Here is a 66,073-nt window from a genome sequence, read left to right as displayed (position 1 = left end):
GCTCTTTCACATGGAATATGGAATATTACAACATACTGGTCAATACATTGTTTCGTTTGAATGATTAATTATTGAACCAAGAGGTGAATTTGGATCAAATGATCTCTTCTTTGTCTGTTCAGTCATAGGTGGCTATCATTGCTCATGTTAGTTTCTAAAGTTCAGCAGAGCTAGGTGCACCTCCTCTAAACTGTCACTCACTCATTGTTGTCATAGCGATGACCCGGGAGGGCGGGGTTTCTGATGACGCCCTCGCTGTCAGTCACAGGCCCATCACTCACGCTGCACAGTCCTGGAAAACACACACACACACACACACACACACACACACACACACACACACACACACACACACACAACTGTACACATCAAAGAAGAAGTACACATTATGAAAAATAGATGAATATGAATTGTGCTGACTAGATGGAAACAACTCACTCGACAGAGTCCTCCCCTTCTGCTGCCCATAGGCTGAGGCATATAAAGATAAAATTGAGAATAAGAAAAATAATAAGTAGCTTTATTAATAAACAATGTTATCAGTATTATACCAACCCAATACATACCAGTACATAAACACCTTCTCATAGGACTGTGACTGTTAACCATGTATTTTCATGGTAAAAACCTAGGTGGATTCCAGAAGTATTAAAGCAGTATAGCAGAGTAATAATCAATTTATTGATCAGACGTATTATCTCCGCCAGGTGCCGCCTGGAGGGAATCATGCATGAGTGAGTGAGTGTGTGAATTTGTGTGTGTGTGTGTGCGTGTGTGTGTGCATGTGTGCATGAGTGAGTGAGTGTGTGAATTTGTGTGTGTGCGTGTGTATGTGCATGTGTGCATGAGTGAGTGAGTGTGTGAATTTGTGTGTGTGCATGTGTGCATGAGTGAGTGAGTGTGTGAATTTGTGTGTGTGCGTGTGTGTGTGCATGTGTGCATGAGTGAGTGAGTGTGTGAATTTGTGTGTGTGCATGTGTGCATGAGTGAGTGAGTGTGTGAATTTGTGTGTGTGCATGTGTGCATGAGTGAGTGAGTGCGCTCGTGAGTGAGTGTGTGAGCGTATTTGAAACAGCTTGTGTACAGTAGATGTCTCGTCATCATTTGAGCATAAAATGCCTTGTCCGACACTTGACGTACGTCAGACACCTGTTGACACGGAGCCGATGTTAAAGGAGAATTCCGTTTTTTTACAACCTGGACCTTATTTTCAGCTTTAATTATGATTTCTAACTCACACTGTGTGTCAGAAAATAAGCTATTTACAGGACGTAAATACATGCATTACACATGCCCCTATTTCCTCTATTCCAGGCCGCTGCTCGGCGCATTATAATGTTGTAGTGGATCAATAAAAAATAAATAAATAAAATAAATCAGGGTGAGTTAAAAATCATAATTAAATCTGGAAATAAGGTCCACATTGTAAAAAAAAACCTGAATTCTCCCCAGGTGTTGTGTCCAATTCTATTTCCCCATCAGATAGTGTTTCCCGTATAGCGGTGTCTTTCGCAGTTGGGTTTAGGTTTGTTAGGTTATGGTTAGGCGTAAACCGAGCCTAGTGCACTCTACTGTGTGCACTTCTAATTTCCTCTTAGTTTCATTAAGGCAAGTTATTTTTATAGCATTTGCAATACTATTTATAGTATAGTAATTATGGTATAATAACAGTAGCCTACTTATATAATGATTGCCCTTAATATCCTTTGATTGTTATGACTCTTCAGTTCCAATTGACTTAAAGCAGACTGTGGGGTGCCTCATTAGCACATTATGTTGGATAGCATTATGCACTATTCTTATTTCCCTGCACTCTAAAGCATGTTCTGCCATATATATATATATATATATGACAGAAGATGCCCCAGAGAGTATTGTACATTGTCTGCACATTATGATCATAATGATTATAATTCATTCATAAGGGGTCGGCAGCAGCCTAGAGGGGCAGACTTAAAAAATCCCAGGACTGGCTGGGAAGTGAATGAATAACACTCTTCCCTCCTTCAAGAACTACTGTTGAGTCGCTTTTGAGCAAAACACTGAACCCCCAACTGCTCCAGTAGAGCTACTCAGTGTCCACCGGTATTATGGTACCATGGTTGTCCTGGGCAACAACCAGTACAACCGGTCTTACCCCTTTGACTCATTTCACTATAATGGAACTCGGAATAATTTGGCCTGACACCTTACCCTCTCTCAGTTTGCTCTTGATCCAGGGCAGCAGCAGCCTGATATGGGTGAAAATCCCCGGTGAGCCTCTCCTGGAGGGGGGGCGACTGCTGTTGTTCACCCAGCTCCGACCACATCCCTTCCCCCAGGACGTCACGCCCACCGCCACCCAGCGCCCGCCCCCCTGCCCCGCCACAGGACACACCAGAGGACCCCCTGAGTCGCCCTGCAGAGAGTCCGGGGTGGAGGAATAAGGAGGGGGTGATTAAAAGCACAAAGTGAAAAAAGTCCCTGCGTTCAGCCTCCAGCCCCGTGTTTCCAGTCACTGATGCAAGTGATGCGTTGGCTGTGTGGGAACAGGCGCTGCTGGTAAATGGACTGGATCAAAACAACTTTCAAAGCAAGTGCAGTGCTTCAAAAGGTACAGCCCCACGGCGCATTCACAGCAACATAATGATCTGTTTATTTGGATGTGGTGATCTCTCTCTGTTTAAAATCAGCTGCCTGCATATCTTCCAGGGAGAGTACAGATTGTTAGGCTGCTGTTAGGCTCTCTAGCTAACAAATGCATTGTTAGCAAACATACATGTAGCATAGTATTACATACAAGCACTGCTTTTACACCATTCTTTTATTTATTATAAAAGTGAGTATGTGTGTAAGATTTAGCAGTATACATTGCTGTAGACATCACAGTAGATGATGCAATTTTTTTAAGAAACCCAGAAGGCATCTCATTGCATATGAATTGGTTTATGGGAGATTAAAATTGACATTCTTGTGTAGACAGTATTATCTACCTGACAGGCATCTTTTCCTCCTCTCTCTGGTCCAGCACACAGTACAGGCGTCCCAGGCTGGTCTGGTCCCTGGTGCAGAAGGGAGGTTCTGACCGTCTGGAGGACATATTTACACCTGGCTGCCTCCACCAAGTCCAACAGGACCTCTCTCAGTACCGCAGGAACACGACCCCCTAAGAATGAATAGGACAGAGAACTGAGTAAACCTCAATAGGCAAAGCGAGGGAAGCACAATTTTTCTGGCTAAGTATGTAATATAGAGCTATAGCTATAGCTACTATCCTCTTTTAAGTGTTCTTGCCGCCCTTGCTATTTATTTATTTATTTATTTATTTATTTATTTATTTATTTATTTATTTATTTATTTATTTATTTATTTATTTATTTATTTATTTATTTATTTATTTATTTATTTATTTATTTATTCTGAACATAGTTGAATCGCTTGGTTTGACCAAGTAGCTAAAACATCTATGGGAAAATTAATGGGGAATGCCAATGCCTTGGCAGAGCTTGCATTTTATTAAATGAAACTGTCAAATAAACCAATTCAAGTTTGGGCAATCACAGCAAAGTACTTGGCAGAAGATACTAGCCTATAATTAAAATAACTTACCCTTAAACTGATGCAATAAAAAAAACATCTAAAAGTAACACAAACAATTCCTTTATAATTGCTGTTTCACACAAACCTAATAGGCAGGCCATCATCGTCTCTACTAAATACCCAGGCCATCATCCTGACAAATCAGGACCCCTCCTTCACCCCCCCCTCCTCTGTCCAGTTGCACATTTGCACTGAAAGCAGAGTCAAGCCTCTGCTTAAGAAACCCTCCCTTGACCCTACTGCTATTCAGAACTACAGACCTGTCTCTCTTCTCTCATTCCTTTCCAAAACCCTCGAACGAGCAGCGTCCGACCAACTTTCTCTCTATCTCTCCCAGAATGACCTCCTGGACCCTCTGCAGTCCGGTTTCAAGGCCTCTCACTCTACTGAGACAGCTCTTCTTGCAGTCACAGAGGCCCTTCACACTGCTAAGGCCTCATCCCTCTCCTCTGTCCTTGTCCTCCTTGACCTGTCCGCTGCTTTCGATATAGTCAACCACCAAATCCTTCTTTCCACTCTGTCTGACCTCGGCATCTCAGGTTCTGCACACTCCTGGTTTGCTTCCTATCTCTCTAACCGCTCATACCAGGTCTTATGGAGAGGGTCCGTCTCCAGATCCTGCCCTCTTACCACCGGTGTCCCCCAGGGCTCAGTTCTGGGCCCCTTACTTTTCCTTCTCTATATCAGATCTCTTGCCCATGTGATCTCATCTCATGCCTTTTCTTATCACTGCTATGCCGATGACACCCAGCTTTTCCTTTCCTTCCCCCCCTCCGACACCCAAATCGAGGCTCGCATCTCTGCATGCCTCAAATACATTGGTGACTGGATGTCTGCCCACCACCTCAAGCTCAATCTTGGTAAAACAGAGCTACTCTTCCTCCCAGGGAAAGACTGCCCTCTCGCAGATCTCTCCATCTCCATTGACAATACCACTGTGCTTCCCTCCCAAACGGCTAAGAACCTTGGGGTGATCCTTGACAACCAGCTGTCTTGCTCGGCCAGCATAGCTGCGACAGCACGCTCCTGTAGGTTCTCCCTCTACAACATCCGCAAAATCCGTCCCTTTCTCACAAGGGAAGCGACTCAACTCCTGGTCCAGTCACTTATCATCTCCCGCCTGGACTACTGCAACGTGCTCCTGGCCGGCCTACCTGCCGCCGACATCCGACCGCTTCAGCTCATTCAGAACGCTGCAGCCCATCTGGTATTCAACCAACCGAAATTCTCTCATGTCACTCCCCTCTTACGGGACCTTCACTGGCTTCCCATCTCAGCATGCATCAAATTCAAGACACTGGTACTGGCCTACAGGGCAGTACACCAGACAGCTCCTCTGTATCTGCAATCTATGGTCAGGTTCCAAACCTCTCACCGCTCCCTTCGCTCCTCCACTAGTGCAGGACGCCTCGCCCCTCCTTCGCTACGGGGGCTAAAAAGTCGCTCATCCTGATTGCGACTCTTCTCGTCCCTGGCACCTCAATGGTGGAATGAGCTTCCACCTTCAGTCAGGACGGCTGAATCACTGCCGATCTTTTGGAAAAGACTAAAAACACACCTTTTCATGCTCCATCTGGGCCCTTCTTGAACTAACTTCTTTCTCTCTCTAAAAAAAAAAAAAAAAAAATCTAACTTAACTTTACCACTATTCCTTCAGATGTTGTAGTTGTCATAGACTGTGTTGCATAGTTGATCGCTCTATTGCTGACAAAAATGTGTTATTGTAAGTCGCTTTGGATAAAAGCGTCTGCCAAATGACGTAATGTAATGTAATGTAATGAAGCGGTTCCATCACTTAGGATAATGAAACCTACTTAGATTGCACATTGCACATGTCTACATAACGACAGGTACTGGAACGCCATTGTATTTGTAAGGATTCTTATTATTATTTATTAGGGGCTGGGCAGCTCTGCTGCTGGTCCCCCCTCTTGTATTTGCCATTCTTATTAGGGGTCCAAGCACCACAACTGTTATTGAAGTTGAAGTGGGTATGACATCACTTGATGATTGTGGGGCATGGCATGACATCATCAGAGGTTATGACATCAGACTTAACGTCACTCCGTGTGTTCCAGTTGACCCTTGCACCGCTGCCTGTAAATTCTGTGTCCACAACAGTTGTGTAACTTAAAACATTAATGAGAAAACATACTTTCCTTCATCCTGCCCCATCCACCTACAATGCATCTGGTTTTAGGCGGGAAATTCTCACTGGGCAGAGGCAGACATATTGGCTGGACACTGGCTCCTGTGTAGAGACAATCACAGTCACAGGTTGGTTTTTAGCAAAGTAAGATGCGGGCAACACATTTTGGTCTATTATTATTTGTAATAATGTAGTGTTATTTTATTACACTTAAGGAAAGTAAGAAGTTTTTGTAAGAAAGCTTCCGTGCCAGTGGTTTTTAGTAAAGTGTGCTTTACATTTACAAATTGCCAGGATTTTCTGAGGTTTAAAATCAGAGAGAAATCAAACTAATCATCAGAGAGGAAACCTGCCCAGTCGAATGTGTTGATCCAGCTCCAGCAGGGCAATGTCGTAGCTCATGGGCAAAGCACGCTGGTACTTCTCGTGTACCGAGACATTCTTGATGAGGAAGACCTGCTCCTCTTCATCTCGTACCCTCCGATCAAACTCGCCCACCACCACTCTCACACTGCCGAGAAACTCTCTAGAAAGAGGAGAGACATAGGATTTAGTTTATTGGATACCAGCAGAGAAAGCCGTCTTCATTGTCAAATACTATTGTAAGTCGCTTTGGACAAAAGCATCTGCTAAATAAATGACATAATGTAATGTAATGTAAATCAAAATACATAGACAACAGTAGACAATACAGTCAATACTCTGAGACAATGGGTAAGAATCCTACTTTGACATCGATGCAAAGCAGTGTGCGGCGGTCATGATCCAGCGGTCAGTTAGGATCGCCCCCCCACAGAAATGAGATCTGTTGTTCTGCAGAGAAACCTGAGCACACAGTAGAATACTGCCTTGACAGACATTCAACATTTACACAACAACTGCAAACTGATACAGATTGATGAGAGCCTCTGGATGGAATAGATGTGTGCTCTCTGTCTCTCTTGAAGTATGGAGTGGATATTCAATCACTTGGGAGTTTGACCAACTATTAGCCCAGCTGCAGACAGTGATGTAGTGGTGAATAAAAAAGGGGCGTACATGTCTACCAGAAAATCGTTGGTTGATGTTTTACTCAAAATTAAGAAGACAATGTCCTCACTCACAACTTCTCAGGTCGATACAGTGGGTGGGGTTTACCCGCCACTACACACAAATGAGAAATGGAGTTTATTGCTGTGCCAGGTTCATTAACAAACATTGTTACTTTGTGATGCATTTGACCACTCCTGCAGCAGCAACAGCGGTTTGCTTTGAATAACTAGAAGAAGAACTGGTTCGTTATCATGAGCATTGAGAGCCTCCATGACAGAACAGAGAAGAAGAAGTGGGTAATTATCATGAGCAGTGAGAGACAGAGAGACTCAAACAGAGAATCCAAGGAGAAAGACATCACAGTAATGGACCCACTGTTTGATTGACAACTGAGGAGTGCAGAGACACCACAGCAATTAGATGCAGATTACCACTTTAAAGTTATAATCTCTAAAATTTCAGTTTTCTTCTCTTGGGTGACACCTATTTACCAGGTAAACCATCCGGTCACGTGAACTCACATTTATGTTTCGTTCTACAGAATGCGAGTTCACGGATCTGGATGGTTAATGATGGTAATTGCAGGTGAGATCCAAACAGTGTTGCATTATGTGACATTAGTCAGTTTGTTCGGCCATAGTAACCACCTGTAATGCTAGCAGAGACCGGAAAAAAGCAGCTTGTTATCCTACTTCACACAAGAGTTGTCGGGAACCTACAGTAACCTACAGAGTGAGTCTATTGCGTTAGCTCCACCTACCTGTGTCACCACAGACACCAAGTTCATAAATGCTGCAATACTGAAAATGCAAAGGCTTCCATCAATGTCTCAATCACCATTGTGTTAACTCACTATCAGATAGATAGTGACTTAACAGATATTTATTGACATGAAAATCTTTGAGATTATAACTTTAAAGAAGGCAGAATTTTGAGGGCAAATCACTGACCAGCCATGGGTGTGATCCATACGTGGCCTCGGTCCCTCCTACCACCCTCAGTGTGTGATCCATCGGGCTCCTGGCCTGAGGAGCTCCACACTTCCAACCTGATTGGGAGGATGAAAGGATGAAGCATGTTAGATGTTGTCCATGGAGCCATGAAAATTATATGTAACAAATCAGCAAGTCATATGAATGCATTTCAGATGTTGTGTAATGTGTGTCCTCTGCCTGCTTAGAATCCATCCCATCACTCACCTGTTTGAGCAGCATGGACTTCAACGTTTATCCAACAACAGAGAGAGAGCAGAACAGCAGCGGTCTTCATCACTAACACACACATCAGGACTGGGTCCTACCAGGGATAGAGGCAAAATAGTTTATAGACCCTGGTGTGTGTGTGTGTGTGTGTGTGTGTGTGTGTGTGTGTGTGTGTGTGTGTGTGTGTGTGTGTGTGTGTGTGTGTGTGTGTGTGTGTGTGTGTGTGTGTGTGTGTGTGTGCGTGCGTGCGTGCGCGCATGTGCATGTGCGTGTGTGCGTGTGCGTGCGCGAGTATTATACCTGGGAAGTGAGGACATTTTAGGAAAGTGAGGGCATTTTGGCAGGTCCTCACTTTCTCACACACCTTCAAAGGGCTGTTTGAAGGTTAAGACTTGGGTTAGTTGTGATGGTTAAGGTTAGGGGCTTGGGAATGCATTGTCAATGAATGTCCTCACTACAGCTGTACAAATGTGTGTGTGTGTGTGTGTGTGTGTGTGTGTGTGTGTGTGTGTGTGTGTGTGTGTGTGTGTGTGTGTGTGTGCACACGCGCACGCATGTGTGTGTGAGGGGCCATTCATTAACAAGCCAGTAAAACAGCAGCGGGAGTTCATAACGTCACACTGCCTCCAGAAACGGCGACCAGCTGACCTTTCCACAAGTGACAGTGAAGGAATACTGAGCGAATGTGACTCTGCATAAACACAAGAAAACACTCATTTGACTGCAGCCATCGTTTCAGTAGTTCTTGCCTTTGCACTCTCAAGGTCAAATATGGGAGGTTTGAGGTTTGGGTCATTCTTCTGCTGCCATGACAGAGACAGAAACGGCCCAGCTGCTGTAAAACTGCTCATAAAGTCAGGAGAAAGAGTGAGACGGCCCATAAACATGTCGACAAAGAAGAGGGGAGATAGAGAAGACGAGGGAGAAGCAAAGGGGAGAAATTAAATCTTGGGAAGACTCAATCTAAATTTTGGATGAACGATGGCTTCTCGGCCTGTGGGTTGACATCTAAAGCCTGAGGATGAGTGGAGAACATTAGGTTTCCACTCCAGAAGAGCCTTTCATTAGCTCTTTTGGCTTTGGTTTACACCAAGCCAGAGAGAATATGAGACATTGTGAGATGGCCAACTTGACCTTTGAGGTCAAGCTTTATAAGACGGGATACAGGAAGACAACAAGCCAGCCTGTGTTTGGGAAGGAGCACACGAGTGTGAGTCAGACATGTGAGCCCAAAGTAGGGACGGACATTGTTAAGAGCTTCTGGAACGTCATTGGTTGACATTAGAGACAATTTGAACGATTAAGATCTTACATTCTTGCATGAGAACTACTCATCAGTCAGGAAGTAGCAATTCATATTTTGTTTGATCTGCCTTTGAAGCTGGTGAACTAAAAGCTAGTCATTTTGACTAGCCAGAGAGCAGCTGTGTGCACTGCAGCGTGAATGATCTTGTCAACAGAATAAGAGGCACCTGGATACTGGATGGATTGGAGATGATTCAAAACAGTACAGAAATAAAAGACACACAGCCAAGAACAGGAGCTGTCTAGGAGCACTGACAGTTCTGTCTAGGAGCACAGACAGGAGCTGTCTAGGAGCACAGACAGTTCTGTCTAGGAGCACAGACAGGAGCTGTCTAGGAGCACTGACAGTTCATTCTGCACTTTTCAAACCTGAAAAATAGATAAGCTGCTGCAAAAGTAGCACTGTTGTCCAAGACAAATTTCCTCGCAGGGACAATAAAGTATATCCTGATCCTGATCCTGAATTATGTATCTTTCTTTGATGGGGAAAGTAAGGGAAGATGTCGAGCAACATTGTGCCCAGGCCTGTGACGTTCTCCTTGGATCTTCTGTTGATGCAGGTTGTTTTTGTAGGGTGGTTATATTACTGTATATGAAAAGTATCTGGGTTATTATTACCTTAAATGGGCACTTCACTGAAAAACAATATTCATTTATTTTGCACATGATCTCACCCATATCCATCATTTAGTTTGACAGGTATTGAGAGTTGACTTGAGGTAAGTTGAGCACCAGTGATGTCATCAGAAGGCACTGAATCATTATGTTGTAGAAGTCTTGTGATAACATCACTGATGTTTATGACATAACATGCTCAACTCAAGTGAACTCTCAATAACTTTCAAACTAAATGTCTGCAAAAGAGTTGACAGTTTTCCATGTGAGATCATGTGCTAAATTAACCAGCATTGTTTTTCGGTGAAGTGCCCCTTTAAGTGCTAATCGAGTATGTGAACATTGATGAAAAGAGATGCATAGACATGTTTGTGTGTGTGATCCTGCTCTCATGGTAACCAGCCTAAGCCCCATAAGCCCCCTTGTTCCTGTGTGGGCTGCCCAGCCCAGTGCCCCGGGCCCCACTGGGCACGCTCAGTTGTGACTCAGCGCTTGGCACCGTTGCCGGGGCTGCGTGTTGCCAGGCGGCCGTTGCCAGGTGTTGCGGAGCGAAGCGCGACACACACCGAGGGTTTCTCACCAGCATGTAGGGCATCTGACAGGCCCACACGTTGAATAGAAACATGAGGGACAAACAGAGGCCAGCTGTCAAGAGATCATCCATTCAAGTATCATCTATTGCAGTGGTGCTCAACGTGGTCCCGCCAGCGGGGGGCACCAGCAAATTGATGAATTGTTCAACTTCAACATTATTTAATTTCATCAAGAAGTTAACACAATTAGAGAATGTGGAAGAATCACTGTTTTGATGCTATTTTCACTGTTCATTCCCAAGCAAACAACCTCCTATACCCATAACCACCTCTTCCACCCATGACGGCTCCCTCTCTCCCCCCCTCCCCTCTCGTCTGCCTGTCTGTCCCTCCCACACACTCCCTCCCCTTCCTTCTGTTCCCATAGCTGTGTTATTTCTATCTGTTGCTTGTTGCATGTTTTTATTTGTTTCCTGTGGACTCAGCATCTTTGGGTCATTTAAAAAGTGCGATACAAACTAAATTGTATTATTATTATTATTATTATTATTATTATTATTATTATTATTATTATTATTATTATTATTATTACCTTTATTTTATTTTTTATTATTATTATTTTTTATATATATAATTCTTGGGGCATTGTTGCCTTTATTCAGATAGAACAAGTATTATTATTTTGTGATCAATTTTGTTATTGACACCATTCATTCAATACAAGCACATTCAATACAAGCACATTGCTGATGCAGGGCAACTAGCCAGGATGTGTAAAATCCCTTCCCACTCCCCATCTCCCCATACATACCTGCCCACTCATACCCACCCACCTATTACCCTTCAGCACACTGATGAAAGAGGTCATGTTTTCTTTACAACAAAATGAAAGTTAAAAAAAATATATATTATTAATTATTATTACTGTTATCTTTCTACCTACAATACGGATAGTCATGGACCACTGGACAAAAATCATATCTGATAATAAAAATATTCTCAGATTTGAGTTTGAGACAAAAAAGTTATGTTAGGGGTCCATGGGTCTAATGTGGACTAAATTAAGGGTCCTGGATATGAAAAAGGCTGAGAATCACTGGCTTATTGTACATTCCCTCACCTGTATTTAGAAAATGCTGTTCAAGTAGCTGCAAAAGTATCACATAGACAACATGAGCAAATCTGTTGGAGTCTGGCCTAAGCATTTGTGTCTGGCAAAGCAACGGACAGTTAAGAAGGCATTTAATGTTCATGAATTCTTTATGTACAGCTGGCAGCGGTAGATGCACTTTACCACTGTGTGTCACTGCTTAAAAGGCAGTTCATGTGAAGCTGGGAGGATGCTGAGATGCAGTTCATTTAATAAAAAAGCCAAGAGGGGAATAAAAGTTACCACCCAGACAGGCTATGTGAAACAACTTCCCATGATAGAATCAGTCTAGTGTGAATTCAGTGTTCCTTATTGCGGTTTCTCGCACTTCACTGTAGTAATGCACGTTACCCCCAGGATTTAATGCATTTTTCCTAGACTACAACCCACTGCGATGTGTTTGAGAAACAAATTGCACTCTGGGACTATAATGAAATTCAACTGAACTGGAAGTGAACTGTTTTAACCCACTACAGCCGGTTTCATAAGGAGTGCCAGATGGGAGGGGTTTACCAGCATAGGACAATACAATGAGTGATTAAAAGTTTAGGCAATCACAGGGAAGTACTTGACATAAGATTAATAGCCTATAATGACATAGCTTACCCGAAACAGACGCCCTGATGTGGTACACCATCCATCTCCACCTCAACCTAACAGATAAAAGATAAGATGAAAGCTTAAACTGAAATGATTGTTTTTGGTGCCAAAGAGGAGAGACATAAAGTCACTGCTCACCTTGAAGCGCTCTCACTGTAGATGTAACGAACCCAAACATGTCACATCAAGAAAATGACAAAATCTTCTAACACCTTACAAAATATCGCAAGAATTAAAGAATTCATGTTGAAGGAGCTCCTTGAAAAACTTCATGCATTCATTTTTAGTAGGCTCGACTGTTAACAGTGGCTTTACATGTCTCTCTAAAACAACTATCAGTGGCGTGCACAGACATTTTGGGGGGCAAGTAGTACTCAAGTGGGGGGAAAAAGGCACCCCTCTCATAATTGTTTATGAAAAATAAAGTTACATACAGTCAGCCCGGATTAACACGGTGTGGTGCCCGAGGGTGACCACACTTGAAGTGCTCCCCTCCACTTTACATGTTACAAACATGAAATTTAATATGGTAATAAAGACGTCAGCTTTGCATGAACATATTGCTAAAGTAAAAGGGGAGACAATAGTCCAAAGACCCCCTCATAATCGTAACACGTAAGCATGCATTGTATAGAGTGGAGTACAATATGATCTGAACAGACACGTCTTCACTCCATCTGTACACATTATTTAACTTCATGTTTGCTCGAGCATACATCCTGCTGCATTGCCTGTACAGTATATGTCATTGTCGTGTACATTTCTGTGAGAAAAATGTCCTATATATATTACCTTATTACAAACCCGAAGACAAAATTATGTTAAGTCAATATTTTAGTGTTTGCACTTTGCACTGCATAACTAACGCTTTGAGTCTTGCTGCTCACTTTCTCAGACCATTGTTCAGTCTGTCATTATCTCACATATACAACAGACATACACACATACTACAGAAAATGTAAGACACAATGTACTAACTTTTTTCTTTATTTTTTCCCCATTTTATATAGTGAGATCAAGTTCCGAAAAATGATCTCACTACAATGAAATGGCTATTATGGGGACTAACATAATCACACATGAATATGATTGGGCTCATTGAATCCACAAGAGTCTCAGCTTTCCAGTCATACCCAATTTATGTCATTCCAAGACTGTTTAGGGACCCCCAGTATGCAGAAATATTCAAATAGAATAGGCAAAAAAAGCATTTTTACAGCTACGGATTACAGATAATTTAGTCATGTTGTGAACCCACCTCAGGTCTTCAGGTGCTGGTCTGCTTACTGTTCACAGGGTCAGAACAAAGCAGGGAGAAGCAGACTTTCGTGTCTATGCTCTTCATGCTTGGAACAAACTTCCAGACAGAAAATCTGAGATCTACCTCCACTTTGCAATATTTTAAATCAGGGCTTAAAAGGTTTCAGTTCTCCAGGGCTTTTGAACAAATCTAGGGCAACACTCATCTGCACTGCAATATTTTCTTTTCAAATGTGATTTCATTCTTGTATTTTATACTTCTGTGTCTTCTTCTTTTAGCTCTTAGGTATGAACTTAAATCTAGGCAACTCTTATGTGCAGTGTGTTTTATATATATATTTTTATCTTAATTTAAATGTGATTGTATTTACGCATTTGATACCAGTCTAGTTCTATTTTAGTTTCCTATTCTTTTAGGTCTTCAATAATATTTTTCCATTATTACCATTACTCATATATCCAGAAAGTTTTGCATAAACAATAACCTAAAAGTAGTTTTGGCGCATTTCATAAATTCAAGTTGATGACCAATGTCCTAGACTGCAGTGTCAGAGAAAACAGTATTTACAGTATGTAACGCTAGCTAACTAACTGGTAAGTTGTGATGTTATCAGTATCCCCCTGTTGCTTTGCACCGACTAAACTTTACCTGGGGGCTTTTATGCAATGCCATCGCACCAAGTATGCAGGTGCTGACATGGGCCCATGGCAGGACACTCCTAATCCTCCAGGAGTGTTCATAGAAACGCTGCCCTTTCAGTCTTTTCTAGAAAATGAAAATGGGCCCACAAAAAAAGGCCAGCCCAATCCTTCCATTCACAGAGTGAGGCGTAATCCTGAGCTGTTCAATAGCCTCCAGCCCTCCACTTTAATCTCATCCTGTGACGCGGTGTGTAAAGTGGAGGGTGGATCTGTTACGTGCCACAGGAAACTGGTTGGCTGGATAGCTATAGACTGTTTCAAATCGACAACATAAACACGCTAAATTGCCCCCAGCTTACTTCCTGTTGCAGGGTTTGCTAGTACAATAACTTGACAGGACGTAAGGTAGGTTCCAAACTGTTCCCTAGCAACACAATTCTGTGAAAACAGTCTATAGACAAGCTAACAGTTCATTCGCTTGGCTGTCAATCACAAAGCCCGCTCCCGGTGTCCGTCGGCCGGAGGTGGTAATGATTGTTCTGCTGTAACTAAAGTATGAAGAGGAAGAGAAAACAAGTGTCCCAATCAGAAAGAGGAGTTAACATTGTTTATTCCTTCTTTTTGGTTTACAAACAAAAGGCACCCATTGATTTATTGTTTGGAGTTATACATTGACAATGACTGTGACAAGAACTCCTTTCCCTCCCTTTGGAATCTGAAGACAAGACGGTGGCTTGGACTTTTCACGCTCCCCAGAGGAGGAGTGACAATTGAGAAAGACCGAGCAAGGGACCACAGGTACAAAACATCTAACCCAACACTACAGATATAGGAACACTGCACCCACTTAACCATTCCCACATGAAAACTACTTTACAAGAGTCAAAAAATCAGCCCTCGTCCTATTGGTCAGAGTTCCTTATGATCTGTGCAGTTTCCAGTCTTTGAGCCACGAGACACGAAGCCTAGAAAGGCAACGCTCAGATCAGATCCTACTCCAAGGTGGCGGGTGATGAACGCACAGGCCGATCCAAACAGAAACACCCAGGGTCACGGTAGTAAACAGCAGATTAGTAACATGTCTACTTCATGGAAACAACAGTGCATTTAAAAAAAACATGTTTGTGCAGGCAAAACAGACAGAAGAAACTGTTAAATAACCGTAAGAACTGCGTATTAAATCTCAATCTCATTCAGGCCTATAAAAGCCTCGGGGGAAGAGGAAAAAACAAAACCAAAACAAAACAAAAAAAGCAGTTCAAGTGCCAAATCCAAATCAGAGTGACATGAGCAACGATCAGTGACTTTTAAAACAGACACTTTTCCATTAATTAATTATTCAAATAATGACCGTTGTGGCCTGCCAGCACTCAAATTAGGATTTGCTCTAAAAGTGCTGATGTTAATAGGTGTGCATTGTGCAATGCCCCGTTTGATTAGCGAACCATTGGTATGGTCTGAATCCCAGACATTTAAACTGAGAGCGTCTCATTCACGCCAGTCAAGAGGCCGTTTACACCTGGCACTAACATGTGTTTTCTGTGATCAGATTGCAATCGCATAGATAGAGCTTGACCACTTGAAAGTACAGGTGTAAATGGCCCCAAGACACATTGAGGACGAATTGCGATCTGATCAGCCAAACCACCTCCAGAGGTGGTCAGGAACACATTGTGACCACATTGAACACAAGTGTAAATGCAATGCGTCCTCTCAATCCACATACAACAGTCACCGCTGTTTTTCTGCTGCTCTGCTATGGAGCTTGCCTGATCCAATCTCTGTGGACACTGGAGACACATATTAATACCAGGTGTAAATGTAATCAGGTTAATGTGGTCAAGCACTATCCGATTGCAATCTGATCACAGAAAACGCCTGTTAGAAGGTGTAAATGGCCTCAAAGGCAAGCTTAAAAAAAGTCAATATGCTGCTCCATTTTTTATTATCTTCCACAACACTATAGAAGAGGATGTAGATATTTTCATATGTGAAAACTGACCAAGTGCTACAGTCACATGGAAAATAAGAGTTAAAACAGTGAGTAGTTAAAGCTGGGGTCCCTCTTGACACATGGTTCTCTGAACTAATGAACGTTCATAGGGACAATGGACAAAACTTGCAGATCGATATTCAAAATACCGGCGACTACAGTATTCTCTTGATTCGGGAACCGAAGGAATCTTTCGGCTGTGCAAAGAAGACAGGCTGTTGTTCCATTACATTCAGAGAGGGGGGAAAAGGTACATATACAGTCAACTGATGAGTGACTTGACAGTTAAATTCAGTTTTGAATATTGCAGTTAACGTTAACATCAGTTTTTGTTAATTATTTACAGCAGCTGAAGTTGGTTCAGTAATATCTGTGTCCTCAAGCTTTTCTTCGGTAAATAAACAGCCACGCAATATCATTAGCATAAAAATACATCTTTCCGTTTTGTTATCGCAATATCTTGAAGTCTACCTAAATAGAGTTGTACACAAAATGATTAGAAAACATAGATCTGATTGCTCTCTTTTAACATTGTTATAATATTGACAAAGTTCAGGCACAATTCACACTTGCACACCCAAAAGGATGTTTCTTTTTCCTGACACAATCCTATTCAAAATGGCTCATACTGTCAAGAGCGCCGAGGCCTAAACACATTTCCTTAATCACTCCAAGACATCCACAGAACATCATCTAGGACTGCAGGTGTTTAAGCTGCTATGGCCTAATTCACTCCAGATGATGCAAGAGAGCTCAACAGTCGTTGACATCGTGATGTCCCCTTTTGATGTCCCCCGGTTCATTCACGTTTTGAAAAATCCTTATGGAAAGAGTTTTAAGCCTGCAACAAAGCCAACTGGTGATCCAGAGAATCGTGACCATAAAACATTTGTTTCAGAGTGTAAAAAGCATTGAAAAACGGAAAAAAGTACAAGGTACTACAAGAAAGAAAGGGGGATGAAGAGATACTTCACTCTTAAGAGCATAGACTGCACGACTTCTGCTGCTGCTGAATGGATCTTACCATGCAACTCACAGAGAAGCTAGCTCAGTAGCTGTGTAGCAGCTAGCTAGTAGCCAGCAGCTATCGCTAGCTAGCTCGATAGGTTGACCACCTTGAACCTGGGAGCAAAATACCCCCCCCAACAACTTTCGGGCCACTCGTTGTCAAGCACCACTTCAATGCGCCATTACTCTATGTGGTGTCCAAAGAGATGCAGGAGCAGAGAAAGTGGCAGCAAGCAAGCTCAAAGTCAAAGTAGAATCAAAAGTGGAAAAAGGAGCTTACTGGTTACTGTTTAGGGAGAATATTTAATCCAGAAGTGTTGGTACACAGGTAACCTCAGGTTTACATACAATGTACAACTTCAAACACAATAAGAGACACGGGCAGGAAAAACGCAACGCGTTTCAATCTCAATGGGTCTTCGTCAGGCTGACGCCTGACAGCCTGACGAAGACCCAGGCCAGTGAGGTTGAAACGCGTTGCGTTTTTCCTGCCCGTGTCTCTTATTGTGTTTGAAGTTGTACATTGTATGTAAACCTGAGGTTACCTGTGTACCAACACTTCTGGATTAAATATTCTCCCTAAAAAGTAACCAGTAAGCTCCCTTTTCCACTTTTGTGTCCAAAGAGATAAAATGTCTGAAAAGTCCCCAAAAGTCAAACCAGTCGGGGAAAAATCAGTTTGTCGTCAGTGAAGTATCTCTTCATCCCATAATGCATCCCAGCATTTCTGGCCAATCAGATTAGTGGATGGAAAACAGCCAGAGAAAGAAATGAATGCAGGCCACCAATCACAGCGAGCCTCCACCAATCAAAGATGTCGTCGTTATACCATAGGATTGTGGGTAGTGTAAGCAGATCACAATCAAAATCTCAATGGCCGTTATGAATGGGAAATACTCTTCTGGGGCAATGACATCACGGAAAGACACGTGACTGCTGAGCTCTAGTACAACACAATCACACCCGATTCCTTGAGACGTTCTGCACAACACTAGAGAAATGGGTAGGAGGTAAGAAACAGAAAAGATGAATGTGATACTGCACTCCAGTCACTCCAGTGCAGAATAAGAGACTTTCTGTCTTTCAGATGTCCAATGCAAGCTCAAAAGTAGACGCATCCTCCAAACTAAGCGCAGGGCTCCGAGTCCTTTGAAGGCAGCCTCAATTTACAGCTGGAGGACAGCGACGATATGATGGAAGAGGAAACTGAGCCATGAAGCTGCTCTCCCAGCTACAGATGGAGGGCAGCTTTAATGTGGACAGATTCCTCTGTGAGAGGAGAGAGAAAGACGAGCTTGACCAAAGTATGAATGGCTCCCGTGTCTCTGAATTCAACGGGTCAATGGACAACTCGATAATCACCAAGAAGAAGAAGAATGACGGGCAGCAACTCGAGCAATCTCTCCAGGCGGTGGGAGCCTCCACATGGCAGTAGGGGCCTCCACATCCACACCAAAAGCGGTTGGATATGGATGCACTCCTCCTCTCAAGCCGCCAAAGAGCGTCGGTGGGAACACCTCCAGACATTCCGTGGCCTCCAGGCGTTCCCTGATCGTATCCATAATCGAAGATGTAGAGAGCCTGGATGAAGACATGGCTGATGAGGAGGATGATTACAGTGAAGATGTTGCAGATAATCATTCGGACATTGGCGAAGGAGAGGAACTTGGCGGTTCGTCTGGGGATAAGCTTCAGCTGGAGGAGACCAAGGGAGAGATGCTAAACACAGAGGATGAAGAGGAGTCCTATGAGTCGGAGGACATAGCTATTGAGTCTGCATCTGGAGAGGAAGATGCCAGTGACACAGAGGAATTGACCAGCGACCCAGAACCTGCTCCCACAGAGAATGGATCAGAACTGAGATTTCAGCCCTGGTGTGGGAACCACACACACCAGAATTTGGTCCACTGTATCCCCATAAGGCCCACCCACCAAACACAGTAATATTTGAAGCATCAGTCTTTAGTCTTTTCCTGCTCTAAAACCTTTCTTTTGCAAACAGTTGACAATACAAAGAAGTCAAAGATAAGCATAAAACAAACTCATACCCAACAAACAGGAAAAGAGGAAAAAATATTAAAAAGAAAGAAAGCCATGAACATCACTGATGGGAAGAGAATGGGTTGTACGTATGATTTGTAAGTTGGACCGTTTCCATTTGCTCCATTGAGAAGTGTTCCGTTAAGAGTTTGCACCATTGTAGTTATTTTGTGTCTATTTGCAATTGAGCAACATTGTTTTTTTTTGCAAACATTAAAGCTACACTTAAAAAAGAAGGAAAAAAAAGTCACGTGACTGTTGAGCTCTAGTACAACCAAGAGATATACAACACAGCCAGTCACACCCAAATCCTTCAGACGTTCTGCACAACACTAGAGAAATGGGTAGGAGGTAAGAAACAGAAAAGATGAATGTGACAAAGTGCATACGACTACCCAGGTAAACCTTGGTACAGTATGTACAGTAAGACCACCTTGGAGTTAAATCAATGACATAATCTGCAAGGCATCACTGGTCAACTCCTATGCAAACCCAGAAAGAAGCATGATGTGAGAGAACACACTTTCGGCTTATGTTGCCGGTTCAATAATGAGCCTCAATTTCTTGTCTCGGGAGGCAATTATCCTACTTGTCGAGACAGGGTGGTGAAGGCATCACAACGGTACAAGTAAAGCATGAACACGCCACAACAACAGGAAGACGTGTGCACATAGACCAACTAATAACATGAAAGACCAACTAGCACGACCTGTATGAAGGTTCCACACAGATGGCAATGACCACAATAAAGTAACAATGACCACAATAAAGTAACAAGACACCTTTCGCGAAGATGGTGCGCTATGGTTGGAGCCACTTGCAAAGTAGTTCACTAAAAACAAAATCCACAATATGAATGACAAAATCATCACCATCGATTCTTAAGCATGACTCGTTCAAGGTATCTAGCAACAGCAGGTGTGTTTAATTTAGCCTGTCACGCAGATTAGAGACAAAGGAGCCAAAGTCAAAGCGCAAATCTTCTCTGCAACGTAAGCTAAATCAAGCGCACCTTCTTCTACTTCAATCTACATGTGCATCTCGCAAGTCTTGACAGTATTCCCCCTCCCATCTACACCTGTCTCATCCTGTTCTGAGCTATGAGTCAGTTAGCGAAAAGGTATTTTGGCAAAATGATCTTAAAGATGTCTGTCAGAAATGGGTTTCGCCCAAGAGAAAAGAGGAAAAATAAATTTCAAAAGCATCATTTGCAAGACTAATGCAAGAATAATTTCGCATTTTTTTGTAGGCACTGGATAAAAAAAAGCTCTCACATTACAATCTACTTTGTGCTTGGTCATAATTAGGGAACCAGCCACCACAGTCCACTTCAAACATACAGAATTGCATTGCCTGTTGGCCTGTCTAAGCAGGAAAAATATAAACGATTCACCAAAGCCACTCTTCTCGAGGGCTGCGTCAGTCGAGCAGAGTGACGCTTCAGTGAGCTAGCCTCCAAAACCCTGCAATGTCAAATTTCTTTGCGGTTGTCTGCAACCAAGCTGTTTAAACCACGTTCCTTAGGCCAGCCTGTCCCTGAACAAGCCTTTGACGAAGATGTTTTGAGTGAGAGTGGTTTAGAATCATCCCTCAGCTGCTTCTGGCTATCTGTGCAAAACTGACTGTCACAACCAAAATAGCTGAATCTAATGATGCTTTGCCTATCGAGACACTGCTGCCAGATGACCTCTGACCAGACAGAGGAAAAGACATTTCCCAGCCGATGACACCAATAAATCTTTGAAATTCAACAATGGGTTTTAAAAGGATTTCCATGGGCCCGCTATCACAACACTGATTCAGCACACAATGAACCACAATGTTAAGATTCAAAAGGGTGGAAATAAACAAGGGGAAAAGAATTATGCCACCAGGTTTGCAGGTGACAGCAGTGAAATGCTGCCTCTCTTTCTCTATGAAGAAAACTCACAGCAGGGCCATTGGGAGGGCCATACCAGTACCACATGAAAATATTACATACAAGAAAAGACCTACAAGGACGGTTGTGTCGCAGAGCCTGGTCTGACTCCAAACAAGCTCAGAATTTTTGCAGCAGCGCATCGTCCAATGCATAGCTTCTTTTTGCAGGCAGGCAGGCAGGCAGGCAGGCAGCCAGGACAGCAGACAGATGAGATGGAGCAGGGCTAGGTGCTCTGGTACTTTGGGGGGGAAGGGGGGTCTGCGCAGGCATGAAGCTGGTACCAGAAAGGGTGTTTGGACTGGAGTGAGCGGGATATGAAAGGAATGTGGGAGTGTGGATTACTAGCTGGGAGTCGCCTAAGTCCAAGCGCTGCTAGTCTGTGGTGTTGGGGCTGGGGCTTCAGGCCGAGGGGGGTGTTGGGGCTGGGGCTTCAGGCCGAGGGGTGGTTAGATCCGAGAAAAGTCTGTGTGCTATGGTAATGTAGGAAGTGCTGGGGATCTGGTTAGCGAAAACCGAGATATGCAACAGTTCGGCTGCTGTGGACTCCAGGCTAGTCCGACAGTCCAAGTGCCAGTCTGCGTTCATCGTGAGTAGCCGGTTTTAATGTGTCCATCCAAGCTTCGAGTGTCGAGGTAAACATGGTCTAGAGACAGGTGGCAAGGTAGACCGTTATTAAGGGGCTGCTTGCTCAGGCACCTCGCTGTCCACATCTTTAAGAGTCCATTCATTTCTTCATCCCTCCGCCTGGCCGCCCCTCACGTTTCCGGCTTACTACCCCATGGTGGAGGATGCTCTGAAGTAGGAGAGGAACTTGAAGCAAAGGTTGACCACAAAGTACCAGATGTTTCGGGCCATCTGGGACCGGGCGATGAAGACGCGCCAGATGAGCACCACCATGACGGTGTTGAAGGTGTAGCGGATGTTCCTCAGCCTGGATAAGAAAAAAAGACGAGAGAAAAATTATGACTTCAAAAGAATGACTCAAAACTTTAACTAGGTTTGCCAGGGTAAAGATGAAGAGTGGGAAGACGACAACAAGCTATCAGTCTATTCTATACATAGTCACCATGTGCCAAGTCTAAGGGCCCTATCTTATGCCCAGTGCAAATGCAAGCGTTATCTTTGCTAGTTCTTACCACTGGATCACTGAAACATGTCCTTTGATGTACTGACCCAGTGGCAATTAAAAGAAAAAAAGGGAGATTTGGAGTGCTAGAAACTAGCAAAGATGATGCTTGTCTTGCACTTGCCCTTGCACTGGGTGTAAGACATGGCAATAAATACTGATGTTGGATTTAAATCCTTCACAATCAGTGGCTGTGTGTAGTGCATATGTTTCTGTGGTGTGAGCATGTACATGTGGATTACTGCTACTCTAAACTGTACTATCCACTAGGAATGATAATCTGACCAGTACAGTTTGGCAGGAAAGATTCATTTACACCAATATCCCTGAGGTCACATCAGTGGTTAATGGAATGATTGACCTAGTACTTATGTGTGGACCCAGACAATATTTAAGTGCTAATCCAGAGATGTCTCTAAAATGATCTAGCTACATTAAAACATACGCTGCCTGCTGTCGATATAGAATCAGCTCGTCGCCTGGGTACCCATGTGTTTTCATGCAGGTGCAGTGAGGCTGTGTGGATGGTGCAGTGAGGCTGTGTGGATGGTGCAGTGAGGCTGTGTGGGTGGTGCAGTGAGGCTGTGTGGGTGGTGCAGTGAGGCTGTGTGGATGATGCAGTGAGGCTGTGTGGATGGTGCAGTGAGGCTGTGTGGGTGGTGCAGTGAGGCTGTGTGGGTGGTGCAGTGAGGCTGTGTGGGTGGTGCAGTGAGGCTGTGTGGGTGGTGCAGTGAGGCTGTGTGGGTGGTGCAGTGAGGCTGTGTGGGTGGTGCAGTGAGGCTGTGTGGGTGGTGCAGTGAGGCTGTGTGGGTGGTGCAGTGAGGCTGTGTGGATGGTGCAGTGAGGCTGTGTGGATGGTGCAGTGAGGCTGTGTGGGTGGTGCAGTGAGGCTGTGTGGGTGGTGCAGCATCTCTTACTTCTTGAGGTGTTTGCGTGCAGCAGGCAGGCCTGAAAGGTCTTCATTGAGGACGTACTTCTTGGTGCCCATACAATAATTCTCCATGTACTCCGGCCAGTGCAGCTGACGCACATCAAAATTAAACACCTACAGAAACAAACACCACAGTATTGTCAGTGTCTTACAGAAACCTTCAAAATGTCAACTTGTAAAAGGCATACACCAACATTTTTGGAGAGTTGCCTATTTGCCATATTGCCGATAGCAAAAGTAGAATGTAGTAGATGCCTTTATCGTCACTGTGCGTGCAGTACAAACTGCGGTATGCCCATCACTGATACTTATCTTAGCACTACAGAAAGACAGTTGCCAACATAGGATGAGATTGTCATGTTCTCATCAGATTTGGTTACATCAGGAGAACAATAGCAAAATATTAGTAGGTCATTACACGAATAGGTCTGGTGTGCAAAGGACATAAAAGGTAAAGGCTTTCACTTTTACTACCCCAGAAATGTGGATTCCTCCACACAAATATTATCTAGAACAACGTCCCAATTCACTACAAGCCAAGTCCCCAATGAACGAATGAATCGCTCTATTGTACCAAGCCTACATTCGGACATAGAGCATTAAGTCAATGCTGAAACTAACCCAAAACTGCATCTGCCATCTCAACAGTGTGCAAATGTCTGTTCCTCTCTTGCACACAACGTATGAAATGATGCAGAGTACGAGGACATGCACGGTACCAAGACAGAGGAAAAATAAAGAAGGCAGAAAGGGAGTTAAGGGTTAGAAAACGTATTAACGGCTTATGATTGCCGTCATGGATGCATAATGGACTGAAATGCATTAACACATCCAGGTTGTAGCAACAAGATTGACCTACCTTCTTGTCCTCGGGGCTCATCTGGGCCATGAGCATGGTTATGCTGTCGGTGTTCCACACCCAGGAGTGACTGGTGAAAAACTCCAGGACATTAACGGCTTTGTGGAGGCGAGTGATTGTCTTCATCATCCTGGGGTAGGCGAGGGTGGAGGCGACGGTGAGAGGGGTTGGACAAGGAGAGAAGTGGAACGGAAAAAAGAAGGAGAGGTTACGTAAACGGGTTTGGTGCGGTACGCAAATGAGAAGGAGATTGACAAAGAGGAGACAGAGTGAGGCAGGAAGTGGAGCCGTGCATATGGCAGGGTGCGTGAAGTGAGAGTTGGGATGGAGAGAGGGAGAGGGTGGGGAAAGGCGAGGATAGGTGAGACATGGAGTGTAAAGAAAGAAGTGGTGTATGAAGAACCGTAGAGAGGAGGGAACACGGCACCACAAAGAGTACGGGCACAGGTTAGAAAGTCAAGAAAATCCTCACAAAGAGGCAATGTAGCAAAGGTTACCACCACTGATCTTATATAGCCCAATGGGTTCTTTACAATCTGCTTTAGTTTCCCAATTTAGTATTTAACAGTATACAGTAAACAAGTACCCTCTTCACAAAAAATGTGCGTATAGTACTGTATACCATTACCTGTCATTGCTTCAACAACATTCAGTGTCTTGCTAGTTACATCCCATGAAATCCAATTCTCACACCTGCACAATAAATTCTACAAAATTTGGCATGGCAATTAATTACCAATCTCCAATAGGATTCCTTGGTAGATTCCGTCAATAATGAACGCATTATGTGCAGATCATTTGGGATTTGAGCCATAAATGTTTAGGGATGTCACTCTGCACCTCTGGACAATAACAGATACGCATCAGCTGAGGGCTAACTGGATTTAATCTGTGTGCAGGTCAGGAGGACAGAATGCACAGGCCAAATCGAATTATACGACCAGTGTGACAAAATGAAACAAATTTAGGTCAGATTAATTTATTATATTCACCAAAATTTGGTTAAGCTATTTTAATTAATATCCAACACAGAAAGGATGACAGCTGCTTCACAGCTAGGTACAGAAATATTTCCTGTGTTGATAAGGTTGTCCTCCTGTTACACAAGTGAATCCAGTTAATAAAAAAAAACATGAATATACTTGTGCAAAGACTTCTGTTACGGTAGTTCAAATCTAGGCTATTATAATTTAATATACCACTTAAGGTATAGTGCTGATTAGGTTTGGAGTTGATACTGAAGTAAATACATTTAAATTAAATAAAGATGATACAGTATAGTGAGGGTTTTAATTAAGAAGGTATCTGAGCCTTGATCTTGTGTAACTAACCAGTTTGAAATTATTAATTGAATCAGTCAAATAGTTGCCTCCACTTACTGAAAATATAATTGCTAGAGAGCCTGGAGTGCAAGACTGAGACCATTTCAATTTGCAATTAATAAAATAGGCCACAATCCAAAACAGGCCTACATTACCATTATGATATTGTGGATGAAATGTTGGCATTTCAGCCACTGACACTACAAGAGGCAGGTTGTGATGACTCAGATTCTCTCTGTGAAAGCCAGTGATTCAGAGGAGGTGATGAACATGCATGGTTATCAGCACATAGAGACAGAGACAGAAATAAATGTTAATTACAGTAGGCGACAAACCCAATTAGGATCAAATCACACCTCTAGAATCTAAGAGATGGCTGAAAGCCATATTCAATTCAGAGACCAAAATACTGTGTGGAATTTAGAAATTGTGTGGCTAAACATTGCTTTGACCTGCAAATTTGGACCTGGAAATTCATAAGAGGTGAAAAAGGTCACGTGTTTGTAAATATGTGCAGAAACAATTCCAAAACTGTACTGTTTTGACACTTTACATGCACATGGTTGTATTCAGTAGTAGGACATAAAACTGAAATGATTTGGATCCAATTAAGAGGCATATCTCAACAGCAACCAATTGTTTCCTACTGAACACAATTGGGCAAATACCATAAGTCCCATGGTGCCGCTGGATTTTCCATGATTGGTGTGTGGAGTGGAGGATGATGGCAATGACGTGATGTTCACAGCATGGCTTATTTACAAAAAAAAGTGGGTAAAATAAAAAGTATTCCATCTTCTCAAATTCAAAATGGTTCAAAAATGCATCAATGCAAAAATGCAGTCCACTTAAAAAAAAGAAAAAGAAAAGTGGATTTGGTGTTCCCCCAAAAATGGAAAACATTTCCGAAACATGCTTAGACAGAAACCAACACTTGTCATCATGTCATCATCATCTGTCTTTATCGGGGCCCCAAAGCCCGTCCACGGGTTCGGAAAACAGGTTTTCCTTAAAAAGTCACCAAAATTACACAATTTATCATAGCCAGTAGCCACAAACAGAAAAAAATAATTATTTGAATGTTCAAAGTTAGGACGGTCCGTGAACTACCCACCGGCGATGAGCGCTTCCGTGAGGAAAAGAAGCTTGTTTTAAGCTTAAAACAGCCATATTTAATCCAAATCACTTTATTCTACAGGTCTCATTAAAAATTCTGCCAAAAATAAACCGTTTGCACGAACCAGATCCTGTAAAAAACATTAAATTCTATGTTTCGCATCGCAACTGGAAAGCTCTGGATCATTCAGCTGTGAGCAACAGCCACATGACAAGAATTCAGTGAAGCTCACTAACTGCAGCAGGCCGCCTGCACACAGAGAGCAGAGGGGTAGACGTATTGTAAAAATGTAAATAGTTCATTATGTATGCCATGTGTAGCCCCCTTTTTTCCAGCATTCCAACACTTGGAAAAATGCTGTATATATAGATTCCATCCTTTTAAAATGTTTGTAATATAAATTATCAAAGAAATGTACCTTCACAGTTTTTTTTATCTTCCTTATTTATGACATAGCTGTTATACTGCACAGCTGTGCTGTTTCCATAGCAGTGCAGGACTTTTATATGCAGTGAAACATTAGCCCACAGTTAAAAAATATTGACGGGAGCGACTGCAGCAAAAAACGCCCAGAAATTGTTCTTGCGGTACCCAACTCAAGGGTTAAACAAGTCCAGCCGATGCCATGAAGTCAAGTGAAGACACTGCAAACCTCCCAGTCCCCAGCATGACACACCAGGCAGAACAAAAGATCACGCCCTGAGGTTGGACAGTGGGGTAAAATGGGTTTTGCGGGAACATGTGGGGGAGGTTTGGGGCTGACTGGCAGGGAAGGGAGTGGGGGCAGTTGGCACCTTACCGGGGCTTGTGGCCCGTCAGCTTGAGATAGCAGTCATAGAGCAGGGCTAACAGCATGTGGCTTACAGTGGTCCAGTAGTGATTATTAAAGAGGGTGGAGCACACTCTGAAATGGGGCCTTCTGAAGGCCTGCTCTAAGGGGGTGGTCTTGAAGGACACGTTTATATGGTGCTCTGTAGGAGAGAAATATAGAAATCACAGGACAAGGAGGACACAGAAGAGAGGACGAGATGAAGCAGGAAGCCTTTGTTCCTTCTTGTAAGTGAATAGGCAAGATGCAGGCCCAGTAACGACTGCCGCTAGCCTGTCATTGGCACCAAAAGTTTAAATTGCAGATCTTAGAGATAAATCTGGATGGTGTCTAAGCAAAAGGAACTGCTTCCAATTGCCTTCAATTCAGGAGCTGGCAGAGATTTTTCACAGGGTCGACATCTGGGTTGGGTTCCCAACATCATCTGAACACCATGTCCATCTATGTCCAATTATCAACTGAACCGAGATGACCACCCTGGTGCCGACATTTTGGAAACCCAACCGTGAACACTGATATAGCAAGTAGCCAAGGTTTAAGACTGCAGAACCCATTTGTAATCCCCTGTACGTCCCGGGGAACAGTTGGGTTATACATCCTTAAACTCCCAAATCATCTGCACAGAGAAGCGTCATTATGGCACATTACAACACATCACAGCTGTGACGTGACACAACACAAGGCTACTACACAGAGACGTGACAGTGACATAAGGCTACTACACAGAGAGGTGACAGTGACGTAAGGCTACTACACAGAGACGTGACAGTGACGTAAGGCTACTACACAGAGAGGTGACAGAAGGGAAGCAGCAGAGCAGTGGCGTTTGGTGTTAAAACAGAAGAGGTGCGGCGTGGCCGAGTCGGCTATGACAGCGTTACCTGGGCTCTCGTCCCATCAGCCTGAGGAACAGATCATAGAGGAAGGCCGGAGCTTTGTGGCTCACGGTTCTCCAGTACTGATAGCTTAGATGATTGGTTGTGAGATTTACATAGGGCCGGCGGAAGGCCTGCTCAAGGGGGTTCCTCTTGAATGTGGATACTACATGGTACTCTAAGAAAAAAAAAGGTTGTTCAACAGTTCATCAACAAGCAGTTCAAGAGGTCAACTCGATTTTGAACTGTTCTCTTCCCCGACTCAAAAGAAAAGATTTTACTCAGTTCATGAAATGTTCCAAATTTGGCATAACCATTCAGAAATATCAGGAAATTAGTTGGGTCACTCTTCAGAGAACCAATGCTACAAGTTAACCGGAGATTTATTTTCATTGCTGGCATTCTAGTCACACCAAAACAATTGATATTTTTTTGCTGCTCCAGTGCTCGCAAATTAAATTTTCAGGTCATCCAAATTTTCAAATTTAGGTTATGTTTGTGACAAAAAATTATTGTGCTTTACAGAGCTGAGGTTTACTCCATAATAAAACTTTGAAAAGAAAACCAGTTTCTAACTTGGTCTCAGCAGTAACTGTAAAATAGTGTACAAACAATAATTTGACATTTAGATGTCAAGTGTTCAGCTGAAATGAGTTCTATCATATTGCCTGTCAGTCACTATGGAAAGCAACAATCCCTCTCTAGGCCACTATGCAAACAGTACTCTGACGTTTTCCAAGACATTCATACACTTGTTATAAAAGGCTCCTTTAAAGTCTGGTGACACATTCAACTTTCCAAGACTTAAAGTCAGAACCTGACTTTTCAAGTCAAAAACCAGCCTAAACCACACCTGCTTATTTCAACTGAAGACATTTCAATCAATGTTCTTTAGTGTTCCTAATGCTGCAATGGAGAAAACCTATAGACTGATGATGGGTTTAAACACAGATTACAGCCTTGGTACTGGTACTTCTTGCTTTGGGAGTCAATCCACTAAAAAGACTGTCTAAGACAAATGGGTGGGATTCCCAGTAATGAATAGCACCCAACCAGGAGCTACAAGGGACAGGCAAACAAAAGCTCAGGCTAGGGTGTATGTGTAGTGTAGTAGGCCAAACCTGCAAACATTGGGCATAGATGACAACCGTGATATGTCATGATTTGCTGTTTAAAAATCTGAGCTTCCATTGTTAGGGGCCTCTACAGAGGCTATGTGTAGGTAAGATAAGAAGTACATCATACCGACTTCACCCCAGTGACACGGGTTGATTCCACCAGTCGTGCAGTTGTACACCAGGATGTTTTTAGGCCTGTTGAAGAAGCAGTATCCCAGAGTAAATCCACTGAAATGTACTCAAAAGTAAATCAACAATTCGATGAGTTGCCCATAAAACCCCCATAAAAACAACCCTTCTGATTATGTCGACTCTGACAACACTAAAATGTTAGGAGTGTCTCCGACCTGTTGAGCCTCTGTGATCCAGAGTACCATGCGGCAGCCAGTATGGTGTTGATGACCACGTCCACAGGCACCAGGTCGGCCAACGCGTTGTTGGACGCCCTCATTGTACGCAGGATTCCCTTACCGGCCTACAGAGGGCGGCGGAACGACCATTAACATCATCGGATGCACAATGTTTTCAAACAAGGTCAAGTCATCAGTTCAACTATAAACATGTCAAATATTGATGACAGCCTTTAATTACATGAACGAAAAGGGTACTTTTCCCAGAATACTTACTGCAATGAATATTCCACTGGGTCCATTGAAGTTATCAATCCAGCCCTGAAGGAAGAATGAGAGTCAAGTAGAACGGCTTTAAACACCTTGAGGGGACATGAAGCATTTGACACCAAACAGATGATGTCCTCTGGAACCTGGATCATCACAACAAGGCTTGTGTTTTTAATGCATTGCTCACCGTCAACGAATCCAAGGAAAATAATAATAAGAAAAAAAAAAGAAAAAAACCAATGCATTGCTCTACTCCCGTTACTTTCCGACTTCCCACGTTCCCATCAACACGCAAGTCATTGACTCCAAATGTAAGCTAAAAACATTAAAATACAGCTCACAAAGACAGTTTATTTTTTAAATTGCCAACTGTTCCAACAAAAAGTCAGGCTGTTACTAAATCAAATGATCAGAAATGACTTTCCTGACATCGCAAACATCTCTTTACAGCTGGTTGAGTTGCTTATTAAGTTGTTTTAGGAAAAAGTTGGCCGGTCCGCTGCATTGCGATGAGGAAATATGTTGCACCCAGCAACGGCATGGCTCTTTGATGTCAATCAATCAATCAAATATTTATGTAGCGCCAAATCACAAATATGCTTTACAAATAGAGAGCAGGTATAAGACCAGGCTCTTTATTTGAGACCCAATAATTCTCAGTTCCTCACATGCAAGCCCTGGCGATTTGACTGCTCTGGCAAGGTCATGTGGCAATAGAGACACTGCAGAGCGTGTCATCATTCAGAAACCACGCCCAAAACGGGGGAAAACACAAACTCCCGTCCAATCCTGGCGTTCTCCTATGCATGGTCGGGTTTTCCACAAAAAGATCGTATATACGGAAGATGAACACTCCAACTTACTTCATTGACAGTAACATCGACATTTTTCTTCTTGCCAATTCTCAATGGCTTCCTTGTTTTCCTCGGGAATACAAAAAAACTTCAACTGGCGATTTTTTACAATTGTTGTCTGCGCAGCCCACCACACAACAGCTTTTAGCGATGTTTAATTCAAGGAAAATGTCGCTGGTGTGTGGAAATGAATGGAGCTTTTCCCCCGTGATGGGCGTGGCCTATTTCATGCAGTGTCTATATAACTGAAACAATTCCCCAACAAGAGCGTGCCGTGCACTTGATGTGTTTTTAAACATTTTAATACAATGGAGTTCTATGGCTACTGGGACATGGCTGCATTGGGCACCGGCTACATGGACATGTTGGCAAGAGAAAATCATTGCTGAATTTGTTATTTTCATAGGATTTGTTGACTGTAAACAATGCTTTAAAAAACACCAGCCTTAGGTTGCTTTCTCACTGGGAACGATTGCTTTCGTTCCGTTCCACACCCGGGAATGATTGCCCCCACTACCCTCTCCCCTGCTGGTCAGCTTTCACATTACAACATTTCTTCCATGCTCGGAAACGGAACAGAGTGCACTTGCGTCATCAACTATGCCTGGAGTTTATCCTCGCCCGTGTGTTGTCTATGTGGTTCAGAATGGTTGGCTTTCACACTCGCAAGTGTTTCATCCCCGGGCACGCCAAAGCGCTCCCCAGACCACCTTTTCAAGTGGATCCTGTCATGGTTCCCCGTTGGGCGCCCGGGCGCGGAACAGAATGCAACATTCACATTCATCAAACGTTCCGAAACTGGGGTCAATTTGGGGACAAGTGTGCCCGGGAACGATACCGGGGGGCCAGTGAGAAAGCACCCTTATCCTTTAAGGTGACAAAACATTTCACGAACAAGCAAAATAAGCCTAAGGCCATTAAGCACTCACTGGGAAGGGCTCTTTCCAGCTGGCTCCGACTATGGAGGGTCTGACGATGGCTACGTTGACGTTTCCAGCCTCCTGCTGCACCAGATACTCAGCCATAGCCTTGGTGTAGGTGTAGGTGTTTGGATGCTTCCCAATCAGCTTGGGAGTCAGCAGAGACACCAGCTTGTCATCCATCCATCTGGGAAAACATAGATAGGATTTATTTTTCTAAAACGTTGAGAGCAAACCTGAGGAAGCCAGAGAGGCAACGTGCAACGTCACTTCCTGCTTCAGCCCTGTACCAGAGATTTTCATCCGCCATTTATTTTCCCATAGACATTTCGTAAAATGCTTATAAAATAGTTTTACTTCATCGAACCAAACGGTTCAGCTAACGCTATAATCGGGAGAGACCATAGAACATTTCACTCAGACCAAAACTAAAAAAAACATTGAAAAAACATTTTCTTTAAACCCGCATTTTTGGTCCCAGTGAAATGTTATGCGATCTCTCCTGTTTCTAAATATATCTGTAGCGTTTGGTTTGAACCAGTAAAACGACTTTTATAAGCATTTTACGAAATGTGTATGGTAAAATAAATGGCGGATGAAAATCTCTGGTACAGTGCTGAAGCAGGAAGTAGGCGGTCACTTTGCCACGCATTCGCATGCCTTTTTTTACTTTTTTTTTTTTTTTAAATAAGATGAATTAAAGTGAAGGAATTCAGCCTTCTTGTGTGCGGTGACTCTCTTTCAACTAGATCTGATCTTTCCTGGCATCACCTGCACCAGGAAATAAAGGCTGACAGCGCTGTGCACGGGGCATCTACCGGTACTTGTTGATTATTTGATGTCACCAAAACACCTACAGCACTAATCCGAATCTGTGGGGGTGGAGTGTCTTCAATCCAATGAAATAAATGTAAACAAACCAAAAGTCAAAGGGTGCCATGGTAGGTGCTGTACTCCAGTATCCAGCGGGAAATATCACATCCAGGTGTTGAAATAAGCGGTGCAGATTTGCGCAGGTACTGTGCGTGCGTGCGTGAGCTCCCTCCATAGCATGCCAAAGGCTCGCCCATGAGGAAGTGAATTCTCCATTCATGTCCGCTATCGTCCTCGAGATGCTCTCTCTGTGCCGACCAGGGGGGCAGGGGGAGGGACTTAGGCTGCTCGCAATGTAAATTAAAATAATTAATTAGTTCATTTATTAAGCCCAGAAAGGGTAAATGCAGTGCTTTCGGTGGATTTCTTTTAAACGTATTACTGCATAGTCGCCTCTCCAGCACGCGCTCTACTCAGGAAACAAGGTCTCAGCTGAGCGCAAACACACACACGAGCATGTGGGGACAGGACTGATACAGACAGAGATCTACCTTTATCATTGAAGCGAAGGCTAGGGGTCACTAATGTACACACACACACACACACAGAGAATCGCAACTTGTTAATCAAAACGATATAATAAAGTAACCGGCGGGACTTAAATGACTTGTCGGCAGTTTAGCCGGCAATCAACGCTTATGGAAAGGACTGTTGTGAGTGTGTCTCTCTGTGAGTGTGTATGTGTGTGTGTGTGTGTGTGTGTGTGTGTGTCCTTCGCATATCTCGAGAACCGTTCATCCAATCTACACTTGGCGGGTGTGTTGCTGGCTGCTGGGGACCCAAAGGAGGAGGGTGAACGGGCACTGCGCTAGTACAATAAATGTTCTTGAGTGTGTGTGTGTTATTAAACTTCATATTGTGTTTATGAGTGCGAGTTGTGTGCCACTTGACTTGAAATGGCACAGGCTTAAAAAACTAAATCAACTATTAGGTTTCTGATTACACACAGTACTGTGGACCGCCCCAACAAAACAATAGAAGTGAAGAGTTTGAAGAAAGCGGCAAAGCCTTTCGCAAACATTAGGCACACCGCACCACCCTGAAAATAAAATGGCTGTTGTACAACTGAAGCAAGAGGAACACTTAGCAATAGTCAGACAGGTTAGGTCTAATGGTCTGTTATGGACAATGTAAATGTAAACCTGTACACAGTGTTTCCCCACACAATCCAAATGTAGTGTAATTCTTTACACTAAAATAAACTGGACATTTTTGAGGTTTTATCATTTACACCCCTGGTCTAGACTCTAGAGTGGGACTATTTTTGATTCTGTGTCTTAAAATTATTCTGAGTACCGTAAATTCCGGACTATAAGCCGCGGCTTTTTTCCCGTTTTTTGGCCTTTTTTGCCCCCTGCGGCTTATATAACGGTGCGGCTTATCTATGGATTTTTCCAGCAAACGGCCACTCGGGAACCTCCAAAATCTATGGATGTTGGTATGAGGCAGAACGAGAGCAAGACAGACATTATGAGAGCGAGACCCTGATTGGATGATGTTGCAAAAAATGTGCCTCGCGACCTGATTGGAGCACTGTGCCACTACTCTCTCTCAGCCACTACGGTAAAACACCCTCCCTCCTCCCTCGCTCCGGGGGGAAAAAGGCAGCGATTGAGCCTGAAAGACAGTCTGAATGAAATTGAATGTAACATTCCCAATTCTATGTATTACATTCTAAAAAACTAACAGCAACATTTTGGAAGGCTAAGCCACACAACTAGCTCGTTGTAATCTAACATCATGCTTCAAAAGATGGAGAACTGGCTGTGTTACGACGATGGCGGCGATTGAGCCTGAAAGCCATGTCTGAGACAGTAGCGAGACAGGAACAACAACAGCAGCAGCAACAAAGGATCATGCACAAACCCGAGACGAAAGGGACTGTCCGTCAGGGCGCGGACGACTGTGTCAGCAACTCCCTCCCGACTACCAGGAGAAAATTACAAACTTCGGCGAATTCACACAAAGAAAGATCAAGGAATATTCCATCGGACCGGAGCAGATCATAAATATGGATGAAGTGCCTTTGACGTTCGACCTGCCTCTCACTAGGACTGTTAACAAGAAAGGTGAATCGTCCATCACGTTGAGAACCACAGGTCACGAGAGAACGAATTTCACTTGTGTTCTTGGCTGCACAGCATCTGGAGTAAAGCTCCCGCCGATGGTGATTTTTAAGCATCTCACAATGTGTGATTTTGTCTGGGGATTAGTGACCTGACTTTTGTTTTGTTGAAATGTTAATAAATGGGAGCTTCCCCAAACAGCCATCTCTTTCCCGACAATCCCCTCTGTGCACGAAGCCTTACATATGGTAATTAAACATCAAAACACCCGCGGCTTATAGACCGGTGCGGCTTATATATGTAAAAAACAGTCAACTCTGCAGGTGCGGCTTATACACCGGTGCGCCTTATAGTCCGGAATTTACGGTAGTTTGTTTTCCATGCTCGGTTTTTTCATTCTTTCTACCATTTTTTTTTAGTAGGCAAGGTTTTCTATGACGCTTTTTCAAACTAAATGTCAGACCAGTGTATTTAAACGTCAAGGTCATGTGTACTCTTTTCCATTTAATTTCCCTCAACTCCACTGAACACATAGACACCCGAAATTCTGCATTCAACTAGGCCTGTATCTCTGCACAAGGAAGCTTTTGAGAGACTACCCATCATCAAAGTAGAGCTGCACCTGCGAGGGCCTGAAATTTCAGCCCGTGACATTCAGGCCCGAGCCCGGCCCGGCGAGTTATGAAATTAATTGGCCCCAGCACGCCCCAAGGCACGACGGCAATACCGCGATATGACAACAAATCTCTCTCTCCCTCTCTGTGCTGTGCATGCTGCAGAGGCTCTAAACTTGACAGCTCTCTCCGTCTGTCCCTCTCCCCCTCTTACACACACTTGACTACCGTAGCAGCCATCAAAATCCAACTTGCCACAATAATAAGACATACCTCTCTCTCTCTCAGAGAGAGCGAGAGAGAGAGAGAAATTAAATGATAATTTAATTGCCAACAGCAACAATGCCCACAAACTGAAACATTATGTCACTCAAGCATATCGAAATTAAAAGAGCAGACTTACCGTTTAGCTGCATTGAATAACGTTAAGTGTACTCACGTCACAAATCTTCGCCCAACCAGCTAAATCCACAATGAGGCAATTTTGCAGCCACTGCAGGAAAACAATTTGTAACAGTCACAAATGCCTAGATCCTCTGTTTTGGGAACATTATTTGGTTGCAATTACATGTTGGTCCACTGTTGTTATTGTATTGGCTTTACGGCAACAACTTACAACTTCCTTCTCAGTCTGCCTCCATGCAAGACGCAAGTCAGACTCTTCTCTGTGACAACTTGGTGTGTGTGAATTAGTGTTACTCTATATCGAGCTTCTACATGTGTGTAGAGAATTAGTGCCGTAGAGACCAGGCTTTGTGCAAGTACACAGACTGTTTATTCGTTGTAACTTGTCGACCATATAAAGCCTGGTCTATACGGCACTAATTCTCTACACACATGTAGAAGCTCGATATAGAGTAACGCTAATTCACACACACCAAGTTGTGACAGAGAAGAGTCTGACTTGCGTCTTGCATGGAGGCAGCCTGAGAAGGAAGTAACGTAAAATAAGTTGTTGCTGTAAAGCCAATACAATAACAAGGAGCGCCACACAGTGGACCAACATGTAATTGCAACCAAATAATGTTCCCAAAACAGAGGATCTAGGCATTTGTGGCTGTTACAAATTGTATCTTTTGGAGCTTTCCCTGCCGCATTGGGAAATTTCAAAAACTTCCTCTGCTAGCTTTTAGCTTGTCCATCTCAACTACTGACGTAGCGCTCGGCAGCTGGAGGACTTCCTGAAATAACTTTTCAAAATAAAAGCATCTGCTGTTGTGATGTGCTGCCTGCTGTGTAAAATTAAGCGAGACATTTTTGAAAAAAGCCCTAGCCCGAGCCCGAAGCCCCATCTATGGATTTAAAAAAATGCCCCCCCGCCCACCCCCGGCCCGAAATGGCCAGGCCCAAGGGGCCCGTTCGGGTACCCTCGGGCTTGCAGCGCTCTACATCAAAGCCCATCTGCCATGGCACCATCATCCATCTTCCCTAAAAGGCTAGAATTTCCTACACATAGAATCCCTCAGAATCATCTCTACTAAGCTATATTCAATCCACAAGCTTCTAATGCTTTATTAATCTAGCTCAAATGCTGAGGCTGGCAGACACTCCAACATTACTGTCTGCTACCAGTAAGCACTGCAGCCATTGACTGTACTGCCATGGCTCAGCTGGCAGGCCTAGCATATTACATACATTCATCTCCATAATCCATAATGACTTCGTTTAGCACACCTAGCAATCATTCTGAAGGAAAGCAGATTCCTTTAAACATCGGATTTTATTCTATTTTCAGTCAGCAGAAGGGCCAATGATAACTGATTGTGTGACATAAAAAGAAACACACACACTCTAAAAGGAAAACCCTGGTCCATCCCCATTCCCCACATTTACCTATATAAACACAGCTATCAAAAGTCAATCTCTTAACCACAATTCATTGAGCTACGCCAGGGGGTTTTCAAAGTCTGGGACTGTGGGCTGGCCCTCACTCAATTCCTAGATGCCTATGGGATCATGATTGTTATTTGATCCCATAGACACTCAACAATTTAGCCCCGATATTGCTGTTTTGACTACACCAAATGCATGACAAAGTTCTGTCTCAAATCAAATCATGGGAAGGCTGCATTTACCCACTATGCTTCTGCTAGCTGGAACAAATTGCCTGAAGACCTCAGATCTGCCCCAACCTTACTTACTTTTAAAAATAGACTAAAGACTTTTATGTTTACCGTCGCTTTTAACTGCTGACAGCTACTATGCAAACCCAATGAGTCCTCTATAAGTTTTTAGCTCTTTCTGCAACCGCTGCGCCTGTTGCTTAATGCACTTTTTATACTCTTTTTTTTAAGTTTTGTTGTGATGCTTATAAATGTCCATTTTATTCTCTTCTTTTCTTTTCTTTTCCTGTCAACCATTTTATGTGAAGCACTTTGAATTGCCTCCGTGTATGAAATGTGCTATACAAATAAACTTGACTTGACTTGGTTGCTAATGTTATTTGGTTACTAGGGAAGTATTCTCTTCATGCCAACTGACAGCTGATTTTGTGCTCTCCGCAGACACGCACTGTTATCGCATTTACTATAAATGCTGTGCCTCTGCAAACACCACACGCCACAGTAACCAGACATTTGCCTTTAGAAACATTACGGCCCAACTTACTCCATAGTATCGATGAGTTTGCGGTAATCCACAGGGGGAGGATAGATGACCTCCTCAATGAGCTCCCGGTCACAGTTGGCATACGCTGTGGAGACGTGAATGTAGACCTCCAGGTGCTTGATCTTCTGGGCCAGAGCCAACATCTTCTGGGCAGCCAACACATTCAGCTGCATTGCATCTCTGGAGGGGGGGATCGGAGGTGGCATTTGACATATCAGTGTGTACAGTATGAAATAAACCATTTACCTGCCAGTAATACCCTTTAACCAGACAAAATACCTTTTTTTTTTTTTTTGACAAATCAGTGCTACTTTGCAAACAAAATCAGGCACTATGTCCAAATGTATAACTTGCTCACTCACTTACACATCAATTAATCAGAAATTGCAGCCAAATTCAATCCAATATACCAACGCACCCCTATAGTACATCGATAGAGACTACAGCCTACAGGACTGTCTTTCAATATGGATTGACTTTGACTCCCAAACACCATCCAACATCTCTGGTCTGGACATTGAAAAATATGTCTTTTGTAACTGGATTTACAACAACCAGCAAGTTAAAGTACCACTACTTCCTCAAAGCAACGGTTTTAGTTGAGGAGAAAAAAAGGTTTGTCCATTTTCTGCAGAGTAAGTGATTTATTGAGTGACGTGTATCAATTATTTTTGTGTTTTGCAATGCAAACAACATTGATCACAGTCTGTCAACGGCATCATGCTGTGAAATGTAAATTCTAGCATACACCCATCACAATAACTAAGATGCAGTGTTCACCTCCTAGTCATTTAGAGTATTTAACTGAAATGCAGCAGCAAAGTTAGTAAACTTGGAAGTGACATCAGGGGCAAAACTGGAAAAAAAGAAAATCTTAATCAGCACTTATGGAGTTGAAGAAGCGTTTCAGTGTGCTCGGCACATCCAATTTATTTCCTGGCCTGGCTGCTATAATTAAATGCATACACAATGACACAATGACAAGAAAAGGGCAACTTACTTGAGTGGCTCAATGAAGCGGACGCTGGCGGCACAGTGGAAGACGATGTTGACGTGTTCGGCCAGAATGTTCAGGTCCTCTTTACTCAGACCCAGTTCTGGCTCTGTGAGGTCGCTGCTCACCGCTATGATCTTCTCTGCAAAGTCTGGCTGCTCCTCTTGCAGTTTTTCAAACAACTGGACATGAAACAAAAAGAAGTCAGTTGGGTTAAAGGGTCTTGACAAAGACCCAAACAAGGTCCAAACGATGTCAGAGTTACAGTTAATAAATTCATTATTAGGGAGCATTATTCATGTCTTTGGGTCAGCAAAGGGTTGAAGTCAACTTTTTCCATAGTGTTGCTGGAATCCATGCATTCCTTCTCTATTTTCTATGCTTGTTATTTCCTTTTCTGTCACTTACTAGCCATCCTTCCCCTCCTTTCATAGTTAGTTTCTGCCTCGTCTTCCTATAATTCACTCCCTTCTTAGCCTCATCCTTTCCTCCTACCATCATCATGCACACCTCTCTACTTCCTTCCTCCACCTCAATCATTCTTCCTGATGCTCCCCAAGAAATGTATGTGGCACGCAGCGCCAACCAGGCAGGCGCCTCTTCACATCACACCCCCACACCTCTGCCTCTACCTCCATCCAAGCTCCCTCCCCAGCTCTCCTTGCGCTCCTCACCTTGCTGTTGACGACGTCAGCCACGCGAGCCTGGGGGCTGTGGCCAGCCTTGGGCCTGACCATCACGTAGATGCCTTTGACTCCCGGGCAGGACCTCAGCAGCTTCTCCATCAGCACCTGGGACACATGAGTGAAGATACTCATTAAGGCTTGCAATGTCCCACGTTCATCGCTGAACGCTTTTGGATGATCAAAACTAAGGCAATGGGACTTGACCAAAGAGCTTACATGTACATCCTACTTATTATACTTTATATTATACTTTACTCTACTTACTTTATCGCCTTTTACTACCGTTTTATTTTATGCTATGTGTGTTCTGAGTGCGAGCTACTGTAACCTGTCCAATTTCCCCCCAGGGATCATTAAAGTCTTTCTGAGTCTGATTGTCATTTGTTTGCACCTATAACCTCGCCTATTTGTCCAAGAGCAGAATGACTCTTCCTCCACAGCATCTGAACAGACAGGCTCAAATGCATAGGACTCACATTTGTGCAGCAGCCAGTTACCAAACAATGGTTGCTGTGTACCGTTTGATGGAAAAAAGGCTGTACAGTGAGTAGGCTATAACATGTAAAACCTCCTACATTTATCAACTTTGCACACAATGGAAAAATCTCATGTACCTGCTGTTAAACTCAGAAATCCCTCCCGTTAATATTGATGAACTTGAAGCAAGCACATCATTATACTAGCTAGTTCATTAACATGCCTCAACATAATACCCATTACCCAGTTTAGCATAGTTGCAAATGCATGAAATTGCTGGACTGCTCTGTGTTTGCAGAGGCTTCAAGCTACGGTAATCATTTTATGTGAATGCTAGGGATGGGGCCGATCCGATATCGGGAGCCGATATTGGCACTAATTCACGGATCGGATCGGATTTTTTTTTTTGCAATTCCAGCGCGGGCTGCACAGGGGGCCGTAATTTGCCCATGTATAATAGTATCCTTCTTTGCCTTGTATATTTTCTTAATTTTGTCTGCTTTTTGCAAGGTATATTTAAAAAAAAATCTTTAATTGGCCAAATCTTTGCCTATACTGTATATTAGGGGTGTCACGATACACTCAGTTCACGATACGATACGTATCACGATACTGGGTTCACGATAACGATACGATACGATACGATTTTAACAATATTTTTTTAAACTTGAATAATGACAATATATGACTGGAAAAGTAGTATTTTATTTGAAATGCACAAATACAAAACATGCTGTTGTGGGAAATTGTTATTACAATAACAACTAGAAAAAACATGAGATTGGAGATAAGGCTTATCTTGAAATAGAATGAGTTACACCGTCACTTAGATTTACTTTGAACTAAAAGGTTTCTCAGCAGTATAAATTCTCATTATGCATCTTCAGTTTTTCTTCAAACTCAAACAACAAGACTTTTCTTAGTCTATTTTTATGCATCTTCAGTTTTTCCTGTCAAGTAAACAGTTTTGCCAGAAACTCAATTGAATGGTTTCTCTCCTGTATAACTTCTCATGTGTCTCTTCAGAGACTTGTTCAACTGAACTACTTTCCACACATTGAACTTCAACAAACAAAGACGTTTCTTTGTATACTTTTGAAAAAAAAAAAAAAAAAAAAAAAAAAAAAAAAAAAAAAAAAAATCACAATATGAGATTTCATCTCAACGATACATATCGTGACGTTTTACTATCGCGAAATTTCGTGGGACGATATATTGTGACACCCCTACTGTATATTCAAGAAAGATATTGGTATCGGCATAATATCGGTATCGGCAGATATCCAAATTCAGGTATCGGATCGGGGGTGAAAAAATGTGGATCGGTGCATCCCTAGTGAATGCCATATTCTTCAATAAGGCAACATTATAGTGATGCATTTAGGTCCAACAGTGCAAAACCAGCGCACTTGCAATAGTCTGAATGAAATAGGAATTATGTGCCTTCCCCTAGACATGCCAAGAAAAGATGTGAAAAGATTCAACAGTTATTTTGTTATTACTTATTACAAGTTAAACTCCTGAGAAGGCCTATTTCACCGCTGTGAATATGATGATTTATTAAACCTAGTTCACCTATGTAGTAGAAATATGCAATTACTTTTGAAATTGGAGTCCTTTGACCAGAGAAACCGGCTATAGTTTTCCCCTTATCACTCTTAAGGGGGAATCATACTACAACACCCAGAATGCATTGCACACGTCATCGACTAGAAACTCGACACTAAGACAAAGTTGGCTGCATTAAATCTCTTTACCGAGGTGTATTTTCATTTACAAAACGTTTTCTTCATCGAGAGTGGATAAATCACACCCATTTTCGAAGGATTATCAAACAAACCAGCGCGATGGACTCAGTTAAGTTATGTGGACCAACTTATCTGCTGAACCGATGGCTGGATCTGGATGTAACTGCTGAAAGCTAACATTACAGCTAAAGTTAACACCGTCGCTGTTCTGTATTATTCAGAGTTGGTCAGAAAACAAGTCGGGTTCAGCAAAGCACCGTGACGTTTGTTGCAACAAGAGGCGGAGTTTCAATGATCACAGGGCAGTCGCTCACTTTATCTTTCACACCCTTTTTTTTAGACTTCCTGTACAGCACAGATCTTCCGCCCGGGATTTTCATTTCCGTGCAGCGGTGCCTTTTAAAAACGCTTGCGTCACTTTTATTTTAAATGCTTAACGTCAAAATTCTTATATATTCACTAGCGTTGGGGGCCAGAACTCTTATATTTGCCAGTACAGCAACATAGCGGCACTGCGCGGAGGCAGAAGTCCCAGGCGGAAAATTCACGCTGTACAGGAAGCTTAAAAAAAAAAAGGTACAGCTGTCCCAGAGTCTATTTACGTGCCGAAATATGAACAAATTACGGTACTTTATTCTGGATAATGAATGACAACATCCAAGGGATGACATGAAAAGTGCAAACAATTTCCATCATATTATAATAGACTCTGGGTTCCCAGATTGCAAGTGTAGTGACAGGAGAGGAGTGTAGACATGCAACGTCAAACACCTGTTGCCCCGCTTCGTCATAATTAGGGAACAGTAAAAAATAAAAAAATAAAAAAAATAGCAGCAGCGAATGTCCAGGACTTTATCGATACTCCCGGTACCAACCAATCAGGAAGCGGTACCAAATTAAATACCAGTGCTCAGTAGCCATCCCTAGTTTGGATCAATCCAATTAACTACCGTACTCACATCTACTTAAGCTGCATTCACACAGAGATATTTATTTTTCGCTCTGTCGCTCAAGTCAACCCTTTGGAATCGCTCTGTCGCTCTGTTTAAATCGCTCATCAACAGGCACACGAAATGACGGACATGTGGGTGATATAACGTTACGCAATGTCATGCTGTTTGTCCACTACGAGCCACCGTCATTGTTTACAAGCTAAGCCTATCAGCGTGCTCCTAATGCGAGCTGCATACCGGTAGTACAGACTTCACTTCATGTCAGCTGTCAGCCTGTCAATGCGGTTTGTTGCCACACAATAAACCAGCGGTTTGTTCCAAGCCAGAGTGATCCTTGACTCGCTCTCACACGGCAGCCAATCAGCATTGAACAGCGAGCGACTGATGCCAGCGTATTTTCGCTCTAGTTGGAATATTTCATCTTGAGCGACGAGCGTATTTTCTCCCCATCGCTCTGTCTCTGCCGCTCGGACGCCCAGCGATTATTCTCCCAGGCGAATATACGCTCAATCGCTCGTTTGCATTGACTTTGTATGTAAACTCGACGCCAGCGACAAACTTTAATAGGTCGGTGTGAACGCAGCTTTACTGTACCTTGCCAATGAAGCCTGTGACGCCTGTGATCAGCACATTCTTCCCCTCATAGTATTCTGGGATGTTCATCATGGCGGCAGCAGTCCTTATTGAATGGGCCCGAACCCTCCTCAACAACACCACTCAACCTGCAGAGACAAAAGACGGAGACAAGAGAGGGGATTATTTTAACTGCACCTCTAGACTTGCTGCAGGTGGACTTTCCCCATGTGCTCAAACTAAATTGAAATGGAGCGAAATTAAGATTAACTGTTAATGAAGTCAAGCTTGCCGTTTACAGGAGGTAACACCTTGTGCAGAATGCAACATTTGAGGAATGTGAACAGGTCTGTTAATTTTAATCAATTATACTATGGCTTCAGAACACTTTGGATCATGCTACATGAGATGTTTTAATTTATCAATCTTCTTTTGAAATTCCAAGCACCAGTACCCGGCCACTTCAGTTTGTTTGAGGAAACTGACGTGGAGCAGCACCAGCTAACTCACTGTGTTATGTGATATGAACTTGACCTGTGTTTCTTCTGGCACGAGGGTGACTAGATCTTTTTGTGTGTGTGAACTATTCCTTTAAACAGGCCAACACTATGCAGCTGATGGCAACAGTCAGGTGCGTCACAAAGATGACCGTTCTAATCATTAACTGAGGTACAGTAGGTGACATTCCTATCTCTGCTATTGAAGAACTGATAGCTCCTATCAGCACATTACAACACTTATCCAAACAGAAGCTCAACTCTTGATGTCCAAAGTGATAAGTATTCAACCATAAAGATTGCACTCTACCTTGTTGTGAACACTGTGCTATTCAAATAAAAGTATTACCTGCAGTAGACCTACAGTAGAGGTCCGGTTGATCATTTTGACAGGTGACCCAATGCTGGGACCCATGCATTAAATAAATAAATAAATAAATAAATAAATAAATAAATAAACAAGAAAAAAGCAGAAACACTGCTGACATACTCAACTTGAGGAACCATGTGGTCGGCCACATTCGCTTTAAACCCTCAATTGTTATTCTGGCTACAGATTATTATTACACATTGAACTGAGCAGACAACCCCCTCACACACAGCCTGTTATTCAACTTCCTATTCCTGCTTCTGATATCTGCCGTGTCACAAGATACTCAACCATGTTCAGACTTCGGTGAGCAGAGCAGGTGCAGGACGGATAAAATGTCATGAATAAAAGCATTGTGTGTTTTATCTACAAGTTTGATCCTTTTATCTTTGGTTTTATCCTCGTTATAAAACCGGGGTTACATTCATAACCTTGAGTTTCTGTGCAATGCAGTTACGTTTTGTTCTACTGAAGAAAAGCCAGGATGATCAGGACGAAGCCACATTCTTCAGCTTCACTGTAAACATGATCACTAAGACAGGGTGTTGCTCAAACAACTCCAGAAGTGAAACTTCCTCTGTGCATGCCAGGGAAGCTGTGAGCTCATTCATGTCAACACTTTAGTATAGGCATGTTGAAAGGCTTCCACGGAGCATCTGTGCAGTCCAAAAGGTGTTCAGTCCCCTCTCATACAGTTATTTTGCTCTTATACTACTATACTACTTACACTATACTATGCAAAATGTTCTGTTCAGAAAATGATGTAATGATTTTGTTTTGCTGATGTGGTGTATGTTGTTATGCTGTGATTTAGTTTTATTACTGCAGCGTTGGCGTATGTTGTACTGTATAATGTATAATTTGTGTGTCTTGTAAGCCCATGAGGGCTGGGCACTGTCAAGTGCATGACACATTTAATAAAAATCAATCAATCAATCAAATCATATACTCATTTGATACACTCCTAGTGTCACTGTACATGTAGGATTTTAGGTTTGATGGCCTTCAAAGCTACCGTACATATCCACATTTGCCATTCATTTGAGACAAAAATCAATCCTAGCAGGCAGCCCTCTGCACCAAAGCCCAGGCGTCTCTCAGGCTTTAGCGGCGGCACTCCAGAGTTACGGTTGAACCGGTTATTCAGCTTTGCATATAGTCAGAGCAGGGAGTCAAGCTAATGCACTACAGTGTTGACTCTAGTGTTTCCTATTCAAAGCTTGGCCATGGCTGAATTTGAGCGCTCATCGTCACTACTTTGAGAACTGAATAGGCTGCCTGACTACTGAAACAAACAAAAATACGATAGCCCCCTCTCTGGTGTCTGGACTGACTTCTCTAACCATTTGTTGCACAGCTTCTTTGAGGAGCTCAGCAGACAGGAAGTGGTGAGAGGCGGGTCGCCCGCCTCATTACCACCATTCTGGACAAAGGAACGACCCCTCAGGCCCCCTGTGGACTGGACAGAGGTACTACCTCTCAGGCCCCCTGTGGACTGGACAGAGGAACGACCCCTCAGGCCCCCTGTGGACTGGACAGAGGAACGACCCCTCAGACCTAGGGATGGGAATCGAGAACCAGTTCTTGTTGAGAACCGGGTCTCAGTGGATCAATTCCTTGGAATCGTTAGCCAAAGTCCTTAACAATTCCACCATCGATTCCATGCGCGATGACGTCACACGCTGCGACAGCAAAACAAACAGCCTTGTTTTGTTTAGGCCGCAGCCACCATGGCGTCTAGGCAGAAGTGAAAAGATGACCACAGTGCCACTTGCAATGCTTGCAAAACCTCTATTTCGTCAAAGGGGGGGAAATTCTAGCAATATGCAGAAACATTTGTCCAAACAGCATGCAATAATTTTGCAGGAATGTCATGTTTTTGATGTGCTACGGAGTGACGATAACGTGGCTAACGTTAGCGCGGCTAACGTTAGCGAGTCATCTGTTAATATGGAAGGTAAACTCCAGTCCAGACCCTGTCTATTGTGTGTTTAGTGTTCGTGCCATTTGTTTCATTGTGTAAACCAGATTTCACTAATAGTCCCATTTCCATCCATTTAATTTAGATGATGATGACGTTCAGAGTCAGACTGGTTCAGAGACTGGTAATCGCTCTGGGTCAGAGGCTGCAGCGAGTACTTCTTGTGCACCTCTCTAGCCCCTCCATTCACCCAGGCAGGGAAGAGTAAAATGACCGAGGCGAGGGTAAACGAATGTCACCGAGCAGTGACTAAGTTTGTCTGACATGCCAGCTAAACTAAAATGTCAAAGTTGCATGTTGTTATTCTAACCACTACGGTAGTTATGTTTCATTCATTCCCACCATATATTTTCTATAGGGAGATGACAAAGATGCTCAACCCAAAATACAAACCCCCAAACAGAGCCAGTTTAACAGACACGCTGATCCCTGCTTGGTATGGGATTGAAAAGAGCAATCTGATCTCAGAGCTGAATAATAATACATAATTATAATAATAATAATAATATAAAAGAAAGTTAATGTTAATAAACCCGTTTGTACTCTTTTTTTCCCTTGCCCAATGAGAATCGATAAGAGAATCGATAAGGAATCGGATCGATAAGCAGAATGGAAAATGGAATCGGAATCGCTAAAATCGTATCAATTCCCATCTCTACTCAGGCCCCCTGTGGACTGGACAGAGGAACTACCCCTCAGGCCCCCTGTGGACTTGACAGAGGAACTACCCCTCAGGCCCCCTGTGGACTGGACAGAGGAACTACCCCTCAGGCCCCCTGTGGACTGGACAGAGGACCTACCCCTCAGGCCCCCTGTGGACTGGACAGAGGACCTACCCCTCAGGCCCCCTGTGGACTGGACAGAGGAACTACCCCTCAGGCTCCCTGTGGACTGGACAGAGCAACGACCCCTCAAGCCTTCTACTGTACCCACGCTCCCTGGATCTCTGCTCACTCAGGCTCTGGCCAATGCTGCAGATGGAGCGTTTGCTGCATCACATCCTGTGCCAGGGCCTAAAAAAAAATAAAGTTCGGTTCCGGTTGCCGACCGACCCTGTCAATTTACGTGCGACCCAATTTATTTTATGAGCATGTTGATTTGACGGTGGCGCTATGGCTGGCTCACACTACAGGATTTTAGTGTGAGCTGTTTGCAGATCCAATCTTAAACCTCCCGATCTGCTCACAGCCTCATCGGGGCCGTCCCGATCATATCAAACATGTTTGATATTTAGGACTGAAAATCTGCGCGAATACATCATTCTGCTGCTGCGCCAGACTCCCGTCATTATCGTTAATTGACGCGGCTCATTTGATGCGCTGCACTGCAGCACGCATCAGATAGGCTACCAAATACCAACAGCACAGAACCATGAGGATTTGGGGGAAAATGTCACTAATTTATATCACAATGAATGACCAATGAATAAAAAGTTGTTATATCGTAGTTTTGAGCCCCTGCCAGTCAGAGGCTGTCCTGTCTATCGAGCAGTGTGGGGGGGAAAAGGCATGCTGCTGCGGGAAGCAGTCTATCCAAACTTTTGCCGATCTCATGACATGCAGCAGGGGAATATATTTTGGTACCCATGTGTTTGTGTTCTCACTTGTACAGACAATAGACTCGCGTTGTTTACACGCATGCTAACTACCGTGAGATTCATTTGTTTGGCGAGACGGGCATGAAAATGAGGAAACGAGAGAGAGAGGTGAGGTGGGGGCGGAGCGCTTTGGTCACTGCTGGAACCCCAAAAACGAGTATGGCCGGGCGTCAAGGTGATTATCCTGCCGATAATCTTAATAATATCCTGTAGTGCATGGTGCGCCACATTTACAAATCTTGTAGTGTGTGCATGTTTGAGATTCTAGGGGAGATAAACGATAATGACGGGAGGCTTGCACAGCAGCAGGATGATGTAGGCTATTCACGCAGATTTTCAGTCCTAAATATCAAACATGTTTGATATGAAAGCATTCATATTGACTTAAATATTTTGTTCATATAAAAACGTGTGTAGAGCACAGTGGTAGTCGAGTACATGTAAACTATGTTATGAAAAAAAGTATCCATCGCTGCTGTAATTTTAAGGAAAATAAAAATATATATATATTTCCTATCTATCCCTTGCTGCCACTGGGAAAAAAATAAAAAAAATAAAAAAATAAAAAAAAATAAATTCCCTACCGACCCATCACCGAACTGACAACCAACAGGAACCAAACTTATTTTTTTTTTAGGCCCAAGTTCCCAGCTCCAGCTGTAAGCCTGTCACACCCAGGCTGTGACTACAGCCAAGCTGCAACAAAGGAACTAACTAAACCCAACCCTAACGAGGGACACACACACATACACACACACACACGCGCACCAATTGGGTGTGTGAAGTGTGATATGGCAACTATTGATGAATGTTTAGGAAAAAAGTTTACTTTTTGCTTAACTTTTTCAGCAGTGTTTTTGTGTTAAAATAAGTGTTAAATGGCTTTATATTCTGACAGAAATCACTGAAATAGAGTGTTTGGTCAGTGATTTGAAACCCCCTAACCACCCGCTGTCCTCTATCTGTCTCCTGTAGTCCTGCATGCAGGCAGGGTAGACGTATCTCCGCAACCATAACTTGTAGAGACTCACGGATGGATGGCAGCGTTGGATTCAGGGTGAAAAAATACATAATAGTCCTTTATAGGCATCGCGATCTGACCTTCCGTTTCCCAGAAAATGTCAACTTTTGACATTTTCAAGTTTACATTTTCTGGGAAAGGGAAGGTCGGATCACGATCCCTAAAGCACTATGTATTTTCTCACCCCGAATCCAACGCCGCCATCCGTGAGTCTCTACGAGTTACGGTTGCGGAGATACGTCCGCCCTGCCTGCAGGACTACAGGAGAGGACAGCGGGTTTCAAGTCACTGACCAAACACTCTATTTCAGTGATTGCTGTCAGAATATAGAGCCATTTAACACTTATTTTAACAAGAAAAAACATCGCTGAATGTACCTTTAAGCTGTGTGCACATGTTTAACATTCGCTCCTTTCCCTACAGCAATAGAAAAGCTTAATTGCACTATGTCCTAAGATGAGCAAAGCAATATAAATTTAGCCGCCCAAAGCATTAGAATGCGCAAGAACAAGAAAAGGCATAGATTGGATGATGAGTTAAGACTCGACATGTGCAGCCAACCACTCAGTCAATATTAGATGTCTGTTATTGTGAACATAATGGGAGCATAGTGTCTATATGTAAAGACATGCAATCAATGGCTGCTTTGGCGCTGCTGGATGACATTGCTAAAGGAAGACTTCGCCAGAGTTGATGAGAATGTGTCTTCAGGGACGGTGCAGATTTTCTGGCACATGTTAATGAGCCATGTTCGATTATCAAGAGCTATTCTCGTGGGAATTTGGGTAAATTGTGTGCACTGTTGGAACGACAGAGGAACTATGCAGTCCCTGTCCATCTACAGGTTCTCACAAACCTTAAGACAACTGGGACGATTCAGAGAGCTCAAACATTTTTGATTTGATTCATTTGACATGTCAAATACAAATAAATAAAATGTCATAGACTGCGATGGAATACATATTAATTTAAAAATGTTGAGGATAGCACAAAGTTAAAAGATAACGTCTTTCCTTTGTGGTCCTCTTTCAGGCAGAGATAGCAAGGCAATCGTATATGACTAAGATACCCTGTACCATGATACATACATAGACTAGATACCTACATACTCCTCCTACTTGCACCTACACATCAGTACACCCATATTGCTACTAGCTTCTATAATTACCATTCATCCATGGTTCAGATTTCCGTTTCACTCTTATTATTTTAATAGGAGCAACTTTGTCCACCACCTTCAAGAACACACATTTGACGTGTTCCCATGGCATGCTCTATCAACATCCGTACATAGCACTGCAGACCAGTTTAATGAATTTATGCGCTCGATAAAATAATCTCAACTGGAGTTCTTGCCTGACCTAATTTTGATTGTATTGTGTTCCATGAATTGTGAATTGTGTTCCTTTTGCTTTCTCCTTGTACAAATAAATCTACGAGTGATCGTTTTTGGTACAATCTCTGGGAAATCAGAGTGATCAGACACCAAAACGAGATCTATAACAGTTTGACTTATATATTAATGTTAGGTAGGTAGGTGGCTATTGCTCATCAGGTGTGCTTCAATATTTATGGCTAACAGTAGGAATGGCCATGAGGCCCCTTCAGAAGCAAACCTGTTTAGTACTTCATATTTGAGGCCTAAACAAAAAGTGTATGCACAACAGGTTGATCAGGCCAGTCAGCAGGTATATTACAGAGAAACAAACATTTTACACATTTAAGGTCTTTGCACACACAGTCCGATTGTTTTCGTATTCGTGTTTTTTAATCCATCATCTGAAAACACAGACGGGTCCCAGCTCGCAAAAATCTATTGACTGATGCGAAAAACGCAGAAAATCGAACCTCGTCCGAAAACTTAAATGACGGACGTAATTGTCGGACTTGGTGTGTCAATGATGATTGACACAAATGAGGTCGTATTCTTTTTTTTTTCCGTGCGTCAATTTCAGACAGGCAGGCTCTACGCCTCCTCCTGACCAGGCGTAACTCTTACGCCTGGGCGTAGTGAAAATAAGGCTTAAGCCGTCTTGGTGCAACCGGCGTAGCTGTTAGGTCGTAAAGTTACGACCAACTTAGCTTAAGACCAGTGTTGGTGCAACCGGCCCCTGATGTGTGAGGTACACTAAGAGCCCTGTTGTGTGAGGTACACTAAGAGCCCTGTTGTGTGAGGTACACTAAGAGCCCTGTTGTGTGAGGTACACTAAGAGCCCTGTTGTGTGAGGTACACTAAGAGCCCTGTTGTGTGAGGTACACTAAGAGCCCTGTTGTGTGAGGAACACTAAGAGCCCTGATGTGTGAGGTACACTAAGAGCCCTGTTGTGTGAGGTACACTAAGAGCCCTGTTGTGTGAGGAACACTAAGAGCCCTGATGTGTGAGGTACACTAAGAGCCCTGTTGTGTGAGGTACACTAAGAGCCCTGTTGTGTGAGGTACACTAAGAGCCCTGCTGTGTGAGGTACACTAAGAGCCCTGCTGTGTGAGGTACACTAAGAGCCCTGTTGTGTGAGGTACACTAAGAGCCCTGTTGTGTGAGGAACACTAAGAGCCCTGATGTGTGAGGTACACTAAGAGCCCTGTTGTGTGAGGTACACTAAGAGCCCTGTTGTGTGAGGAACACTAAGAGCCCTGATGTGTGAGGTACACTAAGAGCCCTGTTGTGTGAGGTACACTAAGAGCCCTGCTGTGTGAGGTACACTAAGAGCCCTGTAATAATCAAAAAACATTCCTCAAATACCAGCAACTAGTGAAGTACAGCATGACAGCAGCAGATTTGGAGGGCTTCTTTGTATTGTATTTTTACCATTTTGTATCCATAAAGGGAGGGACAGAGCCAACGTGTTCTAATCTCTATGGGGTTGATATGATGACGGATGACAGTGAGGTGTCGTTTTTACGCAGCATTGTCCATGTGATGTGATGTGATGTCACAAGTTGAAACCATTTGTACTTTTGTAGCGATCCAGCAGCCAGTTTAAATCAGTGCACACTGTCACAGAGCATTAAGCAATGTGGAAGTGGGACAGAGCTCAACAGGTAAAAGCAGTTGTCCCTGAGGCGAGCACTTGACCTGGCATCCTCCCAGTCACTTGTCCTTGAAAGCTGTCATCAGCCAAGAATGAAAAAGAAAGTAATAAGAAGAAAATCCTGTCTTTCATGCATGCTAGTCTACCAAAAAATGAATGAGGTTGACCGCAGACGGCACTGTAATATGCCAGAAGAACCCAAACAGGACCTGCTTCGGCCATTGATCATCATCAAATGTCTGTGTGCAGGCTGCTAGTCAAATGTCTGTGTGCAGGCTACTAGTCAAATGTCTGTGTGCAGGCTACTACAGTCAGACATACAGGCAGGTTGTTGATCCATTCATGTGAATAATTGATCAACAGGCAAACCACACACAAATGCATAATAGCCCATGGATCATGGATGATATTGGGCATCTGTGTGTAAAACGTTGTTATAATGGTCACTATGTCAATGTCAATGACACTAAAAAGCTTCAGGAGCAGCAACTCACTGCCAAGTAAGAAAAAACATGTATCCTTGAATGTGTTTTAAAGCCGTCATTATACCTAGTCTGACTCAGTGGAAGCAGGCAGCAGAGAGAAACCATTTCAGTCGGAGCGGAAGGGAAAACCCCTTTCCGCTCCCTGCAAGCTCTGCCATTGGCTCTGCCTCTGACCAATTCAAGTTGGAGTGAAGGGAGATCCCTTTGCGTGTAGCTCTCAAATGCCTCCGCCACTGTGAAACATAGACAACAAGGCTAGCTAGTAGCTAGATAGCAAGCAGCCCACATGCTGAAAATGGCAAGTTTTGACAAAGATTTGGAAAGCAGGCCTGGCTTGGTACTTTCGGTGGATGGTTGTAATAATAACAGAGCATTTTTTCCCCACTATACCAGAGTGAGAGTAAAGGTCGTTGCACACTGGGGGCGTTTGTCTTTGTGCGATTCATTTGCATGTCAATCATATTTTTCGAGCCTATTCCCGTGCATACCAGTGAGGTTTTGCTGAGCGATTTTGTGGCGTTGATGTTTTCGATCCAAGGTCGATTTTTCAGAAATTTGCTTCCGACATGTACACATCTGTTGCTGTGATTGACAGGTGGGTCAACATTTCGTGCAGTATATATATATTCACGTCGCTCTTTGTGTGTAATGGCCTTTAGAGGAGCCAGACTCTCTCCTGCACTGGTACAGCGCCAAACGGTCGGGGAAAGTCTGGCAAACGAGACCATCTTATACGATACGATACATACTGCAGTGTTTGTCACAAGAGAGATTCACTTAAATCTTTCCAATTAAAACATACCAGACCTAATAGCCTGGTGTGCAGCGCCCAGGAATCACAGTCTTTAGCACACTTTGATTTTGCATGGTGATTCGTAAGGGATGAATGTATGAATGAACATGAATGGCCCTATGAACCCCCATGCAAAATCAAAGAGTGCCAAAGTCTGTGAATCATAGGAGCTGGACACCAGAGTACCAGACCTTTACAAATATCCTACTCCACTGCATGCTCTACTTTGTAAAGAGCTATTCTAACAACTACTACTGCAGGGCTGTACAGTGCTACATACTGTATGTAGCAGCACGTGCTATGAAAAAAATTGGTCCGTGCTATGAATGAATTTACCGCAGTAGCACACGTGCTGTACTGTTTTGAAACATTTCTTGTGAAGGTTTGGATTTTGTGCGCCCTGACAGTATACAGTACAACATTAATGTTATTTGCCAGTCACAGACCTGTTTAAGTGATGAGCTGCACTACTTGTGGTTGTTTTTAGAGAATGGTAACATACATTTTATACGCGTGCTACAATTTTATGGCCTGTGCTAAAAAACTATCAACCGCTGTAGCACCAGTTCTATGAGCAAAAAAAGTTGACGCACAGCCCTGTACTCGAAAAAGCTTTGCCCAACCTAATTTCTGCATCAGAATCAGTTTTCACTTTTATTGCCACAATATGCAAGATTACATAGAGTACATTTGTCTTAGCGTCATTATGCAGCGTAGCGGTTAGGGATGTAACGATAACCGTGATAAAATTCCTTACGATAACCGTACCGTTTCACATGAGGCTAATAAGTTCAGTGATCATATCATCAGTGATCATGTCATGTTCCAGACCAGGGGGGCCTAACTCACAGGGGGGTCCCCACGGGTCCGCTAGTGGTGTAAAGTTCTGGTAGGAGAAGCAGCTATAATACTTTAAAGTAACAAGTGAAGTCCAGCTGCTGTAGCTGGCTTTCGGGCCTTGTTGGTGAGGCCGATGGCGGTTGGGAAGAAGCGGTTCTTGTGGCGAGAGGTTCTGCTCTTGACAGGCCTCAGTCTCTTGCCGAGGGCGAGTGTTTCGAAGAGTTTGTGGCCAGGATGGGAGGGGTCAGCCATGATCTTACGAGACCGATTCAGTGTCCTGACTGTGTGCAGGTCCTGAAGGGACGGTGATGGAGGTGGTGAGGATGGACTCAACGATGGAGGTGTAGAAGTACACCATCATTGTCTTTGGCACTTTGAATTTCTTCAGCTGCCGTACAAAGTACATCCTCCGCTGTGCCTTCTTGGTGAGAGCTCTGATGTTCAGCTCCCATTTTAGATCTTGGCTGATGATGGATCCCAGGAAGCGGAAGGACTCCACTAGGGTTGTGCGATGTTAACTAAATAGCCATCGCGATGGTTCCACAGTGAAACATCCTGATGGACGATGGCATCATCGTTGGGTGATTTATGAAGTTGCTGCGGTGCCATAATGCCGTTTTGCTGCACCGCATGTTCATGTTTCCAACAGGACAGCTGAGCTCTACATGAGACCAGCGGACTTGGATAGGCTACTACTACAGCACAGAGCCAGGTGACTGAAGCAGTGGCTGTCACTACCAGCAATATTGAATGGCGCAAAAACAAATAACGTTAATGTTACAGATCCTGACCAACATGTGTGTGTTGAATTTAACTAGCTGGCAGAAAACTGACAGAATTACTGGCGGATATAACGTTCGATTCGCATGGCCTGAGTTTTGAACCTAACATATTAAGGAGAAATAGAAACACAGCAGCAGCCTACAGTATGTAATGGAGCGACTTCATGGAAACAGGCGAGTTGAATTCACAGTTAAAGACTTGTAACGTTACTCACACTGGGTTGAAAACAGGAAAGAACGTGAAGTTTCTTCTTTGTCTTAACATTTTCACAACACAACCGACTTATCCTCCCCTCCCCCTCCCCCTCTCCCTCCGCTCTACTGCTTCTCTGAACTGGGTGCGCTTGTTTAATGCTGCCCACGCGTCGCGGTTGAGTGGACTTGGCCTTTCTTATTATTAAAACTGCTAAATTTTAATTTGAACAGATAATGAATCACGATGATCGGATGTAGAAGGCTCAGAGGTCGATGGGGGTCGGCCCATCGACGATGGTCGATGCTATCGTCCATTGTGCCAACCCTAGATTCCAGTGTTACTGGGGAGCCACCCAGGTTGATGGGGGAAGGTGGGGCTGTGTTCCTCCTGTAATCCACAATCATCTCCTCCACTGTCTTTTGAGTATTTAACACAAGGTTATTTTGACTGCACCAAGATGATGATGGCACATCTGCCCCAGACAACCTGCTCATCTTCTGCACACTGATTTATTCTGGTTTGTAACACCAATCCTTGCAGAAGGAAATATTAGCAAGGCTCACCAGCTTTAGACAGGCTTATACTACTAACCCGTTCTACAGGTCGAATCAGCCACACGACATTTGAAATGTCATGAGTGAAGCCAGGCGGAAAGAGTAGGCTGCTGTGTCAAACAGTAGGTAACTGTCTGGCTGTAACTGGCCAGTAATGTCACACACACTGGCCATTATACAGCCTTTCTAATGTAGATGTGGGTGTGTACGCATGACGCTGTTAAGTTTTGTTGTACATTAGTGTTCAGATACCACTGTCATTTTATGTGGCAAACTGGTCGCAAGTCTATTTCCAAGGTCAAGATACACCACAGACACTCTTTTGACCCATCACACTTTTTTCCCCATAACACTTGTTCCTACAGTCTAACATCTCATTCATTGAGGGCACAATCTCCCCCATCACAGTTAATAAGACAAGATACATTAAGCATTTGACATCTTCTGTTTGGAGAGCATTTGAGCAGAGCCAATGTGTGTCAAATGAATGAGGTTAAATACGCATCTGAACAGGCAAGAGACTGCGGCCAGACTCAAATCAACAGCAGGCAATGGATCCCGTGATTCTCATTCATTACCCACAGCTGCCTCGAATCTTTATCTATCTCTGGCACACACTAGTCACCACTCGCCATCCATTCTTCTCACAGTATCAGAGCCTTAAACAAATATGCCCGCACATGTTTGGCCTCAACAGGTTTAATTGGGTTGTGGGTAAGCTAGGAAACAAGCATGAAGTATGAGGAAGCTCTGCCTGCCCCTCGTCATCCACATCAGTCAAAGTAGGTCCTGTAAGCTAAAGCTACAGGAGCAGGGAATCCGCCAGAGCCTTTGGGTAAAGAGAAGACAGCCAGTTAAGGATAACGAGTGTTGTTTTGATGTAGTTTTGTAGACAAACATAGTTGAAAATTCACGTTATTTTTGCTACTGCGTCTGCTGCAAAGGGAGCTTGCCAGTAACATGACGTTATTAACGGCAGCTGGGGGCGAGGGTAACGTTAGTGGTGGGGGGGGTTTAACGTGTCTTGATCAGAAGGCTTTCATATTTCAGCAATAAATAAAGGCTGAAGGGCGAGTTTACGCTCAAAAGGACCAGAAAAAGAGGAAGGCATAACGTAATGTACAGCCTCGTACATTTCAGTGGGTTAGCCACCACTCCCTGACTGGCTTCCTCCCGTCTTGGCGCATCTCTTCCTGCGTGCTGCTGTCGGTAACGTTATTTCTTTCAAAAACACACATTAATATCCCAATATATACGACGCTTTAGCATAATTTGACGGCAATACGTACCGGGTATGTCAACGCAGAGGTGTTTCCCCAGCTCTGAAACTTGTGAGTCCCTGTGGTGTGGCGTGAGCAGCGTGCGTGCCGCTGAGCGTCAGAATGGAGACAGCAGGAAGCTAGCTAGCAGGCTGGGCGGATAAATCAACCGGTGTGACGTCAGCAGCGCTGCTGAGAGCGCGAGAGGTTTCACCTGATTTCCCTTCACATAAGTTTTGATTTGTTTGTTTGTTTATTTATTTGTTTGCTTGTTTGTTAGACCAAGCGACGTTATGATGCATCCTCTGGCAGCCAGGAGGTCCACCAGTCTTGAGTAATATTTCCCTGTGTCTCCATACTTCTTCTCCATACTTCTCCTTGTAGTACAGCGATAAGAAGTATGGAACACCAGCTGGAGAAGGGGTCCAGCCCCATGGTCCAGCCCAGCTCATTGTCCACACCCCGGCCTGAGCCAGTACAGAGCACGCCCTACAGAGCACACCCCCTAAGTACAGAGCACGCCCATAGGCGATAAATGGCTCTCCCCCCTTGGCAGAAGACTGATGTCTGGAGGTAGGCCTACCAGAACCTCTCATCACAGGGACAGCTTCTACCCAACTGCCATCTGCCTCTTCAACGAGCCCTAAAAGCCCCCACAAATGAGGGCTTTACGCCCCAAGCACAGCAGGCTTAGTAGTAATGGGCTGCTGGGGTCAGTAGAGCTCAGGAGCGTCTACCTCCCATGCTGGTGATTCCGAGTTCAATTCCCAGCTGTGGGGGACTACACGGGTATACGCAATGCACTCAAGCAAGTTCCCACACTGCTTGTTCCAAGTGATTTCAAGTGATTCCTGGAACATGAACAGTTGGAATATGGGAAATCTCATGTTATAGGCCTAAACTTTAAGAGATTCCTATCAAGGACGTCACGCTAAAATTGAAATATGGCAAGACTATTCAGGATCCTTTGAAGTCAGTCATATAATTAATTATAATAAAATTTCAGCTATGATAATTGGTTGACCTTCCAACCAAAAATGCACCATGATAGCGAGCATTAACAGTCAGGGTGGGAATTTCATCATTTTAGGGGCAAGGCCATTTGGCCTTCGGTGTCAAATTTTTTTTAGGGCACAAGGCCACATGCCAGGGCAAAAGGGCCATTGCTTTATTGTCATTGTGAAGAGTGGTGTTTAATTACATCATTTACGCCAATTACACATCCTTTGCATAGGGCAGGCTACACTAAACTGAGACCACTGATGCTTTAAAAGCAACTGACAGTAGCAGGCTGGTAGCAGGGCATTGTCAAGGTGGCCTTAGGGATCTCAGGGCATGACGGCCAGTGGGAGGGGCAATAGAGGCCATGACCTCTGTAATTCCCACCCTGTTAACAGTCAAAAATCATGACTGACTGTAACCTTATTTCTTTGAGTCCGCTATAGGTTTGAGTGAGTTTGAGAATGACGCAGCAGACATGGATTGTGCAACAAGTGGTTGCATTTCTAAATTAGTGAATGGAATAACCTATATATATTTTTAATTCTGTTGTTTTTTTACTATAGGAAGGAACTGATCAGTTCATCACTAATATTTGATCAATTTTGTGTAGCCTAATGTGAGCTTGGTAGCAAATATAATTTCCTCAATATTGCACAGCACAATTAAAACATAATTGTGCTTGCTTGTGAAAGAAATTATAATAAAAGTTATTTCTTTTTCATCTTTGGACAACATGAAATATGACTGCTGTTAGCTGCCTGATACCAAAAACATTAACAATTTGCCCAGTAATAATCAATTCTTGACAGATTTGTTCTGTCATACTCCTGTAAACCTATTTATTTGCATCAGCTCAGCTGGGATGATGACAGTTGTTGGGTGATTTCCCAACCCCATGCTGTCCTGTTGTGGTGGAAATGGCTTTTTAAGCTGCAAAAGGTGTGTGTGAACCATCTTGACAGAAGTGCAGGATCTTTGGTTTCTCCATTGTTTCAGATTTTTGATGATCAGATGCTGAGAATGGTTTAAATGAAACAACAAACATATATCTACCCTATATATACAGTATTGCTGAAGTGGAAGAAGATGGCAACATCTAAAACAAAATCATCAAAATATCCATGTGGATCCAAATCCAACCGGTCAAACACCCGGTTATCATCTACCACAGCTGTAGTGTGTCTGTGTGTGTGAGAGAGAGAGAGAGAGAGATAGAGAGAGGGGGGGGGGTATTTTCCAGTGGCGTAGAGTGACACCGCACCACACACAAAATGACACAATTCTGCCCTCTAATGTTCAGTACTGCCTGTTGCAGAAATTGTGTCCATTCTCTCAGCAAACACCAGATTACAACACGAGTTTGTTTCCAAATTTATTCAGTGAATACCTCCACAGTGCTTTTCTTGGTCCTCAGTCAAAACTAAAAACACGTCGTTCATTCCCATATGACACACATTGGCTGTCTAACACCATTTTAATAAGGCACAAATAATACAGTGCAGCATTGTGTCCCGCCCTGAAGCAAATTCTCTAAAACTGTTGCATTGCTCCTGGACAGGAATATGTAGCTTATAATAATGACATCTTTCTCTGGCAGGCCGATCGTCCAATCCCGAGGGTTTTTCCTCCAAATGTCCCATCTACTCTCCGCAAACAGATCCACGGCTGCAAGGAAAAACAACAGGTGGGAATTTAGGGGAACAGCACAAACACTATCACACTTCTGCTATCTGATGGAGTACTGAGATTCAGACCGAGGTGGTTCCCCAAAACCGTGTTCAGCTCCATTGACCTATATTGGAATAGTGACTCTCAATATAAGCACAAGTCTTGAGTCAAAAGTTTGGACACCAAACTTTCTATATTTTTACCCCTAGAATAATAATAAAGACATCAAAACTATGAAATGACACAAATGGACTTATGCGGTGACCAAAAAAGGCAATGGAAAGGCAAAGGCTTTGGAAATAAATTAATATCTACATAGGATCAACTTCATCATTCTGTCTAACATCATTTCAAGCTTTTAAGCAGAAGCCTTTCCATCAAAATGGCTTGAAGAGAATGTGAAACATAAAACATTCAGTGAGGTGGGTCCAGACTGTTGACTGGTAGTGTATCGGTGGAGTGCTGCTCCTTCCAGTACATAACCTGTTCCTGTGTGCTCCTGCTGCTCCTTCCAGTACAGAACCTGTTCCTGTGTGCTCCTGCTGATCCTTCCAGTACATAACCTGTTCCTGTGTGCTCCTGCTGCTCCTTCCAGTACATAACCTGTTCCTGTGTGCTCCTGCTGCTCCTTCCAGTACATAACCTGTTCCTGTGTGCTACTGCTGCTCCTTCCAGTACATAACCTGTTCCTGTGTGCTCCTGCTGCTCCTTCCAGTACATAACCTGTTCCTGTGTGCTACTGCTGCTCCTTCCAGTACATAACCTGTTCCTGTGTGCTCCTGCTGATCCTTCCAGTACATAACCTGTTCCTGTGTGCTCCTGCTGATCCTTCCAGTACATAACCTGTTCCTGTGTGCTCCTGCTGATCCTTCCAGTACATAACCTGTTCCTGTGTGCTCCTGCTGCTCCTTCCAGTACAGAACCTATTCCTGTGTGCTACTGCTGATCCTTCCCAGTACAGAACCTATTCCTGTGTGCTACTGCTGATCCTTCCCACTACATAACCTGTTCCTGTGTGCTACTGCTGATCCTTCCCAGTACAGAACCTGTTCCTGTGTGCTCCTGCTGATCCTTCCCAGTACAGAACCTGTTCCTGTGTGCTACGGTATGTTTGCTCTCACCCCTGAGCTTGGCACTGCAGCCCGGTGGCACAGGGGCAGTGGTCACGGGGGCCCTCCTGGTCCCAGGCCAGCATGTCCATCAGCAGGTTGGGGTGGCTCAGACAGGACTCCCCCTTCTCCGGGTTGGGGTTACACACTGGAAATAACAGCTCTGGAGGAGGGCGCCGAGACAAGAAAGAGGACAAGGAAGTTAAGAAACATTTCAGAAACATGACATGACATGACATTTTCTTTCAAACAAAACTGTAAGATTCATCCTACTTAAACAGGCTTGGATGATGCATTTAGTCATGGGTATAAAGCGTACTTTTATCAGGCTGTCATATCCAAACTTTGCTGTTTCATAAACTTTTGTTAACCACATACCTTATTTCAAGCATTTAACCAAAATCCCCATGCAAAAATCCCATTGACTTTTACACGTAAGGGCCGGAAGAGCTGACATCCAGGTCTTCTGGTACAGTTTGAGCAGGTCTGCCCATCACTCAGGCTCACCTCTCTGGAAGGCACAGCAGAGGTTGGGCCGGCAGTCACTCTGGAACTGACAGATGGTTCCCTCCGTTCCTCTGGTGGCATTGACTGTGCACTGGCCCCACACACACATATCATCTGAGCAGCACTCCTCATCCGTAGTGCAGGGCTAGAGTGGGGACAGCAATGTATTCATAGGTAATCTGTTCTGTAACCTCATCACTAATTACATTTTATGGGATCAGACAATTTCCCTCTCTGGTGGCTCCCTTGTAAAAGCTCTCCACCATGGTGCATGGTGTAGTAGTGTTTTAACGTCACTCAATCATTGCCACATTAAAGCTGAAATGTGTAACTTTTGTAGTGCAGAAACTTTGTCTCCCCCTTCTGGCAGTGAAGGAACATGCGTTCACACATTCATGTGGTGTCTGGAAAATTAGTTCCCATCTCGATTGTTTCCTTTGGCCTTTGTTGTCACGCAAAAACTGGAAAGACCCGTCCCAAGGTGATTACTATACGAGGAGTGCACTGTACAGTAGGCTACTGCTACAGTTTAAAATGCTATATGTAAGTAATTTAAACAAATGACAATTACACATGACAGTAGACTGCTCACCCACCATATCAGTTGGTATGCAGGGAAGGCACTTGGAGCTCTCTATCTCATACAGGCAGTATCTCAAGTCTCCACAGTCCTCATCCACCATGCACTCCTGGGTTCAGAGAGACCAGCAGCCATAGTAAGAACATAGAAGTAGACTGAATAGAGAGAACACTTCCTGGTGTAGCTTTCTCTGTCGCTTTCACTATACCAATGGGTTATTTGCATCATAACCTGTGAAATTCTAGAGCAGCTTTTAAGTGTTCCAACAACAAATGACAATGAAAACGGTTTGATTTGGATGGCACCAATGATTCTATTCATTATAAGTCTATAAAAACATTATGATCCTCTTTAGTTGTACAGACATGACTTATTTTTTGAGTTTGTATGTATGTAGCAGATGGTGACGGGGTGAGTGAATACAGTTTCAGCACCATGGAGAGCTCCATTCTTTAGCCACTGATGGAGCTAACCTGGGCGGAGTTGGAATCAGTCAGGGAAGGGGACTATGAAAGCCCTGACTAAATGGCAAATTAGTGATTGTGTGCTCCAACGGGTATTAGAACTAGTTGGTGTAAAATGGTGAGTATAGAAAGAAGCCCTTGCTCTTTGATTGTTTACCACTCATGTTTTAGGAAACCAGTTTGATTTCTGCAATCGAGTTTGATTGCAGAAAATGTTTCAGTTTCCTAAAACATGAGTGCGCTGCAGGAAATGTATTGATGTCATGTGATGTCATCAGGGCCCAGAAATGCTAAGATACTTTCTTTTTCTGACGAGTTCAGTCAGACTTTCCTCAGCTGTTTGCCTCTTCTTTATCGGTCAGAGGAAACAACGTCTGCCAAGAACAACACCGGCCCAGTGAACTCCACTCTGGATTCCGGTGCTTTCTATCTCCGAGCACCGAGACTGCTCTGGACAGTGTCAGCATCAGAGACTGGACTGGACAGTGTCCGGATCAGAGAGTGGACTGGACACTGTCAGGATCAGATGCCCGAGACGGGACGAACCTTTGAGGGATTAAGCCCTTACAGTTCGGTCTATGACTATGTCACCTAATGTGTGATGCTTTTGTTTCCACTCACAACGAACCAGAAGACACAAGGCTTAAGAGGACCACCCCCCCCCCCCCCCCCCACCCACACACACACACACACACACACACACACACACACACACACACACACACACACACACACACACACACACACACACACACACACACACACACACACACACACACACACACACACACACAGTCCAATCCTCCATGACATGTCTGGTCTAGACAGATGCTGGCTCTCTGTCTCTCGCTTTCTATCATGAAACACCTCCAGTCTGCCAGTAAAACTTTCCTTTCCACTCTCAGACAACACTCCCTTCTGTCAGTGCTCTACCTAACACTCTCAATGGAAAATACTGCATGAATGCACTATTTTTGAATTTGAATACGAATTTTCATCTCTACATTGCTCATATCCCCCGACAGAAATGTCAGAATATAGACTTGTCTTTCTTTCCTTGATATTCGGCATAAAAAAAGATCTTTGGGGCAACACTGGAGACTACGCAGTACCCAGAATACCCTGCAATTATCTTAATAGATCCCAGATGACGACGGCTGCTATTAGCCACACAAGCCCAGTAGCCGCTTATTTTCATTCTCTGCGTAAAAATATTTTCCAAAAATTTGCAGCATTTTCTGATCGTCCCCGAGGGTTTCTCCGCTGAAATGTGTGTTCTCAGGAGAGCTGCGTGACCCTTCTTTGCTTTTCCCAGCATGCTCTATAACCGCTTTCTGTACGGGTGCCAGGAAAGCAGAAAGATCAAAACGCAGCCGAAACGCCATAATGGCAAAACAGGCAGGAGGAATAATGACCTCAACCCATGACTCTAACCATGAAAAGTATACATGATCTCATTCTTTATAAACGCATGCTGAGGCAGCATTCCACCTCCCTGTCTCTGCTTCTACAGACAGATATTCTCAAAGTGGATGGTGGAAAATGCAACGGGAGTAACAGTTGAAGTAGTTGTGCCCAGAATAAGTCGACTATCTCCTGAATCAAAACAGACGTTTGACTCGCTTGTCTGTGATGATGTTGATGATGTCAGGTGAGAAGTGCTGGAGAAGCCTGTCCTCACATCACGACTGGAGGAAAAAAAAAAGCCACAGAGGAGACATATTTGGGCTGGAACTGGAGCAGTTGGATAGTGTGACTCTGAGCAAACACACTGCTTCCTGATCTCCTGAGTCAACATATAGACTATACAGAAGGGATTAGGCCAATATGGCTGGTCTAAAAAGCCGTTCAGCCTGTTAGTATCAGTCATTTATGTTGTTTCAAATCATAGCACCAGGATGAAATGAGACTAAATTATCCGGATTCTTAAATTATAGGTCAGGACTCAAAAATTGGATTTCCCCAAAGCATCAAGGATTACAATGATGTTGTAACGAGAGCCGGTCCTTCCAGAAATACTACACATGTGATCAGTCCTATCATCATCTCTCCTAATTAAGGGGGGAAGTAATTTGTTTTAAGTCATTTGGCTTTTACTTGTGCATGTTTTGCTGAACAATTGTACTTAGCGACATTTTAAATCACATCCATTACAGAGGACAGATTTTGTGGCTCTCCATAAGCTGGATAATCAGAAATTGACAAATTGTGAGGCCATTCACGCCGAATTATTTTGTAATTTCCAAATCTTCCAATCAAAATAATCTAGTTTGGACTCTCCATCCTTTTAGAATTGCATGATTTCTCATGCATTTCTCCCTGATTTCCCCCAATTATTGGTGATCAGAATGCTGACTTCTTTGAAAAAGACAAACACTCACATGATCCACGCTGTTCCACTGGCCAGCAATCTCCAAGTGTGTGCTGTTTGTTTCCTATAAGTGGGGAAATATCAGAGTGATATACCCCATTTAAAAAAGAAAAGCACACACACACACACACACACACACACACACACACACACACACACACACACACACACACACACACACACACACACACACACACACACAAACACACACTAGTGCGTCACAGTTATGTGAAAACAAAGGCAAAATAAGCTTATCTCTGCTGTCTCATAAAAACCTTTTATAAGCGTCATAAACCGAGAGCTCATGAAACTAATCCCTTAACCCACTGCAAAAACCTATTAAAAAATACTGGGTGTCAGTCTGAAAACAAGGTCAGTTTTCTCATTTTCTGAGAAGTAGAGCAAGTCAGGAGTTGGAATGTTTTCTCATAGACCTACTCACAGTCTGAAGTCAAGCCTTACCTGGTCAGTTGTGTCCAGCACATCCTTGGTCTGGTTGTGGTTTGGATGCAGATCCAGTGACGTAAGAGATGATTTCGCGCTCTCAGTGGCGATCTGTAAACGTTGGATAGGCTACATGTGAAATCCTTGTAACATGCAGTATATGGCAATTCCATATATGTTTATATACTAGATTCCCATGCGTAGGGGGAAAGTAAAAATACACTCCAGTGGTTGTTATAAAAGAGGCCCAAAACACAGTTGACAGTCTGTTGATATTCTCCTGTCTTCTGTGATGATAATAAAGGGAGAACTTCAGAAAGTAAACTATAAACAGTTCTCAGTCAAGACATATTTTCTATTCATTCCACTGTTTGAAATGTCTGAGACAAATCTTCCTCGAGGAATAACACAAAGTTAACTCCACTAACACTGTACTGAGGCTATCTTTTACCCCTGGCAATTTAGGCAGTGGTCATAGGGGAATCGATAAAGAATTAGATCCACAGGAAGAATTAACAATGGCACTGGGATCAGTAAGATACCCAGCCTTACTATTGTCAATTCCAGTGCCACCCCCCCCGTCCCCCCCCGTCCCCGTCCCCGTCCCCACACACACACACACACACACACACACACACACACACACACACACACACACACACACACACACACACACACACACACACACACACACACACACACACACACACACACATAGTTTACGAAAAGTAAAGATGGGAAACCTCAATACGACCTGTAAGATGTTTTTTTGTTGTTGCAGTGAGCCATCTTTACTGTCACTCTGTGTCACCAGCATTAAATAGCCTCCTGATATGAACGCATAATAAAGCTGACCAGACCTGGTCCACTGCCTCCTCCAGTATGTGCTGGGTGTCTTCCATCAGCATCTCCACCTCTCGGAACATGTCGTTCAGACTGGCCGGGCCGCGCTCCAGCCTGGCGTCCTGCTCCCCGCTCACCAGAGAGAAGAGCACTGAGGCCACCGACAGCAGCACGGTACCGGGCACAGACATCCTGGCTTCCTCTCTCCTCTTCTCTTCTGTTCCCGTCTGGTGCTAGTCTGTGCTGAGCTGCCTGGAGGATAGTGTGACGCACCGGGCGTGCACAGCGCACACAGCTGGATGTGTTTTATTTGGAAAGTCTGATGGGGAGAGAGGATAGGGGGAGAGAGGGTGGGAGGGAGGGGGGTTATTAAACCGGAACGAATCAGGTTTAATGGGGTGGCGAGAGTCAAATGCATTCGGCGAAGTAAATGTCAAAGTCAAACTGCTGATTATGGGGAAGTTTTTTTTAAGAGATTAATAGCGTATAA

At 43.6% G+C, this 66,073-nt stretch overlaps 3 protein-coding genes across 3 annotated transcripts in view; all 3 read right to left on the bottom strand.

Moving 5' to 3' along the window:
• The window catches only part of LOC310792999 (ovochymase-2), a gene marked incomplete at both ends in the record, with an annotated part of 16,389 nt that extends 8,616 nt beyond the window's left edge, over positions 1 to 7,773 (bottom strand). Inside the window, 8 exons of the mRNA XM_083654751.1 lie at positions 202 to 292; positions 439 to 471; positions 2,194 to 2,398; positions 2,973 to 3,145; positions 5,735 to 5,830; positions 6,082 to 6,254; positions 6,456 to 6,553; positions 7,711 to 7,773. Of these exons, the coding sequence (XP_083510877.1) occupies positions 202 to 292; positions 439 to 471; positions 2,194 to 2,398; positions 2,973 to 3,145; positions 5,735 to 5,830; positions 6,082 to 6,254; positions 6,456 to 6,553; positions 7,711 to 7,773 (932 nt within the window). The remainder of the gene's footprint in view (positions 1 to 201; positions 293 to 438; positions 472 to 2,193; positions 2,399 to 2,972; positions 3,146 to 5,734; positions 5,831 to 6,081; positions 6,255 to 6,455; positions 6,554 to 7,710) is intronic.
• A 9,790-nt stretch (positions 7,774 to 17,563) lies between these two features.
• far1 (fatty acyl CoA reductase 1) lies at positions 17,564 to 56,719 on the bottom strand. The gene is made up of 13 exons (XM_083655096.1): positions 56,626 to 56,719; positions 43,213 to 43,340; positions 39,429 to 39,545; positions 38,761 to 38,936; positions 37,761 to 37,940; positions 31,610 to 31,787; positions 29,833 to 29,877; positions 29,554 to 29,681; positions 29,334 to 29,401; positions 28,095 to 28,266; positions 23,946 to 24,075; positions 23,073 to 23,200; positions 17,564 to 21,960 (listed from the first exon to the last, which is right to left on the bottom strand). Exons 2-13 carry the CDS (start codon positions 43,282 to 43,284, stop codon positions 21,801 to 21,803), a joined length of 1,554 nt encoding a protein of 517 aa, XP_083511222.1. The 5' UTR covers positions 43,285 to 43,340; positions 56,626 to 56,719; the 3' UTR covers positions 17,564 to 21,800.
• Positions 56,720 to 59,005: 2,286 nt separating this feature from the next.
• On the bottom strand, positions 59,006 to 65,794 carry dkk3b (dickkopf WNT signaling pathway inhibitor 3b). Its single transcript, XM_083655128.1, has 7 exons — positions 65,601 to 65,794; positions 64,759 to 64,851; positions 64,307 to 64,360; positions 61,478 to 61,570; positions 60,882 to 61,026; positions 60,387 to 60,537; positions 59,006 to 59,262 (listed from the first exon to the last, which is right to left on the bottom strand). The coding sequence occupies exons 1-7, from the start codon at positions 65,772 to 65,774 to the stop codon at positions 59,238 to 59,240; spliced, it is 735 nt and encodes a 244-aa protein (XP_083511254.1). The 5' UTR covers positions 65,775 to 65,794; the 3' UTR covers positions 59,006 to 59,237.
• Between the last annotated feature and the right edge of the window lie 279 nt (positions 65,795 to 66,073).

This window comes from Poromitra crassiceps (genome assembly GCF_964638095.1).
Source record: "Poromitra crassiceps genome assembly, chromosome: 18".
NCBI lineage: Eukaryota > Metazoa > Chordata > Actinopteri > Beryciformes > Melamphaidae > Poromitra > Poromitra crassiceps.
The sequence above is the reverse complement of the archived record's forward strand: the minus strand, read 5'-3'. Positions and strand labels throughout refer to the sequence as shown.

What these genes read in the sequence shown, in the direction of transcription:
- far1 (XM_083655096.1), bottom strand. Translation starts at nt 43,284, where the DNA reads ATGATGAACATCCCAGAATACTATGAGGGGAAGAATGTGCTGATCACA. An exon ending in GCTGGAAAGAGCCCTTCCCA is followed by an intron (nt 29,878 to 31,609) that starts GTGAGTGCTTAA and finishes TTCTTCCTTCAG; the next exon opens with GGCTGGATTGATAACTTCAA. An exon ending in TGAGCCCCGAGGACAAGAAG is followed by an intron (nt 23,201 to 23,945) that starts GTAGGTCAATCT and finishes TTGTTTCTGTAG; the next exon opens with GTGTTTAATTTTGATGTGCG.
- dkk3b (XM_083655128.1), bottom strand. Translation starts at nt 65,774, where the DNA reads ATGTCTGTGCCCGGTACCGTGCTGCTGTCGGTGGCCTCAGTGCTCTTC. An exon ending in CCTGCATACCAACTGATATG is followed by an intron (nt 61,027 to 61,477) that starts GTGGGTGAGCAG and finishes TCCCCACTCTAG; the next exon opens with CCCTGCACTACGGATGAGGA. An exon ending in CTGCTGTGCCTTCCAGAGAG is followed by an intron (nt 60,538 to 60,881) that starts GTGAGCCTGAGT and finishes GCCCTCCTCCAG; the next exon opens with AGCTGTTATTTCCAGTGTGT.